The sequence below is a fragment of the Myripristis murdjan genome, chromosome 6 (genome assembly GCF_902150065.1).
Source record: "Myripristis murdjan chromosome 6, fMyrMur1.1, whole genome shotgun sequence".
In the NCBI taxonomy this organism is placed as follows: Eukaryota; Metazoa; Chordata; class Actinopteri; order Holocentriformes; family Holocentridae; genus Myripristis; species Myripristis murdjan.
The window spans coordinates 17,178,425-17,233,073 of record NC_043985.1 but is presented as its reverse complement, the minus strand read 5'-3'; the positions used below and the strand labels follow the sequence as shown (position 1 = coordinate 17,233,073).

General features: G+C 42.4%; 5 protein-coding genes across 5 annotated transcripts; 2 read left to right on the top strand and 3 right to left on the bottom strand.

Annotated features, from left to right (window-relative positions):
• Positions 1 to 3,481: 3,481 nt before the first annotated feature.
• On the bottom strand, positions 3,482 to 18,842 carry LOC115360653 (disintegrin and metalloproteinase domain-containing protein 10-like). The gene is made up of 16 exons (XM_030053705.1): positions 18,700 to 18,842; positions 16,247 to 16,397; positions 14,676 to 14,794; positions 14,306 to 14,464; positions 13,637 to 13,737; positions 12,441 to 12,599; positions 11,573 to 11,665; positions 11,290 to 11,473; positions 10,239 to 10,402; positions 9,943 to 10,126; positions 8,939 to 9,089; positions 8,584 to 8,767; positions 8,381 to 8,489; positions 7,532 to 7,752; positions 7,303 to 7,429; positions 3,482 to 6,623 (listed from the first exon to the last, which is right to left on the bottom strand). Exons 1-16 carry the CDS (start codon positions 18,764 to 18,766, stop codon positions 6,346 to 6,348), a joined length of 2,451 nt encoding a protein of 816 aa, XP_029909565.1. The 5' UTR covers positions 18,767 to 18,842; the 3' UTR covers positions 3,482 to 6,345.
• Positions 18,843 to 19,179: 337 nt separating this feature from the next.
• fan1 (FANCD2 and FANCI associated nuclease 1) lies at positions 19,180 to 25,446 on the bottom strand. The gene is made up of 13 exons (XM_030054621.1): positions 23,986 to 25,446; positions 23,762 to 23,902; positions 23,071 to 23,272; positions 22,537 to 22,770; positions 22,305 to 22,436; positions 22,078 to 22,186; positions 21,363 to 21,482; positions 21,060 to 21,224; positions 20,792 to 20,954; positions 20,594 to 20,697; positions 20,316 to 20,510; positions 20,033 to 20,161; positions 19,180 to 19,948 (listed from the first exon to the last, which is right to left on the bottom strand). Exons 1-13 carry the CDS (start codon positions 25,190 to 25,192, stop codon positions 19,811 to 19,813), a joined length of 3,039 nt encoding a protein of 1,012 aa, XP_029910481.1. The 5' UTR covers positions 25,193 to 25,446; the 3' UTR covers positions 19,180 to 19,810.
• A 474-nt stretch (positions 25,447 to 25,920) lies between these two features.
• Positions 25,921 to 35,849, top strand: apba2a (amyloid beta (A4) precursor protein-binding, family A, member 2a). The gene is made up of 12 exons (XM_030052707.1): positions 25,921 to 26,043; positions 27,408 to 28,677; positions 28,905 to 29,021; positions 29,379 to 29,409; positions 29,510 to 29,655; positions 30,305 to 30,391; positions 30,506 to 30,691; positions 30,930 to 31,109; positions 31,297 to 31,509; positions 32,070 to 32,189; positions 32,362 to 32,502; positions 35,102 to 35,849. The coding sequence occupies exons 2-12, from the start codon at positions 27,439 to 27,441 to the stop codon at positions 35,171 to 35,173; spliced, it is 2,532 nt and encodes an 843-aa protein (XP_029908567.1). The 5' UTR covers positions 25,921 to 26,043; positions 27,408 to 27,438; the 3' UTR covers positions 35,174 to 35,849.
• A 671-nt stretch (positions 35,850 to 36,520) lies between these two features.
• On the bottom strand, positions 36,521 to 38,828 carry duox2 (dual oxidase 2). Its single transcript, XM_030053519.1, has 7 exons — positions 38,682 to 38,828; positions 38,407 to 38,464; positions 38,133 to 38,267; positions 37,561 to 37,768; positions 37,237 to 37,451; positions 36,884 to 37,074; positions 36,521 to 36,532 (listed from the first exon to the last, which is right to left on the bottom strand). The coding sequence occupies exons 1-7, from the start codon at positions 38,826 to 38,828 to the stop codon at positions 36,521 to 36,523; spliced, it is 966 nt and encodes a 321-aa protein (XP_029909379.1).
• Positions 38,829 to 39,906: 1,078 nt separating this feature from the next.
• Positions 39,907 to 54,291, top strand: duox (dual oxidase). Its single transcript, XM_030054055.1, has 33 exons — positions 39,907 to 39,973; positions 40,117 to 40,200; positions 40,278 to 40,442; positions 40,618 to 40,805; positions 41,009 to 41,210; positions 42,167 to 42,333; positions 42,640 to 42,703; positions 43,034 to 43,130; positions 43,338 to 43,428; positions 44,522 to 44,624; positions 44,728 to 44,900; positions 45,003 to 45,178; positions 45,349 to 45,467; positions 46,074 to 46,211; positions 46,318 to 46,431; positions 46,560 to 46,762; positions 47,424 to 47,609; positions 47,851 to 48,076; positions 48,749 to 48,842; positions 48,931 to 49,106; positions 49,200 to 49,269; positions 49,470 to 49,514; positions 50,002 to 50,180; positions 50,295 to 50,525; positions 50,742 to 50,841; positions 50,950 to 50,999; positions 51,121 to 51,248; positions 51,368 to 51,521; positions 52,374 to 52,606; positions 52,690 to 52,848; positions 53,010 to 53,165; positions 53,868 to 53,996; positions 54,086 to 54,291. The coding sequence occupies exons 1-33, from the start codon at positions 39,907 to 39,909 to the stop codon at positions 54,206 to 54,208; spliced, it is 4,590 nt and encodes a 1,529-aa protein (XP_029909915.1). The 3' UTR covers positions 54,209 to 54,291.
• The last annotated feature ends 358 nt before the right edge of the window (positions 54,292 to 54,649 follow it).

Below are 54,649 nucleotides of genomic sequence, written 5' to 3'. Positions count from 1 at the left end.
CGATATATGTTAAGATAATCAGCTATGATACACTACCATATCTGTAACTGGAGAAGAAAAAAATACCCTGGAAAAGGCAAAATAATTTTCCAGTAAGCAGGAATCAGTTTTTTTTTTCAGTGTTATTATCTGCAAAACTATTGCAATATGGATATGACAGAATAGTTCCAGTTAAAATACCTAAAGGCATCAATATACACGTCATAGAACTCATAGAATGTGCATCGGTGCAAATGAAGTTGAAAACGTAAATATTGATATTTGGCTCAAGTATGTCGATAATATACTGCAAGAGGAAATATCACAATATATTGATATTTTGATATTTTGTTCAACCCCTCGTCGTGTTTGTTCAGTCTTGAGTTAGTGAATGTGGCTGAAACTCTAAAACTGTGTGAGGTGCTGGAGGAGGTGTCGGTGTCTGAGGAGATGCATGAAGCTGCAGGAGCCGAATGCCAGGGCAGACAATGGAGGTCTCCCGGAGAGCTGGGCAGCCATGACAGAGCGGTGCCGTTCTCCCAGCAGGCAGCGGGGAGGTTCAGGTTCAGGGAGGTGATGCTCTGCTGAAGCTCTCCTACTGCTGGACCGGCCTGGAGGAGAAAGCAGTGACTGCCCAGGCTTTTATCCACGCTGCCAAGGCCCACCAGCAGACCAGCAGGATGGAGGACACTAGTGTGGTGCAGCAAGATGCTGCCAAATACTCAGAACTGAGTGCAGGAGCTTCTGAGGGGCAAATTATAAAGGTTTTGCAGCCCAGTCGCTGAGACCGCAGGGAGAATGTATGTGACACCAGCCTGAGGGGTGTAGCAGCACAGACCACATGATTCTTTGCGTCAGTTTATGATATATTTGATGCACGATGGCAGCTGTGGAACAGACAGGAAAATCAGTTTGTATAGATTGGCCAGTTACTCAATGGAAAGTGACTGTGAAGTATTCCTCTTTTTTCTCACCTAGGGCAGCAGCTGAATAACAAACTGTGGGGGTGACATGTCTGTGTTGTGGGCCGCCTGAGCCAGGCCGAGGCCGGATGTGAAGAAGCTCAGCATCATCAGCATCATCAGCCTGTTGAAAACTGTGCTGCTGCAGAACATGAGGACCATAGAGAATGCCCTGGGGCAAGCATTTCAGTCTTAACTAGTAATAAAGTCTCATATTCAGTATTAGTCTAATTTTCCTTCAAGGAAGTGTGAAAATACACCAGCAGGATGAGATAGCCTGTCTTCTTTCCACTGCTACTCAACTTGTTTGCGCAATTTTCTTGAATTAAGTGTCATTTGCTTGATGCCAGTGAGCTAATCTGCCATATTCTGCCTTGTTTCAACATCCCAAACAATTCATGACACAAGTGAAACTGCATTGGAAACAAGTGGGAATAACTCATACCAGAGGCAGATTTTTTTTCCTTTAGTATTCAAGGTAAGTAAGTACGCAAGGTTTTACACTGAATACGTTGTTAATGAGGAGAGGTTTTGCATGTTTTTACATTTACTCAGCTTTTCCAGATGAAAAATATCTCTGTAAAGCAACAACTGCTTTAACTTAAAAATAGTAAGGAGATCACACTTTATTGTTAAAGCTGAGAAGATGTGTAGACTTCTGTGTAGATTAGAGCAACCAGTTACATTAAGGCCAATCTGTTAGTGGCCAGGAAAATATCATGACCGTCACAGGTGTAACTCCACTTGACTAGTCATGAATTGTTGTCATATGATGCTGCCCTTCTGAATTGTGCCTGTCCTCTGTGGGCTGTTTGAATATAAGGAGAAGACAAAGGAGGAGCTTTGGTAACCTGCGCTGTGCCTCCCAGAGCAATCCAGCAACAAACTAGCACTTAATTTCCTCAGAGAAGCAGGTAGCCGATATTATCAGAAGACAAAATAAAATGTTTCCTGACCAACCACACTGAAAGCATCGATAGAAAATCCATGGGAATTCATTGTGCCTTATCAGATACAGTTTCAATTTTCTGCTTCCAGTATATTAGTATTTTTTTTTTATTATTTTGCTCACTTTACAGGGTATCTTCAGGGTCAGTTGCTCATGTGTGAGGGCTTGGCTGCCTCTCAGCTCTGTCTGGGTGACACTCAGCAGGCCAAGGCCCATCACAATCATGCTTTGTCACTGCATGTGGAGACAAAGGTACGCCTTGTTGGCCCTGACGTCAGCTCCTTGCACAGAGCTGAAACTAAATGTAGAATATGGACTAGAATTAGTAACATTGTCCCCTCTCCTCTTTACTGGCACATTGTTTCAGGCACAGAGTGACGTGAGCGAGGAGAGAGGTGTGAGAAAATGGACCAAACTATCAGAGGATGACAGCAGTGTAGATGCATGGGACGCAAATCACAGCTCGCTTTATCCAGGGGATATTGAGCGCGAACTGTTATTGTTGGTGACCGTGCTAATAATACATGTCACGACCAGCGACTGCAGCTGAGGATCCGCATTGAAAATCAATAGCCTGCTACGTTCTGCTGCATGTGCAGCTGCGTGATCCCAGGCTCCCGGTTTCACTTTCCTGTGGTTGTTACATCACCAGATACACCCGATGGGACGAAATTATCAATAAGCAATAAACTGAATAATATTTAATTGTAATAGATTGTTCTGTAACTTAATCAGCAATTAATCACACACACACAAAAAACAATTCAATGCAAACTTATGAGGATATCATTAGAATGTCTTTGATGATATAAAACCAGTGTAGCAATTGCAACTGGCTCCTCCAGTTTTAATAAAATAAATGCCACTGTGATCATGCACATTTTGATGTTTGGTTCTGAGGTTAAAATGTGTCTGTAAAGATTGCTTTTTGAGTTCTTTTTTGAAAGCACCAGTGATAGAGAGCGGTGTCAGCGGCTCTGAGGTCCAGATGCTGAGGAGAAGCTCCCGTCTGGGCCAGAGGGAAGACAGAGAAGCACCAGCAGACCCCAGATACCAGCACTGTTTCCCCCACATCAGCTGCTCCCTCTGCTGTGGACGCTCCCCCACTGCATTAACCAGAGTGTGTGGGGTTCATTTTATAGGAAATTACTATCAGTGAATCATCACACAGGGATTTACCAAAGCAAATGATAAATTCAGCAGGAAACACTGCCCTGCAGGAAAGGTGGATAAAACTCACAACTTGTATTTTATTATTCCTCCACTCCTGTCTCCTTTGGTAAATGCCCACCCAGAAACACTATTTTTCATTCTCAGCTTTTACATAATGATTCAAGTTGCAAGAGAATTGCAAGGGTGCTTTAGATCTAACCTTTGCCCTCCATTTTACTGATTACTTGTAATGCTGGTGATTGTTGTACTTATTAGAAGTCACTCTGTAACAGAACTTAAAAGGAAGATGCGATGCAGCCATAATGTGCTCGCTGATCGAGGTTTTAAAGGTCAATTTTCAGGTAAATTTTCCCTCTCTGCATGAGACCTTTATTCATAACTAAGAGCATCAGGAAAGGCAAACAGAACACACATTACAGACAGTAAACAGGGGTCTAGTTTATTTTGAACGAGTCTTTTAATTAATGCATTTCAAGTACTCCAAAAATTACATCTCTTTGCACAATACAATTTGAAATTTTTTTTAGTAAAAATGTTCAAAGTGAACAAAAATTTCCAATACTGTATAAAACACAGTGAACATTAAAATCAGACAGTAGTATTACTTTTTAATCTTGTGTTCTTTCGGCCTACATCACCTACAACATTTCAACTCAATTTGGACATTTCAGTGCACGTTTATCTAAAAACTTTACCAAGACTACGAAATTAAAATGAAAGTAAATTTACAGGCATTATTCTTCTGCTCGTCTACCCAAACCATGCCACAGGATAACAAAGACAAAAATGAGAATGTAACATTAACTCCATCACACTGAATTGTTTTTACCATTGATGATGGTGGAGGAAAGTATCATAAGCAAACCCCATTTCAACTAGCACATATAAGAACATAAATAACTTAGAAGAGAGGAAGGTTTGTCACATATGAACATCTTTGAACAATTTACTCTGGAATTAGAATACAAAAAAAGAACAGATGTATCAAAATGTAATTTTTCATTTTCAAATGAAATGCAAATTTTTCCAAGAACTGTACAAGTTTACATGTAAATATTCTAGGCTAACAGGCATGATCCAGCCCAGAGGATGAAATTTAAAAACAGCTCCACTTTGTACAGACGTTCTCCATGAGGAGTATAGCAACCGTTCACCTGCCGACTTCATCTGCCATGTGAAATAAATCGTTAACTGTGAGACACACACTAGTTTCAAGTCCCCTCCAGAGCCCATGTGCATGATGATCGCCGGGTAGAGTTAGCACTGTAAGAAAGGTGTGAAATTAATATTTCATGCTTTTATTAAAAATATCCTGTGCTTTATTGTTATCTGCCAAACTTTTGCCCACCGAGGCGTGCTGGTGGGTGAAATGTTTGCTCGGCTCAAACAAAAACCACAGGGTTTTCTATAACATATCACACAACGATTCCCATATTCTTTCAGTTAGTGTTGATACCACAAACAGGATCCATTTTCTAAATTACCCTTCATGCTACAACGTAGAGAAGGGAAGAAGAAAACACCTGAGCTCAAACAATCTCACACCAAAGATATCTCCAATCCTGAGACTTCACCCATTTTAAAGTGGCTTCTTATGGGCTGTTCCTATGTCTTATAAAGTTCGAAGCAGTTAACAACAATCAGCTTTACAAGTTTAAAGTTTTATGGCACACTAATGTAAACTACACCCTCACGTGAGCTCTTAAGGGGATCCAGGCCATGAAGAAACAGGCACCTGCAGACATCATGCCGACCAGGAGATAAGTGCACGAGGATTTTCAAAACAAACGGCCACTTAATCTCCTGCGATACGAGCTGTGAACACATTACAGTGTATGTTAGTGAATAGTGCGACATCACTGCCTTGCGCTACTCCTCCAATCCTTCCAAATTTGTTTTAAGACTTCACATTAACAGCTGTCAAAGCAAAAAAAGTGATCAGTTGTGACATACAAATATTACAGACCTTTTGTCAATTAATAGTCACACTTAATAAATGTGTCTGCATGCCCACATTGAAAAGTTCTTAGATTTGTTATCTGAAGAATAATAGAATGATTTTAAAATCTTACTTTTTTTTGTTTTTTGTTTTTTTTTTGTACATCCACACCTGGGAGTCATTTTCAAATTTATTTCCACACCCATGTAAACTAGCTGTGTAACATTACACACTCGCACTTCTAAACTAAGCCACGGCAGCCTTCACTTCCCCTTGTCTTCATATCTGAACAGGTAGAGTCATCAGCTTCAGTTAGTGGTTATTCATTCTTCATTAGCAAAAACAATAAAGACAATTAAAAGGTGTATCAAACTAGGTGAGCTTCCCTTTCTGTTCCAATGACTCTATACAATTTGTAGCTTGTTACATGACGTGATAGGAACAAGATGTTAGCAAGACAATTAAAAAAAAAAAAAAAAAAAGAAAGATGGAAAGAGGAACCTTGAACAAAGAAGGCCAAAATGTGGGATATGGTGGCCTTGTTGTTCAAATTCCAAATCTAGCAAACTAACATAATCGTAAGAGGTCCACCTGACTGGACGACTGTAAAGAGAACCTGAACGACATCAAATCCTCAACAGCAGCGTCCAAGGATCTCATCACAACAGATACCTTCATTTATGTGTTAAGAGTCCTGAGAGCACTAACCAAAAATATAAGGAAAAAAAAAGTAAAGAATTATACATTTACAGTAGAAGAAATAGTTTGTTTTCACTTATGATACACTTAATCTGTACAGTCACATGCAGAAGACTGTCTGCACGAGAGACCAAAGCCTGTGTCTTTTGCCATTTGAAATGTGTATATCACAAAAGTGCCGCAAATCCCCACTGAGTGTCTCTCATTCCTGGCTAGGTTGGCGAAAGAAAAAGCACAGAACAATTCACCAGCAGCCATGGGTGTGTCACTCAAGAAGACGTTGCAATTGAACGAAAAAACACATCACACAATGTACTAAAGCTACACATGATTCCTTAACTCCTTGGCACTCCTTACAAAAAGAAAAGAAAAAAAAAAAGGTGGAAAAAATATGCCAGACCGCACTGCATTGGAAATGGCTGATGGTTGAGTCCACTCCACAAAGAGCCGATAGAGTTGCTAGATCGAGTGTTTTTCTCTTTTTCACACGTCTGTTTTGTCTGTCTGTGGATGGAGAATATGATGATGACTGACAACCAGGTTTAGGCTTTTCTTTGGATGGAGTGATGCTTTTTTGTTCCCACTGTAGGCACAAGGAGGAGCCAAGGCATTGGGGGGGTGGGGGTGGGGGCGGGCCCAGGGTCTCAGCGTCTCATCTGGCCCATCTGATAGTTCTCTCTGGGCTGACGGTGGTGCCGCTGGGGCTGCGCCTGCCGCTGGGGCTGCCTCTGGGGTTGCCGCTGGCCGCCGTGGCCACCGTGGCCCCCATGACCTCCATGACCTCCGTGACCTCCGTGACCTCCGTGACCCCCGTGGCCGCCATGTCCGCCGTGGCCGCCGTGCTGGTGGGAGTGGGGGTGTTGGGACTGGTGCTGCACCTGGGAGTTAGCGTGCTGCTGAGCTCGCCGCCTCTTCAGAGTGCCTGTCGGGAGAGAGGCCGTTAGACACGGGCATGACTGTAAATTTTCAGATACATACAGACTGAATTCAACGCTGGGCGCTTAATCCCCAAACTGCTATTGACAAACAGTCTCACAAATATTTTAAAACCACAGAGGTCAATCTTAAGCTTCAATAATCAAAATTACAGAGGGCTGATTTAAGTGAGGACCATTTGGACTCAGCACACAAAAATGCATGGTGTTGATAGCTGAGTCTCTAACCCTAAGCCTTTACAATTAGACAGCACGGTGCTACTGTAAAAAGAAAGAAAAAAAAAAAAAAAACTAACCATGGCTTTTTTCCCACAGGAACTTCAGACAACTTAGTACAGGGACCTTCTTGAATTTCTCTTTACAGGTAAGTACAGCATGAAGGCATCAGTAATGTAATGTTTACTCTGATTAAATACTTTAAGATTATTTAATGACTTTTAGGCCCTAATATTTACAGAATTGAATTTAAGACATTTTGAGGCATTTTAAGGACTTTAAAACATCAAGTTTCTACTGATTGTTGACAATTGTTAAGGAACTTAATCCCATTCTACTGTTGCACTTATTGTAACCTCAACTGTGTCTGTTATTCAAACACCTTAATTGTCAATAGCTGTTCCCCGACCCCGGGTATACCATGTTTTCTATGATAAGAATCAGACTCACCTGGCAGTGGTTTAGGAGGGGGCAGCTTGGGGTTACTGCTGGGAGTGTGCACGCTGCAGATCTTAATGAAGCCGGCCATGAGCATGATGAGGGCGATACCCATCAACAGCACTGCCCACCAGTGGGCCTAGAGAAGGCAAACAAAAAACACCATCGATATGGAAACACCTCGTAATAAAAAACTCAAGTCGAGGTCAGAGTCAGATTTTAGACAGTGGTCGATACGTACCACAATCCACTCTGCTATGTTCTCATAGAGCTCAGGGTTGAAGATGGCCTTCTTTAGCCTGGCTAGGGGCCCATCTGCGTCTACCAGACGGCACTTCATGAACACGTCACAGTAGCCCTTGAAGTCGTTGCAAGGCGAGCCGGCTGGCAGAGTGGTTACCTTCTTGTTGAAGAACCGAGCCAGGCGCTCCGATCCTGTGCTGCTGCACGTGTTGGGATTCACTGTAAGAGATGAGTCACAGTCTTTTAATCAACATTAAAATTATAAAACACCAAGCAGTTTTTTAAAATTTAGACATGACGTCAATGTAATATCTGACAGGGGAGGTGGAAGTCACAGTATGGCTTGGGGTGATATCCATCCATGTGTGATATGAAGAACAATTCTTCAGTGACGTGTAGTAAAGAGCCTGTTTATTTTGATGGCATTATTGTTGGAAATTTCAATTTAATATTTGCATCAGTGGATGCAATTCTTAAACATCTGGTAATAATAGAATACCTACATTATTTTTGCAGTGTTTGCACAAAGTAATTCTGATTTAATAATTTTTTGTTTCAGATATTGCTTTATTTAACTTCTTTGATTAACTTAACTTCTTTGATTAAAAATAGTTTGTGAAATTGTTGGCACTGCAGCGAGTAGCGAGGTACCTATATAACAGCTGAACAAATGCACAGTCACACTAACAGCCTGCATAGGCGATGTGCAGTTCATATACATACACCATGTCATTTAGATTTTGGAAAACTGCAGAATAAAACCCAATATCAAGTATTGAGATATTTCAGTGTGTCAATATTGTGATACTAAATTTCTGATATTGCCCAAGTCTAGCAGATGACTCACTCTTCTCCATGCAGCACACATGGCAGAGCTCGGTCTCATCCTTGCCGTCCTGGCTGGCACAGGTGCAAACCTCGAGCCCGTACTTCTCACAGATGGAGCCGGAGCAGCCCTGCGGGGCGACAGGAACATGAGGTCAGCCCAGATCAAACACTGATCAGTGTGGCTATAAAGCTGCTATACCAAAGAGTTCCCGATCCGCTCACCCCGTTGAGGCAGACTTGGGTCTCTCCGTGGCAGGCAGTGAAGTTGGCCTTGGGCTCAGAGGTGGGACACTGGGCAGTGCCTCCATTACACATGCCCTGGTGAGCGCACTCTGACTCCTCTCTGCACTTTTCATTACGACCCTTGTAAGTGCACTCAGCAGTACAACAAGGGCCCTGGCTGGGACTACACAAACAGAGAGGGTGCAATCAGGAGTCATCATCAATATAAGAGCAGAGATTCTGTATGAAACAGGAATACAGTCTGGAAAAATACAACAAGAAAGGATTTACATTTGGGATGGAGGGGACTTGTGTCTTAAAAAAAATACACTCAAGTTTAATCCAGTCAGTTTACCTGCAGACTTTGTTGGGCTTTAATTTGCACTTCCTGTTATCAGGCTGGTTGGCATCATAACAGCATTGGTCCCTGCACTGATCGCTGTAGCCGCAGTCACACTCCTCTCCTGGCTCCACCAAGCCATTACCACAGATGGGCTGGCCAGACTCTGTTTGGGAAAGCAAACACAGAACAGAAACATCTTGCATGAAGAGCTAAAAAAAAAGTAACACAAATTTGACATTACTGTGAAAACGGTTAGGTCTCAACACAAAACTAAACCCAACCGATTCTACTCGACACAGAATGTGACACCAACGGGCTGGGTGATAAACTGAATAATTTCCTTATGTTTGAGATAAGTTGTTGGCGATACAAAATTTGGTAATATCGTGAACATTGTGGTGATTTGGCCCGGGCCAGTTACCATAATCACTCAGGCACACATTGTTTTGTGGGTATGAGACAGCGCAAGCAAAATAGCAAGTGCAGGCAAGAATGAGTGACTGGGAAAGAAAGGAATGTAAAGATTTTGTACCTTCAGTCCACTCATTTAGTGAAAAACAGACCTCTTCAGAAAACTGACCTTATTTGTTTCTGTGTATCTTTAAAAAGGGAATTTAATCTAAATTCTTAATCTGGCTGGAAAAAAAAAAATCACACTATAAAGTATTTCAGAGAGTTCATAACTAGATTTATGGATTGTATTTCGCTAAAAGGCTGAAAAATAACTGCGAGATTGTCATTTATCCATGTCGCCCATCCCTAGCAAACAAAAGGGGTTCAGTGAGGGGGCTGGTCGGAAAAAAGATCACAAATATCAGCTGTGGGTGACAAGCTGCTGCCAGGATCAACTCAGTTCATAGCTACAGGTCAAGCACAGTCTGACTGAAGACATGGCTTGAATTTTCAAGCTTGTCAAAGTCACAAACCAACCTCATTATGGACACTAAGATAAAAGGTTTACTGTGGACAAGCAGGATAAAGGTCAGGGCTGCCAGCTTCCACAAAAAAACACCTACCGACAAAACAGTTGCCTCTCTTTTTCTCCAGCACCTGGCTGATGTTGCGCACACTACAGATGGAGAACTTGTTGTTGTTGAGCTTGTCTCCTGACGTCGCTCTGGCATACATGATGTAATTGCCCTTCTCCTTCTTGTCTTGGCTCTTGGATTCCCCTGGGGTACACTCAGATCCAGAGTCGTGCTGAGAGAGAGAAAAATAAATCACAGATTAAATGATACTGAAGGGGCAAAATCTATCAATTCGGTGAGGCTGCTCTCGCCGTGCATAAATATGGAATATCTAACTAACTCACCGGGGATCCAAAGTTGTGGCCTACTTCATGTGCAAAAGTGATGTGGGAGACTTTTGGAGGAACGTGGGAGGCGTAGTTCTGTACAGTGATTATACCAGTATTCAGAGACTTCTTCTTTCCATCTGAGTACAACTTGCTTTTCTCACAGATTCCTCCAGAGCTCCCTGTGAGGATAAAGTTCAAGTTAGACTGGGTCGTCTTCCAATATAAAATTCTGCTACATTTGAAAAGAACTTAGTTTTTCAAGTGGGAAAAATAAGGTCAATGTCATGAGTATTTCTCAGTTAATGTCCAAATATCATAATGTCTTTCTTCAAAACGTATCAGGCTGTATTTGTCAACATGTTACCTGGGTATAAAAGTAACTCCCGTGGAATAATGCTCCACATTTCTTTGGAAACATAATCTAACAATTCCACGGCAGGGAGGTTTCAATAAAACAAACTATCCAAACAAAATATGATTGGGACCATAATTAAAATCTCTGGGACTCAATTATGACAAACCATATCTGCATATGTTCCAAGATGATATACAAAGCCTTAAAATGTTCTTATAACATTCAGAATTAATAACCAAGTGCTTGTTATGTTGGTCATACTCGAGACAATGTCCAAATTTATGTCCTTTGCTTTTTGAAACTGGAAACAGCAACGCCCAGATAAAAGTCACCATTATCTAAATATCATGGACACTTTCCTAGAATGCAAATTACACTGACCATCTGGTCAAAACTATTTTTAATATCCAAACTTTATACCTTGGGAAAAAGTATTTTCACACAGTCTTGAGATATGAGAAAAAGCACAGTAATCTCATTTTCAGTGGCTACACAGCTACAGGCATCTGCACCTCAAAATATTAAAAACCTTATGGTGCTGTACTTTGAGCCCAGCCCAAAAAAATGCGGTATATGCTGTTTATGGTTCAGAAAACATTTTTTAATCTTTATGCATATCACATTTTGCTTTATAAGTGAGGCTCATTGTTTGCAGCTGCGGCTCAGCGGTGTCACATCAACAGCTAAAACACAGCAGCTGTCTTCCAGTACCTGCAGGGGCTCCCACCCAGGCCAAACCCAGCACCCCGTCATCAAAATCTCTGTCGGTGAAGACATAGGCCAGGCAGTAGTCATCATGGTTCTGCTCCGAGTTAAGCTCCAAGAACTTCTCCACCCCGATGTTGGCGAAGCGGAACGGGTTGGAGCGATCCCTCTCATCGCTGGTCGTGTTGATCTGCAGAGGGGATGGCGACGTGTTCAGAGAGAAGACACTGACAAAATCCAACTGTTAACCCTTAACTTGACACATAAAAGTCCCTGTCAAAAGACTCACCCTGATCCTTTTCACCATGAAACTGATGTTGCGAATGCCCATGAAGTCTGTACCCTGATAGATGGCATCAATAGCTTTGACATGACTGGAGATCTGAAACAGAGAGATAAGGCACAACGCTATTCACAGAGTGAAAAGAAGAAAAACCTCCACTGAGCATATCTACATGTAGCTTTTAGGATGTGTTGGATAAAACCATAGCACCCCACTTTATGAATCACTACTATGTGCAACCATCACTATATGAGACTGCTAAATATGAATGTGTAGTAATGCATATTAGGGCTGGTTAAGAATATTGTACTTCTGATTAAATGCGTTATTCATTTGACCTGTTCAGATATCGATTCTTACAACCTTGAGGTTGACCCTTTATTCCTCGAGACCTTTTTGATACTAAGTGGCAGTTTGTTAATCTGTGTGTCATATCAACATTAACAATACGTTTAATGACACCACATGAAAATGAAAATGTAAATTTATTCTATCTGTACAGGCAACATGCATAGCAACAAAAGATGCTGAGGGTTCACCAGAAAGGAGAATTAGTGGAGTGCTTGGAGGGGAAGTGGTGCTGAGGGTGCCAGCTTCCTTTCCGTTTCCCTTCCAGCATGTCTGATGGACTCTGTCTTGTCCGGCTCACACTTCAAAGTTTTCCATGTGAATCAGAATCAGCCCTAACAAATACAGTCAGTCTTCCCCCTGTTGTCCATCTCTCTCTGCCCTGACTGAGATGCTGATGTTGCTGCATCAACGTGTGCCCTCATGATCGTATGACCCTGCATCAAACTACGTCAACGTATTTCTCATCCTAACAGTACCACAGGGTGCGTACATGTCTATGAAGTGACCTTGCTGAGTGCGTTACCTGTGCAATCACAGCCTCTCTGGTCTTGTAGTACTTGTAGAAGAGGTGATCAGTCTGAATGAACAGCTGGCAGGTGTTTTTCTCCACCTGGGTCATCCTCTTCTTCCTCAGCAGCACAGGATCATTAGCGTCTGCCTCGGCCTCCTCAGTGTGGAGCTCCTGGTGGGTGAAGCAAAGGACACGTAGACACTTAATTAATACATATGTGGCATACTTAGGTATACAGTGGCCACAGAAATAATGTTCAGGATTTTTATGCAGATGCAATGCTTTCATGAACTGTAACTGCTGCTAAGAAAATGCATACATTACATACATGGGCATGATGGGAAAAACTGAATACCCAAACCAAACTCACACTAAATATGGCTGTAATGAGCAGCTATAAAGGCGTTATGTTGCGTCTTGTTGGAATGCACTGCAAAAGGCTCTTAGCGAGCTTTAAGAAACTGTCAGATCTATGGAACAGGACTCCAAGGGGAACCTTTCAATCTTTTTAATAAGATGCTTGTTAACATGTAATATTCGACTTCTGTCACTTTTCCTCGTCTCCTCGCTGTTCTGTCTCCCTGTTATTTGCGCCTCTCCTCTCTGCTCCTCCACCTTCTGTCTTTCGTTTTTTTCCCCTTCTGTCTTCTTAATGGTTTTACTTTATGTGATTTATGTTGCATTGGGGCGTAAATCTTTGGACATTTTTTTTTTTCCCCGGAGTATGTAAATCACAATTTCAGTCAACGATTTAATTCAGTACTTTTAGCCCAAATTTCAGATCAGTTAATAAACATATCCAGTAAAGAAGACTATTCTCTTTCTTCTGAAATGTAAAAAAAAAAAAAAAGATTATTATAGGATTACTTACAAATAAGAACATCCTGACCAGAAAGTTATCATGGAATTGTTTACTCTTAAAAGATCATAAATGATTTGATCCAAAGCATTTCATATCAATTCAGGCCTATGAAGCCAGAATGATTCAGTCTTGTAGCAGATTGATGCATTGGAATTGGCAGAATTTAAAAGTGATGCTGTATAATGTATGATAATGTATGATAACGTATATATTGTTACACCCTGATATTATATACGTCTCCTGCTACAGCCTTCCCTTATTTTATTATTTTTTTTTTTCTTAAATTTCAGTGGGACCTCACTAGATCAAATCAAAAGAAAGCCTGTGTTGTCTGGTGTGAATTCACCTTGGTTGGCTCCTCAATGGCAGAGGACTGGTACTTCTTCATCCGTTCAAACACTGAGTGGTCAGCACAGCCTCCCTCTGGCCCATACTTGTGCGGGTAGTCTGAGAGAGAGAGAGAGGAAGACAGAGGCAGACACAACACCCTTTGGATTACAAGAGACAATGTTAGCTACTTAACCCCCTGAGTCACTCTATTTCTGTCACCATTCATGATCAGCTCAATAGATGTACTTACACGCCACATGAACCGCGCTTTGCTGTGCGAGTTGCTACTTTCCTGACGCCCTCATTAGCCATTCCTCTCACATTCCTGTTTAATTTGCCCCTCAGCCACATACTATATGTACACAGATGACTTGAAATTAGGGGATGCCAGTGTAGTGAAGTGTGCTCAGTGCTCGCTATCAGCACCAACAGTGTAAAGACTGCTTAATTGAGCCATGTAGCCTGAGAGAAAGATCCTGTTACTCAGCTAATGAGCACCCCGGGTATCTCTGTTCCCTGGGGGGGGGGAATCACACCAGTCTGCCTCCATCAGCTCAGCTGGCCTACGCTTGCACTCTCTCAACCACACATTTACATACGCATGCATCCAGTCAAACATACTGCAGGATTAAAAGAAAAAGCCCTGTAGAAGCGTTTGTGTTGCTGGGGTTTCTGAAGGACTCACTGATATCATCTTCATGGTAGATGACAGAGTGGAACGGCACATCTTTGTCTTTCAGGTATCTCTCCGCAGGCTCCACGTAGTAGGTGCCGTGGTAGGTCTGGATGAAGCCCTCAAACTTGCCATCCACTACAGAGCCGTGGGTGACCGTGCCTTTCTCACCTGGGGAGCCACAGTGCAGAGTTCAAATGGAGTTAAAGCTCAGATCAGATATTCATGCTTCAGAAACAACATGGTCTCTGACGCAAGATAAAGTACATTCTTTAAAAATGTCTTGCATGGTATCTTACTTTTTTACACAGTGTCTCATACTAAATTTAAACAAACAAAAAAAGCAAAGCAAAATACACCATTAATAATGACAAAGTCTCACCATAGACTTCTCCTGTGTAGATATGGGAGGTATCATAAGGAATCTCTTCTCCCGAAACGTCCACCTTCAAATCTTGGGCGAATAAAGTGGTCTCTCTCTTCATCCGTAAATTAAAATGCCTGAAGTAAGAGATAAAGGTGTCGGAATAATCAAAAGTAAAAAGACATCCGACATAAACAAGAATAAAGTTTCTCCGTATCAGATTCTGCAGCAAGTAAATAAAAGACTTTCACTGGGGGGAATACAACTCAGTATAACAGTCTTATGTGTAGACAATGCACAAAGTTTGTTTTCACAACTCCCCAAGCTCTTCTGACCCTTTATTCATGTCACACTGTGAATGTGCAGACAGGTTTGGACGTGAATCTGAATTTGGCATCACAGGGAGGCAGACTATACCCACCCAGACTTTGGGGAAAAGGAAAATGCAAATGAAACCGAAAAAAGGAGGGTGAAAGCAAGGGCAATGGCTCAGCAGAAAAGAAAACATCTCAACTGTTTTCTGTTACAGTAGAGGAGAAGGCTGCAGCCTTTATCTTGTAAGAGTAAGCGACGGAAAAATGAGGACATCTTGAAACAATAGCGACTTCCTGTTGATCAAAATATGGCAAGGAAACAAAGCGGTTGCACTAAACACTGTGCCTCATGTAGCACCTACACAGATTTAATTTTAAAGAGTGGGAAAGCGCAAACTGAGGTATTCATTTTCTATTTGATCACTGGCGCTTAAACTTTCTGTGTTCTCAAGGTCAGTGCAAAGCAACATGCTTATCCGCAACAAAAGGAAACTGTTCGCCCATTTTAAAACTGCTACCTAAAAGGTTAAATATGACAATGATGTACAGCTAATATGGAATTGTATGAGCAAAAAAAAATTATGCTGTGCATACTGTATTTCACAAACCACAATTGTTTTCTTTTATGCCTGTTTCTTAAGAAAAAAGGGAAGCATAATACAAAATTAATTAAAGATCACGATCATGCTCAAGACTACACTGAAGCGCTCTATTCATTACTCTAGCAGTGAGGCAAAGGTGAGCGGTGTGATGCAAAGAAAATGTCGAGGTGACAATGCAACTCCCGCCATGTTATGAAAGGAATGAAAGACGAGGGAGTTCTCCTTTTCAAAGAGACATCTTCCTTCCATGTGTTTGTTTGTGCAGCTCTTATCCTTTCCCTCCCCTGTTAAGCAGCATCTGAGTTCAGGAACAGCAGGCTCTGCTACAGGCAGTAAAAGCCCCCAGCCTCTGCCAAGATCCCAGCCAGATGGTCTCGACTGGTTCGATCAGCCCATGGAGAACGTACACTTTCTATCAACCCACCGCCACAGCTCTTTAATAGGGTCCAGATCAAGCCCCAAGACTAGGACTATGATCTCACATGTAAACATCTTTAAGTCATTCTGCAAATCTCTTTGAGGCTAGTGTCTTCTAATCACTGATAACAATACAGATGCGTAGCATGTGATTTGCAAAGAAACAGATAGCTTGGTTAATAAATAGATTAAAAGATGAATAGATAAATAAGTTTGCTTCCCTTTCAGGCTAACAAAATCAGTAATTCTCACAAACCTTCCATGGGCATGGAAATCTAAATGAAGGAACTTGTCTTCATGGGAGAGTGCCCTCTTGGCTCTCTGGTGTTTGCTGTGCACTAACTCTGTGTCGTAGGACAGACCCTCATAGTGACGGATATACTTGCTCAGTGGATTCCCGTAGTGACCTGTGTGAGGAAGACAGAGAAGCTGAGAATATTGTAACCAAACCATGAGCAATACAAAGAAGTGAAAATACAGGCAGTGCAATGCTAAGGGTGCAGGCTTTTTTTTTTTTTTTTATTCGTTGGTTGTTTGTTGGAAGGTTTGGCTACTTAAGGAACAGAGCTGGGAAAAATATGTGTGCATATATAAACTTGAGTATGCACTACTTTGAAACCTCCATGAAAATCAACTTACAGATAAAGTTCCTGTAACAGACATCATATTATTATGACAAAATACTAAAATCCAAGTCCACAAGTTCCTGAAAAATTCTCCATCACAGACTCCTTAATCGCCGATTTACTGAAATGCATCTCACTTTTTGAGAAATATTTTTAGCATTTTTAACTAAATCTAAACAGAAATTTGTTTCAGCACCACAGTGTGTCAACACTGCAACTGCAATTTAGACTTTCAGACTGCTGCGTAATTGTGTTATTTTGGCATGTAATTACCCAAACCAGATCAAAATGTTTCACATATGATGATTCAGGTGGATGATCAGACAGGCAGATAACAGGCAGAATGAACATGACAAATACCGACAGCAAGTCACTGTGAATTGTTCTTTAAAATTAAGCAAATTCTACAGTATGTAAGTCAAATGGATGCCAGTTTTGAGGCTCTGCTCAACAACAGCCTCCAGCGTCATAATATAATTATTTTGCCACGAGAAGAGTGGGTGGTGGGCTCTGGAGGAAAAGATTCTTGAACACAATATCCACCTTATATCCGCCCATTTCACCACCAACCACTCCACACTCAAAAGTCCAACAAACTACACAGCAATGAAAAAAAAACAACCAAAACAATGAGCAACATTCAGAGGGGCTTAAATGGCTTGAGACTTAGTGCTCTGAAATAGAGCACTGAGCATTTAGGCCTACTTGTGAGATCAAGGTTTTGTTGCATGTCAAATAAACCAAATGGAAATATATGCAGGAAAAAAACATGTACTTAGTACCAGTTTTGACTTATCATTATGCCTAACTAGCCTGCCATAATTACAGGATTCAGTGTAGCTATGGGGAAAGACGGGAAAGTAGACCAGGGCAATTCTCAGTTCATGCGCATTATGAAATATTAAAGTATGAACATTGAATTTTTCATTGAGGTGACGGTGAGAAGTGAAGGCCATTACTATATTACTGAAGTATCTTAATTTCTCAAGCACAAGTAGGACAAATAGGAATGACAACATTATCCAAAGATAAGATCCAAAGATCTCCTTGGTTTTGGTGGTCAGTTCACTGGCACTTGGAAAGGAGACTACAGCCCATTTTTTCAGAAACAACAAACATTAAACAACCTCAGTGACAAACAACCTTAAGTGTTTACAAAGACATTAGGTGATCAAGCACTACTAAGGTTATATAAGCCTTCTAAAACGGTATTTACGGCACACAGACAGTTGTCCTGCTTGTTTCCTCTAACAGTCTGACGAGGTAATTCTACCTAGGTCAGGTAAAAATTCGTGTTACCAAGAATAAATATGGAAACCACAACTGGCTGTGACTTAATATAAGTAAAAGGACACTGTATGCGATTTAATTTCATTGGTAGGTTTAAAAGCACGTTACAGGTGTATGTCACAGATACAACACACGGTAAATCAATGACATTCTGCAGTAGTAGTTTACATTTATTCATTATGGAGGCACGCTAGTTATTAGGCAAGTATTTCATCTACAAGCCCTGTTTGAACGTTAATTTCCAGAATTACATCAGATGGGAAGCCAATGTCGGCAAGTGACAAAAATCACGAGAAAAATGCGCAAGCAAACCTGACATTTCACATACAAAGTCGACACAGCCGGCATGGGTGATGAAACTTAACAATTTGGGCGAAAAAATGGTAGCGTTAGCGGCTAACATTAGCACAGGGCTAACGTTTCGTTAACCTAGTCGGCAATGCATCTCCATCTTCTCATAACAATGGCTACGGCGCTATTTGCACCATAACAAAACTGACACAACCCTGACATTAAAAACGATGACAGCACCCGGCAGCGACGACGCAACATCAGTCTACTTCAACCAATTGACGAATACAAGGCAACTTTTACGCTGGTGTGTCATTTGTTAGCAAGAAGTAACCCAGCAAAAAGGGTGCAGTCCTCTACATAACAAGCAGGCCCTGCTCCGTTATGTTAGCTCCCCGGCTAGCTGGCTAGCCTGTTAGCTCGAGGTATCTTTCTGCTCCTCTCACTTGCTTCATGTATCTAACAGTACTTACAACGCATTGACTCAAATCGCTTCACTCACCTTGGGTGTAATTTAGTAAGTATACGAAGAGGAACACTTTAAAGAGAACCATATCTGACAAATCCATTGTTACAGCATTGATACCGTTATCACTTTATTGTCCTACTTAGATAGGCGCAGACGCCCTGTGTTTATTGCAGCTTCCTCTCATCGCCTCCCCTCACTTCGACGCCGTGACGTCAGACGCAGAGCACATCTCGGCATCCCCTCCCCCAAGCGCATCCAGGCCTGCATACATTACGCCCAGGCAATCACAGCACATCTCAGGCACAGGAGGAACCTTCCCCATTACAAGCACATCAGAGGATAGGAAAATAATGTCAAAATTGTCCTTTAATATTTCAGAGTCTTCCCCTTGACATCACATCAGGAACAGTATCTGCCATTTCGTTTTGATCAATACATTTATGTTAAACTTTAATGACAAGCCCAGAAAAGATGCTCAGAGTAAGAATGTATTTATTGTTTTCTTCTGTCTTATTTTTTTTTTTTTACAGTAGCAGCAAAACTATTTGCATATTTATAGGCACATGATCACAGTAATTACTTGCATGACAAACTCAGAGCTGTCACATATTTCATCAGTGGCCAACAAAATGTGAGTATTTGTTGCTTGGCAACGAGCGATCCTGTGAACATAGTGTTACAAAAGCAAAGGAAACACCAACAGATCTGTGCTGTTGCAGGATCCATTTCCTGCCATGCCTTCGCTCCAATTATCTGTTAGAGATCTAAAAATATTCTCCAACTGGCAATTCCGTGTGAGGGCCTTCGTTCCATGATGCACTTCTTCCTGCTGGATGTGATGGTTTATAGGATGATGATGCTACATGTCATAGAGTACAGTCTTATTGAGTTCAATGCCTTCTCTATAATCATACAGGATGGAAACTGTACATGTATTGAAGATATTGTAATGTGGATTATGTTTTCACTCTCTATCAGCAAGTGTCAGGGCTAAGATGATCATTTGCAATTGTCACAACCTAAACCATATGTCAGTCAGACGAGATATGCTCCCCAATAATTTCTGTTGATGCCTCCATTATTTTGATCACAGTCATTGGTTAATTAGCAGCAAAGCGATGTCTGTCAGTCCTTGGGTTTCTCTTCACTCCAGACGAGCTCCTCTGGCCCCCGTGGCGGTCACATGACACACCTCCACATCAGCCCCCAGCTTCTGCAGTTCATCCAGCCAGATCTGCTGCTTCTGGGACAGGCGGTCACTGGGCCCCTTTACCTCCACCAACTAGAATAAAAAAACATTTACCTAAAGCTGTTTTTTAAGGGACCACATTTCCTTTCAAAGAGTCAGGATATGCTGCGATCTCACCTTGTAGCTGTAGTTTGAGGTGCTCCACACCACCAGGTCAGGCAGACCTGCACGGCAGTGTCTGTAGTCCTTTGCCATCCGTGTGAATATCCCTCCTAAAAAGGCTCCGCCAAGGCATGACACCAGACTCTAAAAGCCATGCATACACACCTTCATGTTTTTACTATGTAAAGCTACAACATAAGGAAACTACGAAATATCTACATTTGTTTAATATATATACATATATATATATATATATATATTTATATATATATTTATTTATTAACTTAATAGTAAATACCTGTGCCTGCTGAAGAGAAGTGAAGCGCTCCCAGTTGAGCAGTGCACACACTTTACCCTCCTGGGACGTCCAGACATCCTCCAACATGCTATGCAGAGTCTCTACAGAGGCCTCACAGAGTACTTCCACACGAGAATCGATCGCCTCTTTTCTGTTCTCATAGAAACAATCGGTGAAAAGGTCCAGCGGACAGGTCTGTGAGGGGGAAAGGACACGTGTGAAACCTTTACATTGTAAATGCACAGAAACCCTGCAAACCTACACAGAGCTTCACGTACCTGGTAAGGGTTTCGGAAAACATCAGGAATACCATCGATGAAAATGATGTCCCATAACAAAAGACCAAATAAAGTAGAGAATGTCGCACCCTCTCCATGGATCCCTGTGACGTGGCAGAAAATAATTACTTTTATATTGTTATGGTGAACTGAGAATACTCAAATATTTTTTTTAAAATGAGAAGAAAATGTGCTCACCTTGGTCAAAGCCTTGCTGGCGGTAGTGTGCTAGACACAGCTCCTCCACAGAGCACATCACAGTGGCATTCCCACTCTCTTCTGCCTCTTCATTTGCTGGCATGAGGAAAACAGATTTCCCCATGCCCCCCTCATGAGGAAACAGCTGTCCTCGGATGGTCACCTGCAGACAGGAGTACAAACATAAAGTTTCAGATGTATTATTTGATGTACATCAGATGGCTTTGATTTTTGGGAGCCCAGATACTGAAGTCTTGCGCAAACCTACATGTCTGACATCACTGATGTGGATTGTGGGCAGGTCTCTGAGCTGCAGGCGGTACTTCTTCAAGCTGGCCGACTCCTTCATCCTAACCGCTCTCTGGTGGAGGGCCAGCTGATGTCCCGTCCGCACCAGAGGATCTGACAGCCCATCTCTGATAGCACAAATGGCCTGGTAGTGATGGGGAAAGACCAAAATCCAACCAAATGAAAACATGACAATGTATACAAAACAACAATCCAGCACAAAGGGTTAATCGGTGAAATTATCTCTGTGGAGGAGAATGAAACCACTGATATTATTGCTCACTTGCTCAGGTTGCTTGAGGTGTTGGTGAAGGTTCAGTGCCAGCCTGTCCCACCATCGCCCCCGGCTGTCGGGACAATAAGCAGCCTGAGCCAGTAAGGACCGCAGCTCTTCCACTGCTTCCTGTAATACAACAGATGACTGAGACATAATGCGATTTGAATATTAAGTATAATATATCAAGCATCAAAAGAACTTGTGTAAAAGTGGTGTAAAATAAAGATCTATGAGTGTATTTGCTTTCTGAACAGGAATAACACACGTGTACATTCAATAGGTAGGAGGTTTGGTATTGATTTTAATGCATAGGTATTTGCACATGCCTAAATAATGTTTATATTATTTTCTTCTTTTTAATTTAGTGCTTTTTTAAGTCTATTTACTTTTTCTGCTTCTTATGGTGGTACATTCAGTGTATTGTTTTGGTGGTTGGTTTATTTTTTTTTTTTATTTAACTAACTGGCAATTATTGTGTTATCGCATTCTGAATAATTTTCTATTAAATTAGGTTAATAAAAATAGTGTCTGTATTGAAATGTTTCATAAGCAGTGTAAGGGGGTGTGGCTAAAGTATAGGGGGCAGGAGTGTCATCAATGGTATAAATAATAAAAAAGAAAACACAGCAAAGTATAAAAAGAGAAAATCATGCAAATAACTTCACATATATCTTGAATTTGCATGTGTGTATGTGTATGTGTGTGTGTAAGATAAGTCAACCTCATAGCGGCGTAGCCTCTGTAGGATCTCCACCCCCCGGGACAAGATTCGAGTGTAGGCCCAGCCTGTGGTGAAGCTACGCAGGAACACCGGCAGGTTCTCCTGGTGACTAACCAACCATAATGATAACGTTATCTATCATTACATGCTGTCTAAAACTTAGCCAAAAATAAATAAATCTATATAGATAAATTGTCAGGAAGGAATATGATGTAAACAGCCCCCACCTGAGGTCACAGGTCTTCCTTAGCTCCTGCCAGGCTCTTTTGGCGGCAGTGTAAAGCTCCAGGGCCTCTTCCCACTGGCCCGCCTGCATGGCTGAGATCACCTCTTGCAGAGCTCGCATTGATGCCTCATATCTGGCATGACAGATTATGGATGATGGATGAATACTTGAATAAAACAGACTAAACTCATTTTAAAGAGCACACTCCTCAGTGGTTGTCCCAGCCGCCTCACCTGATCAGCTCCTCTCTGTCTTGGAACAGCTTGGCCTTGCGCTGCACCGTGTAGTCGGGGAAGGCCAAGCGACCAGAGTTGACCAACAGGATGGTGTAGAGCTGGCCCTGCCCACCAGCCGCCATCTCCTCCTCGTCCATAGTGTCCGTCAGAGAGAAGAGGAGAAGGATGCGAGAGAAGACAGCCCGGGGGCCGCGGCACAGACGCACACAGGAACCTGCGAGCTGCCTTGCCCTTTAAGAACAGTGAGGAGAGGGAGGAGGCCATGGCTGAAATACTAGTACCATGATTGTAGCATATTAGTGACAATGTTAGAGACTAACTAAACCCCAAAGCCGAATTTCTGTGAATACTGATCTATAATGGTGAACCGTAGAGGGGTGCCTACTTTGGCAGGTGATGCCACCACCCATCCAGAACCACAGCTGGTGCCACTAAAGACAAGATACTCTTTTTTTCACCATTAGAGGTCAGGCTTCACAAAATTTGGCTTTGGGGTTTGATTACTATTCATGGAAACTTTTTTTTCCACACCTTTTGAGGATGACAGCCCCAATGTTGCTCTGACCAGGAGTCTGAGCGAAGAGGGACTTCTGCCTGCTCAGACGGAGAAGCCCATCCACTAGCTGCTGTTTCTGAGTCCCTGAGCCTCCCAGATGAAACGTCTTAGCCAGACCTTTGAGCTCTGGAGCAGGCAGAAGATCCAGAGCCTCCACCAGGTCCTGAAGGTCATTTTCTGTCAAATCCAAAACACATAATTTACATAGGTTTGCATTAATGACAGATAACTAGTAAAGTACACATGTCAGCGTTGACTTGGGGTTTAGACAGGCTAGGGTGCATACTTTATACTTCTGATGTTCCAAGTTACTATCAATATGTTTCCCTTTTCTTTCCATCATTTCCCTTCCACTGCCATTATCAAATAAATCAGAAAAATGCATTTCTAAGAAACTGTTTGAGCTGGGTGAAAAAGGAAGTGTTATTTTAGCAAGAAAATCTGTCACTGCATTAGCCTACTGTACTCCTTCATAAGGTTTAGATATGCCAAAATGTGGTTTTATAATATTAAGAAATTATAAGTGTGAGTAGGAGCACGTAGGAGTCCAGAGTACAGTGAATCCAAACATTTCAATGCATTTTATATCTCAAAGGGTAAAGATGGCAGCCTAAAAGATCATTAACCTGCTTTACAAAGTAGCAAAAAGTGGCAAAGATGATGTACCTGACTGCAGAAAACCACTCTGAACCAGCTCTTGAGCAACAGGCCCCAGGTCACTGCATATCTCCTCATAATCCAGTTTGTTTACTTGGAGCCATTTCAGTTTCCTCTGGAAAAGTCTCACATACAGCTTCTGCCCCATGACTTTGAAAAGAAAAACATGCAAATGAGTAAGGAATCTTCATACAGATTATAAATTGCAATACTTGGGGGATATTTTAGTGCACCTGAGAGCTTCTCAAATGTGTGTATGAGTGACATATCGTCCTGGTTGAACAGCGCCCTGTCGTCCTCATTCTCCAGCACAGCCTCCAGGACTGTCCGGAAGTTACGGAGGTAGTAGGGCAACCTTGGGGGATGAGAGCTCTCTTCAGCCTTCTCACTGGTGGTTTTGACTGCCACCATCTCACTGTGGATCGCTGTGGGGTTTCTGTCATGTGTTTCCTTCGGGGGGTCAAAGGAGGAGGTTGAAGGTTCCTCAGATCTGTGTTGGTCCATATCAGCTGTCTCCTCTGGACCTTCACTAGACAATCTCTCCTCTGGCTCTGTGCTGCTCTTCTCATATTTTGCTTTCTTTCTAAAGGAAGACATCCTGCCTCCGGGAGCCTTGCCCTTTTTTCGTTTTGTTAGTTTGGAGGATGGCGAGGACGGCTTTGGAGAAGGCACTGAGTGGATGGTCTTTGATTTACTTGCTTTGTGTTCAAGACTGTCACCTCTTTGTAAACATGATGGAGCCGCCAGCGCACTTGGGGTTTCAACATTGTTGACACTTGCCAGGCCAGCGAGGATCACACAATCTTCTTCATCCTCTAAACTCAGAAGATTTTCTTTCTGTGAGCTGCTCAGTGTCTCGGGGCTTGTTTTCTCCTTGTCGGGATAAGCCGGCACCTGCTCATCCTGCGTGTGTGTCCTCACAGGAACCTTATGGCACTTCCTGGAAAGCTTGGAGGAGAGACTGCCCAAGTCAATTGTCCTAACCACTGACTTACTGTGTACCTCCCGTGGAGTCTGCTGAGAATAATGCTTTTTGAAATAAGGGCTAGTGTTGGTCTCTTTGGTGTCTTCCTTTTGCTCACTCAGTTGTGGGGACTTCATGGGACTCCTCTTGGGTGACTGCACGCTTGGCACAGCACTGTCACCGGCCGAGGCGGCGCTGTTTTCTCTATCAAACTTCTGACACTGCAAATCGATGTGTTCATTGATTGTGTACCTTGGTACGAACTGGCCGCACAGAGGACAGGCCAGCTTGGGTGGAGGCTGGTTGGAGAAGAACGAGGTGATCGGAGTGGCTGCAGCTCCAGCAGAAATAGCAGATTTAACATTTCCTTTCTTCTTGTTCTTGGACACGGATAAACTCCGCTGGTGCTTGCCCTTGTTTGCTCTCTCAGTCATGGTGAAGGCATTAAGGGCGTTGTTCGATGAAATCAGGAGCATGCATTTAATTTATTGCATCCGCTGAGTAACACTGGAGTTAGTTAGCAAAGTGGAGAGGGATGCTAACGTTTAGCCGGCTGAAAAGCTAACCTAACACACCAAACATTCAGAAAAACATCTCATCAAATCGCCTCACATCTGGCAAACGCTCAGGCTGTCGGTGGATCGCCGGCATGATGAAAATACAGCACAAATCAAAACAAAAATACCGCTGCAGCCACATGCTGAGTCGCCGCTTGTTTCTCTGTGCTGTACCGCTTCACAGGCTCAACCAGCAGATCACAGAAACAATCACAGAATGTGGTAATCGATCACAGCCACATCGATATTTCCTCGCGTAAATGTATTTTCAGACTGAAATTAGTTTTGAACAAATGAAACACTAAGCCTCTACATATGAAACATGTATTTTTAGTGCTTGTGAATAACTAAGTGTGGAGTAATGGTGAAACAGATATAAGCAAAAAATCATTAAGAATGTCACCGCCGGCCCCTGTATTAGGCTATCTCTAATGACTTCATTACATTTGACCTTTTTTTTTTTTTTTTTTTTTTTTTTTTCAAATAATTAAATTATAGCATGCTTTTCACAGTTCTTAAAGGCAAATGGTCTTTTAAATGGAATGTATATATTTTTGAACAATATTTTTAATTTATCGTTGCACACATGACCCCTCAGTGTTTTTGTCTTGGGGAGCAGAGTGGTGAGCACAGAGAAAAGGGGGGGGGGGGTATTTTCTACACAGGTTCCTGGGCTGGTAGCTTTTATTCAAAAATCACCATTACGGAGCAATCTGATCGGCACACAAGCCTTTTTAAAGGGAGGAGGGTCACCGACAAGATCGATGTTGGTAAGTGGCACGTATGATTATTTAGGTGCAAAAACAGCAGCATTATTATAGAGATGCATGGGCCTGACCGGCTTGCGACAGTACAACCAAAGACAATAGTGCTGGGTATGCACGTATGGTACAACACCAGCCTATAAGTAGGATGTCAGCATGGTGCAGTCTAGATGTTTCAAGTGAAGGTCGACTGCACCAGGAGGACAATATGATGATTTCAGATGTTGAAAAAAAAAAAAAAAAAAAAAAAGAGTCCATGCAAGGGCTCGGCACCATCACCCTGCGCCAGCAATGGGTGCTGGGTGCAGAAAAAAACACATCCGATTATCATATCGATATTTAGGCTTATGAGAATGCGGTGTCCACTTGTGAGGGAAGCGGAGGATCCACAACACCCCTGCAGTTGCGGCAAAAGTTTGGCGTAATGATAAGTAAAATCTCATCACAAATTAGTCAAAGGCATCGCAAAAATGCGTGGCATCTCAAATAATGCTTTCCAAAACAACGAGGCTATTTTTTTTAATTGCCAGTTCAGCACCATGGACAGGTCATGTTTAGCACCGCGTGTTGTACATTTGTGTATGTGTGTAGCCTATGTTATGGGGGGAGATGGGAGTGGATTATAGGTGCTCATTGTCATTGCATAATCTCGGATGCGTTATCAGATGATTAACGTTGACAACAGCTGGGATTTAATTCTGTAGTGGGTTTAACTCTAAATCATGCCTGGAGAGCCCAATCGAAACGATTTGCCATGTCAGCACCATTCATGCACTCTTCATGTTTTGATGAGCGTGATGGTGCTCACATGTTTGGGTTGGGCGGGGTGTAAGAGTACTGTGTGATAGGCCTTAGACATATCTGATAACCCTTCAAGTGTCCTAACCTCCTTTACACGGATTCCTCACAACCTAATCAACTCTTGAACCCTTTATTACAAGATTTAGAATCATATTATTATATTTTAAGGCTTATTATTGGTTATTATTCTTTATAAACCAAAACTGCTAAAGCATACCTTTTTTCCTCCTGTTGGCTGTGTTCCCGTGCCTATTACATTGTACCATAGCCTATTAATTTACCAGCTCACAGTATGTAATGTTACAATCGATTGTGCCGTAATCCAGGGCAAGCATCCATTTAGATGTGCAGTTCAGATGTCAAAATTGCACTAACTCATAAATAGTTTCCTCAGAAGACATGAGTCTACACCACAATAAGTCTACATGACCATCAGGCATCTAATCTAAATGTTAAAGGGTTGAGTGTGTCAGTGCTGGTCTTTTTGGAGGTTTATCTTGTGTACCTTTATACAGTGCATAATACAACCATCAAGAAAAGCTAATTTTGGACATTTTAAATCTTCACAGGGCTGATGGTTGTCGGCTTACAGGGCCAGCTATGGCTCATGGAAAAAGGCCAGGAACCGTTTCCAGAATTCTGGGCCCCAGCCCTCCACCCTGCCCTAGTCCTGGAATCACAAAAGACAGTCAAGAGGAGCACAGTGGTTTGATCAGGGAAGGATCTGAGCAGCCTCACTGCAGCCTCCAGGGGCAGGATGATAACAATGACCAGCTTAATCCTCCTGTTTCTGCAAACCACTATTTCATGAATTGTGACCCCAGTCCTGAGGACATGCAGGAAGAGGATGCCTGCTCTGAGTATGACAATGTAGGCTCTGATGTTGAGCAGAACTACGATGAGGTGCTGCATTTAAACAGAGAGGGCATAGCGGACATGAGGTACAACAACCAGCATGGTCCTGAGGATGGCGGCTTTGTAAAGCACGCAATAGAAGATGCTGATGAGGGTTGTGGTGCTGCTGACCACTTCACCCCCAGGTCTCATCATAGTACAGAAATTTGTGAAGTCTCTCAACCTGATGTACAGCCCCATAAGACAGACAGGTTTAGTTCACATCATGTCTCGACTGCTGGGGGTGAGGCGGAGGGAGACGTAGAACAGGTCCAGGAGCACAGGTATTTTCTTGAGGACACCGATGAAATAGAAGAGGTGCTGGATGGGGTGAAATTCATAGAGGACTTAGAGGAGACATGGAATGCAGTTCAAGAGCAGACTAGCCTTTGTCATGGCCACGAGGATGACAGGATTAGAAAAGCAGCTGATGATAAAGTAAGGGAAGATGGTGTTCGCATCACAGGAAACTACAATATCCCTTTGGCCAGTAAAAAGCTAGGGAGTGAGCCTTCTCAGAGAGGTTCAAAGGAGAAGGAGAGGCAGGGTAAAGGAGGGAAGAAGGGAACAGGAGAAGATGTTGAGCACATCGTATCCGGGATCAAAGGATGCATGAGCAGTGGCCCTGAACCACGTCCAAAGACAGCTTCGAAGGACTGCAAGAAGGCTGCTGTACGGACCAAAGCTAGATCTAGTTCTAGTAAACCACATCATCCTCTGCCACCCCGTCAAACCCAGGCTCAGGCCCACGCCCACGCCCACGCCCACACCCAACAAGCCCAGCATCATAAAGATACTCCTCCCACCCCCAGACCCAGTCCCTCTGCTCACAGCCAGGAGAGCCATCCCAAGGTTATCAGACCATCCCTGGCTCCCTATCAAACACCTGAACAACAAAGGGAGCCTCTTGAGGAGAAGCAGAGACGGCCAGAGAAACCCCAGCAGGTAACTGATGCAAATGGGGCAGGTTTTGTTGTATCTCATCTCCTGTGACACGTCTTTGTTAATGTGTCTGCACAATCTACATTCACTCTGCTTAAGAATGACTGAATGAAGATTTTAATTACGTTTTGCCACACAGATGGTCTGTGTGGCCCGTTCTCCACGGGATTAGGTTGTGCACATGATTATAAGACTTGTTTAAACATGATTAAACCATTGTTTGTGCACAGCAGAGTGAGAAGCCGAGTGTGGCCGTGATGTCTGAGGACATGCCAGAGCAGCCAAGTAGGCCTCAGTGTCCAGAGCCCGTCCCTCCAGAGGAGAGCAGGAGCAGTAACTCACCTAAGGTAAAGGCTTATTGCACAACAGCTAATTTAAACAAAGCAATTTTATTGTACAAAGATGCAATCCAGCTGCTAAGAATTACAACAGCATTGTTTAGCTAACTCTTATGGGTAACCAGGGAGATACAGCAATCTTTCCTTTTTTATTTTTAAGTGTGCACACTAAACTTTATTGAGGTATTGTATGCTGCTTCGTATACCTTGGTAAGTACTGTACATAAGGCACAATATGACTGAATGAAGTACAACTCAATTCCAATTATCATGTCTTTTTGAGGATTGCTGGCATAAAAAATATAGGCATTTCAAGTGATGGTGATACCAAACTAATTATTATATTAAACTTTTACAGAAACACAGGAAACTGCTTCTTTTCCCAGCTTTGTTGACGGTAATCAAATCATTCTTAGACTGAACAGTTCTCATAATCATTCATGACTGTTCACAGCATGTTTTAACATTTTTGATGGCCTTTTGGTTTTGCGGTGTAGTCCCAGGTCCCTGTGAGCCAGAAGATCTTATAGATGGGATCATCTTTGCTGCCAACTACCTTGGCTGCACTCAGGTGTTGTCTGATAAGAATCCATCGAAGTCCATCCGCATGTCCCAGGCCCAGGAAGCTGTCAGTCGCATCAAGGTAATCTCTGGCTTTAGGATGATGGTTGTCAAGAGCCATTGATTTGATTTGTAAATAATTACCACTGCCAAGGATGCTATGTTTTTGCCCCTTTGAGCATTTTTGTCTGACAGTCAGCTGGATATTTCAAAAAGTTATGAACGCATTTCCATGAAATTTCGTGGTCAGATAGGGCTTTGGCCAAGGATCAATTGATTAGATTGTTGGTGGTGATCCAGATCTGGGATTTTTGCCATTAGATGATTATCCTTCTTAGCCGTAACTATCAAACTGCCGGACATGCAGACTAATCCCAAGCACTACACATGTGTTTATAGGTTCAAGAACTCTATTAAATAAAAAAAAATACGAGTCCGAGGAATGACATTGTTTGGTGTACCAGCTTTGAAGTTTCCAGTGAATTAGAGGGGCTTTGTAAGCCCATGGATGTACCTACAGTATACATTCAGTATGTTTGCTGACCTATTGTTGAAGGGACATTTTATACCACATGGTGGAGCTGTTACATGCCTTTTTGCTCATCTTCCCTTTTCAGTGTTGTTAATGCTCTGGTATTGAGCATTTGGTTTAGAATGGAAGAGTGAAATGTCTGATCAGTACAATATTTTTCAGTAATTTTCATTGATTTTAAGTCTTTATCATTTCAAAGAGTCAAGATGAAGATTCTCAAATGATGACTGAGGTGGACCTTTTCATCTCCACTAAGGCAGTCAAAGTGCTGAATGCTGACACACAGGTTAGTATCTCAAAGATCTTTGACTTAAATCAGCCTCTCCTCTGTATTTGTTTGTTTTAGTGAATCTTTTAACAGACTTAGTGATTCATGTCCGTTGTTTTTCCCTGCACATAGGAGACAATGATGGACAGTGCCTTGCGTACCATCTCCTATATCGCAGACATTGGCAGTATCGTGGTTCTGATGGCACGAAGGCGCATGTCTCAGGCAACATCACAGGACTGCACGGAGACTCCTGTCTCTACTGCTGAAGGGAAGAGTCAGTACAGGATGATCTGCTATGTCTTTGAATCAGAGGATGTGAGTGTTGGCTGCTTAATCTCACATATATAGCTAATTCCATGCACTTCTTAATATTTAAACAAGTTTAAGATCCTTGATACATTTTTAGCTTTGACTGCTTGACTGTCTAACTTGTGTTTTAGTTATTTGTTCTGTAGTCACTTAAACTAATGTGCTCTCTCTCACCTCCATGTTGTTGTCAAATGGGATAGTCTTTCTGCTGAGTAGTTTTGCCCAAATCCTCCCCTTCCTGTAGGCACAACTCATTGCACAGTCCATTGGTCAAGCGTTTAGTGTGGCCTACAGAGAATTCCTCCGAGCCAATGGAATCAACCCGACCGATCTGAGTCAGAAACAATACAGTGACATCATCAACTCCCAGGAAATGTATCACGACGACCTCGTCCATTTCTCAAACTCAGACAACTGTAAAGAGGTTTGACACTTTCTTTTGCCTCAGGTGAAATGGTGAATGGTGATTGATGCATTTCTATAACCCAATTGAAAATACTGGCATTTCAGGCAGAGTGGCCTATGAGGCAAGTGCTTCAAACCTAGACAGCTAAAATCCCAAATGTGCTTAAAAATGATTGGTGGAGCTGAAATCCTTTTTTGTCCTCCAGCTGTATGTGGAGAAGCAGAAAGGGGAGAGCCTTGGTGTGGTGATAGTGGAGTCTGGCTGGGGCTCCATTCTGCCCACCGTCATCCTGGCCAACATGCTGAACAGCGGCCCCGCTGCCCGCTCTGGAAAACTCAGTGTTGGTGACCAGATAATGTCCATCAATGACACCAGCCTGGTGGGGCTGCCGCTGGCGACCTGCCAGGGAATCATCAAGGTATTAAGTATATCAAGCACCACCCATGTTAGTCAGTCTCTGCACATATTCAATTTATTTTTCCTGCTACCCCTTGTTTGGAAGGCAACTTTATTTTTACATAAATTATTAGCTCACAGCATTGTTTGAGGGGCATCACCAAAACTGAAAAAAGAATAATGAAATCCACTCAAGTACATAGACAGTCTTTTTGCAGTAATTAGATGAGAAAACAGTTCAAGAAGCACCACAGTAGCTCGGTGGTTAGCACCTCGTGCTAAGAGGGACCTGAGTTTAATCCCTGGCCTTTTCTAGTTTGCATATTCCTCTGTGTTTGCTACAGTATTTGAGTGAATATCTGTGTAAGTCCTGTGATGGACTGGCAATCTGTCTCCTTTTGCCCAAAACATGCCTCTGTAGACTCCAGCCTCCTGTCAAAAGTGGGTAGGGACAACAAATGAACATTTGATTCAATCCTAAATTCTAAACATCCAAATTGGTATTCCACACATTAATACCAATTCAATAATTTAAAAAAAAGTACAATTATTGTCTGAGGGTATTTTTTTGTCATATTGCAGGGGCTGAAGAATCAGGTGAAGGTAAAGCTGAGCATTGTGAGTTGCCCTCCTGTCACCACTGTCCTCATCAAGAGGCCTGACCTCAAGTTCCAGCTCGGCTTCAGCGTTCAGAATGGCATTGTGAGTTTGGGAAGATTATGTCAGTATGTTTAAACTTTAGGCTAACACCCATGGTTGGTCATTTTCTGATGGAGTACCACGGTGTATTAATAAGCATGGCTGAGTAATACAATTATATATTTTAAGTTAACCTTTTAGATTTATTGTTTTGCCGTGTTTTTCACTTTCTCAGATCTGCAGTCTGATGCGGGGTGGCATTGCAGAGCGAGGTGGTGTTCGTGTCGGCCACAGAATCATTGAGATTAACGGTCAGAGTGTGGTTGCCATGGCACATGAGAAGATTGTTCAGACGCTATCTGTCTCAGTGGGCGAGGTGAGAACCTTCATTCCCCAATATTGCAATTTTCACCAGCCGCTGCACTGCACATTGCACTGCTCTGAACAGCTCCTTCACACTACAAGACAGCACATAGATTGAATCAGTTATTTTCCTCTCTGCTATATGCTTAGTGCAGTGAAACAGTGGCACAGATTACTGTAGACAAACTGGAAAATGCAACAAATCAATAAAATTAATCGAGTCACTAATTGTGAAAAGGGCATGGGTAATTATATTGAAATCTTTATGCAAAGGCTGTGAAATTTTTAAACACAGTAACTACCATTTCTGCTGGTGGCTACGTGGACCTCCCAGGGCTAGAAGGGTTCCTAGAAATGGGTTGTGTGATGGAGTGGCAGGTCACAGTCTCTCAAAAAAAAAAAAATATCGCTCCGCTGGGTCCAGCATAGGTCTGTTCATTCTGTGTTTGCTGGTTGGACCCAAACACAGGAGCAAACAGTCATGAAGCTCAGAAGAAAAAAATATTTAATGAACTCTAGCTCATTAAATATTTTTTTGAAACGCAGGAAACGCAAGAAGCACTGGGAACACATGACAGCAGAACTGAGCACAGGGCTTAAATACACAAGAACTGATAACCTAAAAAAACACACCTGGGGAAGGGGCTGGAGCAGAAGACAGAGGATAGGTCGAGGGAAACACTGGGAGGGATCAGAACAACCAGGGAGAATTGACAGACTCAGTAGAGGTGTGGCGCTGGGAGGGGCAAACAAGACTAACCAGACACAGGTGAAATCGCTGATTGGAAGAGGGCAAGGGACCACAGGAAAACAGAAAAACAAGAGTCCAAAAACAGAAACACGAAACCATGACAGAACCCCCCCCTCAAGGGACGGCTCCTTACGTCCCAAACAAAGCCTCTGGGGCACGGGGATGGATAGCCGTCGTAAGACGGGGGGAGGAGGAGGCCAAAACAAAAGGCTCAGGCCAGAAGTCTGGTGGACGGCGGGTGGGCAGATGACCAAGGACGGGGCGGTGCTCGGGCGGATGGCCGGAGGGCAGATGACCAAGGACGGGGCGGCGCTCGCGCAGACGGCCAGGGGACTGGGAAATAGGGAGGCGCCATAAAGGGTAGAGCCACCGCCGATGCTGGCGGCCAAAGCTGAACCTCTTTGGATTGTGGCAGTGTGGGCAGCACCACACCGCAGGTTGGCCACAAAGTTGGGCAGCGTGGACTCGGGGACGCTGGGCAGCATGGACTGAGGGCTACTTGACAGTTGATGAGCCAGTGGGACCAGTGATGCAGGATGCCTGGAAAGAAGCAGCATGGCCGTGGGAGAGCGGGATAAGTGCTGCACGGGTCCTGGGGGATGGAACCGGGGCTGTCACATGGGCAGTGGGAACTGAGATTGGGGCAGCCAGTCGGGCTCGGGGAACTGGAACAGGGACTTGGGCAGCCAGTCAGACTCAGACTCAGAGAATTGGGATGGGCTGGGGCAACCAGTCGGACTCAGACTCGGGGAACTGGAACAGGGACTTGGGTAGCAGGATGGACACGAGGAGTTGGTACTGGGATTTGGGCATTAGGAACTGCGTCTGGGGCAGCAGCACAGACACTAGGAACTGGGTGTGGGGCAACAGCACAAGCACGATGAACTGGGACAGGTGCAGCAGTACAGGCAACAGGGAGCTGCTGAAGCACAGGAGACTGGGGCCGCTGCTGCTGAAGCACAGGAGACTGGGGCCGCTGCTGCTAAAGCACAGGAGTCTGGGGCCGCTGCTGCTGAAGCACAGGAGACTGGGTCTGGAAGCTAGGCTGCTGGCAAGCTGGCTGGTGGCTAGCATGTAGGTGGCTAACACGCTGGAGGCTAGCACGCTGCTGGCTAACACACCAGCGCCTGGCCAGCTGGTGGCTACGTGGACCTCCCAGGGCTAGACGGGTTCCCAGAAATGGGTTGTGTGATGGAGTGGCAGGCCACAGTCTCTCCAAAAGAAAATATCGCTCTGCTGTGCTAGGGAAGCTAGGGAAACGCAGGAAGCACTGGGCACACGTGACAGCAGAGACAAAACAATGAATGAACAAGAAACAGAACTGAACACAGGACTTAAATACACAAGAACTAATAAGATAACAAGACACACCTGGGGAAGGGGCTGGAGCACCAGACAGGAGAACACAGAGGATAGGTCGAGGGAAACACTGGGAGGGATCAGAACAACCAGGGATAATTGACAGACCCAGGACAGGTGCGGCACTGGGAGGGGCAGACAAGACTAACCAGACACAGGTGAAATCGCTGATTGGAACAGGGCGAGGGACGACAGGAAAACAGAAAAACAAGAGTCCAAAAACACAAACGCGAAACCATGACATTTTTGTGTATTTAGATTGAAGGATCATACACATGTAAAAATAACTGGGACATTAAGTTTAATTACAACTTGTTAGTTATTCTCAGCTCATGATGAATGTTTTAAAGCCGTTCAGGCTCACAGTAATGGTTCCAAAATGTATACTGACAGTTTGGTTGCAAAGAATGAAGTGAATTACACTGGAATTTAAAACTTTGACTCGATAAATTAATTAACAATGTTGTCATCACTGTTGGTCTCTTTTCTGCCTCTCGGACAGATCAACATGAAGACGATGCCTGCTGTGATGTTCAGGCTGCTGACAGGACAAGAGACACCTATCTACATTTAGAGACTTTGGCTCTGCATGGATTAGCCCACTGTAGTTCTGCATGTCTAACGGGGTGGAGAAAATGGTCCGAGTGGCTCAGTGGGATGAGGAGAATTTATTTTTCTATCATTTTATTTTTTGGCCTCTTTTTTGCAATGCTTAAAAGAACATGCAGTTCTCATTTTCAGGTTTTATCTTGAATTACATTGTCATAATGGCCTTAAGATGTGAATATGTTGTCTGTAGTAATGTATGTGAGTTTCTGGTGTTGAAGAGAAGTAAATATAAGGTCATGATTATTTTCTTATGAAGAGACAAAATAGTACATTTATTTTTTATTTACTCATTTTTTATAATGTGTACGGAGTTTAAAATGTAATTCTACTGTAAATAGTTTGGTTTACAAAGGACGTGGTTGGAAAGGCCATATTATTCCTGTATGCATGTTACTATGAAGAATTACTGACCAGGTATTGATTTTCAAAATGACATAACAAACTATACAGTATTAAAAGAAAACATTATGCTGTAAAAAAGGCACTAAACTATGTGTATTATGGTGATGCTGAAGGCCAAAGACACAGCTACTTTTCAAAGACATACCAGGTGACCATCACCTTTACCAGTGGGTATCAGAATGTATCAAAATGTACATTACTAACTGAATGTAATGTTATCCAACACTAAGAATACAATGTCACTGCAGAAAACTTGTTGTTGCTTTATTTCCTTTTATTAAGGTGTCATTGCAAAAACAATCTGGCAATCCACAAAACTGTACTTTCTTGCATTTATCAATTACTCAATTACACTTTCTAAAAGCAGACTGGAATTAATCCCTCCTCTCAAATTTTCACATTTATTGAGACTTCAGAAAGCCAGGAGGAAGAAATCACTGATGGTTCAGCTTGGAACATTGCTTGGAAACTAAGCACAGTATTGAAGAACATATTTGTGCCACAGCAGTCTGCATGCAACATGAATTCCTGATTAGGCTATTAAGGGTCAAATTAATCAATATCAAACTATTAATATTCCTCCTGTGCTTTGCCTCATTTGCCATTTTTATAAAAAAGGAATTCAGCAATGATGGACCTATGATCTAATAAATGCATAGAGACTGTATGGATCCCATACAAGTTAATATTGTGTATAGTGCTACTGAAACATAATAATGAACATCAAAAATGAACAATAATTGCAAAATTCTTACAGTATACTATTATGTACATTTTTACACAAAAATTTACAGGCTCATATAGATAATTAAAATTGTTCAGCAATGAGACATTCCATCTGTAACATGTTCAGCAAAAATATTTTCAAGTATTGGCTGGAGAGGCTGCCTTTAGGCACAGTGGGACAGCTTCATATATTTTCCTGAAACAGAGGAACATAATGATCACAATCAATAAGTGACAAAGCTAGAAATGTGGGATTAAGGACTTAAAAAAGGATTAAAATAGTGATGTAGAGTGGTGGCCAAACAAGAAATCATCTCACGAATGCTAATCCAGCATTCATCAAGCATCATTACTTAAATGAACACTGTAGCCGGTGATTTTTTAAACGTTCCAAAAGCTGAATATGTATTTTGCAGCACAAAACTTAACATTTATTAAAGATCATATTGAGGGAGAATAAACAATATAGCAGTAGTATATATTTACACACAGGACTGCTCTAGATGTGTCAAAATATAGTATTTCCCTTTCAGGGTCAGCCACTTACCGGCTTAATTATTGATGTCAGAGGTGTAGTTGTCACTCCATCAAGGAAAATTGAATTCAGGTAACCCTCCCCATAACAAATGTCCTCGTCCTCATAACTGTCGACACCAACGCTGAAAGCCTCTTTCATCTTCTCCGGAATCAGAAAATCAAACATCACCACCAGAAACCCGATGACAGCACACAGCACACCTGAAAAATCCTCTCAGTTAGTAGAAATCATTGACTTTTTCCTTTTTTTGTAGACTTTAAATACAAAATGTAAAGTGAGAGACATCTGAGAGTCTTTAGAGCAGTAACGCAAAGCAAGCTCAGGTCTTATCTTTTAAGGACATTTAAGGGCATTCTTTTTACCTGTAGCAAGTGCCAGCCAGAATGAATGGCTGTACTCGGTTTCAAAAGAGCCAGTTCCTATGGAGAAGATGCACTGGGGCAAATTCATGATGGTGGAGAAGGAGGCCATGGAGAAGAAGATAAAGGCAGCAGTGGCCATCATCATGTAACCAGCATACAGAATGACTGGCATGGAGAACAGGATATTGGCAACCATCCAGCAGCAAAAGGCAGTCCTGTTGAGGCATTAATAAGCAGCCATTTAAAATTCTGATTTTTGTTAACAAATTATCCATTGAAACCTACAAGATATGACTTTTTTTTAGAGTTCTTTATTGTTGTTACCAGAGAGTAGCAGAGGCGTATCGTCCAGAGTATCTATACTGAAAGATGAGGCCACAAGTGCTGGTGAGGGTGAATTTCTCAGCAATGTACAGGATGGGGCTCGGTAAGCCCTTCTCCAAGGCTTCCACATACTCCTTATCAATAGTATCGTGCCAGTTAAACATCTCATTGTAGTCGATGGTTTCATTGAACTGTATTACAGGATTTCCTGAGAGAGAGAGAGAGAGCAGGAACACATTAATGCATAGTCTCATTTATTCACTGTGAAAATGAAAAATAAAAGGATGCATTTGCCTTTGAAATTAGGGAACCCAGACTGATGAGATGTGAAGTGGAAACACATCCACAGTGGTGATATTAGTGAATGGACACCACAGTGGATATAGGTCACTGTGATGCCCATACTTCACATTCATAAACAAAATAAATTGATAAAAAAAAATACAATGGATTACTAAAGAGCTGTAGCAGTGATATGTAATCCCCACATGTGGGTGTATTATACAAAAAAAAAAAAAAAAAAACCCTGCATGCCATCGATAATTGTCTTCGCTACAGCAAAAATGACTCACCTCTGAGTGTAATATTAATGCCATACAATCCAACGTGCAGGCCGATGTCAGCATTAACCACTGCATTGCTGAAGGACTTGTAGGTGGCATTAGTGGTCATTCTGGCTTCGGCCCAGTCGTTAGTAAAATTGAGCGCTGGAGAGAAAGTACATAAAGACAAGTCATAAAAAAAAAACATGACAATAGGAGAAGAATGAAAGAATGCATAAAAAGAATTTTATGTCTTTATAATTCACCATGCTTTATCATTTCAGAGGAGAAAACCAAGACTCACCCACTATCACTGCACCTATGAATATGCTTATTATTATTCGAAACATCCAGAACAGCCTCTAAATGGAAGAAACACAACAAAACAAATATGATTTTGGGTGCATTTTACACTTGGGTGCCAGAATACTCCGACACAAGCAAGGGAAATGCATAGGATGAGGATAATTAAAAATTTCACTAATCAAGCCATGCTGTCATCACAGGAAAAGACAATAATTCAGAGGTTTTTCTTTATATTTTCAGAGTTAAATAGTTCGTCTAATGGGTTGCACTTACCGATTTCCCTCGTATCCCTGGCAGAATGAGAAGGAGACTGACTGTGAGCACAAGGAAAACCAGAATAATGGTGAGCAAACGACCACTAAAGATGAAGGAGGTCCTTTGTAGAGGGTAGAATGGGTAAATGTCATCGTAGAAAGTCATCTTCGCTCCAGATCTTCCGAACACAGCTGAAACCAGACAGTGCAACAGAGGGGACAGTGTTAGTGGTGGGGCTCTCAGTTACCTCCAGATACAGAGATAGAGGCCCTTGTTCTTTACAGTAGATAAGGGATGGTGCATTATTACGCCCATGTAACATGGCACATGATGAAGAACAGAAATCTCTCAGCTATGCAAAATCATTTCAGTGTGCATGCCTCTAAGTATATTTAATGCAAACAAATAAAAGAAAAGAAAAGAAAAGAAAATAGTCCAAGTGCAACAGTGCTTTTAAAGCCCAAAGCCATTCACCTCCATCCAGCCATGTGACTACCTGGAGTGAGCCCATTGTTCAACGCATTCATTTAAGAAAAAAATAATTTACAAGTTTTCATAGTGCCAAATAAAACACTCCTCTACAGGTAAAATTCACAAAAACTTTCTTACCTGAAAGTTGAAAGTTCAGCACCGCTGAAGAACGGTAAGTGTGAATCTTGGAGGAACATACACTTCTTTTATACCACTGGCCTCCTTTGTGTCACTGGGGAGGAGGATGCGTTTACTGGAATGCTTTGGAAAGGAGGTGTGAGCCAGACCTGATGACCACATGCAGTTTGTGATAAGCTGTACTACACATGTTGGCTTTAGTATTGCACCATCTGCCACCTACAATAGCTCACCTGCACCTCTGCATTGCCTCTGCACTACATTCCATCCTCTAGAGTGGGTAAGCCTCAACAATTTCATTTTTTTCCTATCGAATGTAGAACCAACACCAAATGAGGGTGTTCCTCGATGGTGCTGTCTGCCTTTAGGCTTCCAGTGTAGAAAGCTAACCAAACTGTGCAAAACTTTTGCAACACACCCGACAATAGGCGTCACATGCTGCAAGCGACTCGAATTACTGCAAGCCTTTTCTTTCTCAAAACTTTACAAAATCAGTCTATGATATATGTAAACAAAGACAAAATAATAAGAAATACCATTATCTGTTACCTTCCGTTTGTCTTCAGATTTAAGACAGTCCTCAACTACTCTCGGCTGTTCCTGTGGACTGAGCTGATGAGCATCTCTCGCATCAATGGATTTGCGTAAAAGGCTCTGGAGTATCTCAGCAGTTCTCGGCTTAGTGCTTATTGCCACTGAACGTGAGTAAACCAATTCATTGCTACTTGTGTGTGACTTGCAGCGTTACTTTGAACAATAAGGTCAACGCTGAAAATGTGTTATGCCAGTTCTGCGGGAAACGCTGTTTTAACACGACATTATAATTTTGGCTTCACCCGAACAGGCTCACAGTGTAAAATAGAGTGGGAGGTCCCGCGCTCGGATGGCTGGTACAACAGTTTGGGATATCCCAAACGCGGAGCGGTTGGTAAGTCACCGTTGCCAAAGCGTGCAGCGCTGCGTGACACCACCGCAGATTACCTGATTGTCTGTGTGCTTGTGCAGGTTCACATCTAGTGCGTCTAGTGCCCGCGCATTACTCGGACGGTGTGTACCAGCCCGTTCAGGAGCCGCAGCTGCCAAACCCTCGTAGACTCAGCCGTCTGCTCACTGAGGGCCCCCCCGGACTGCCCTCAACACGCAATCAAACTGTGCTGTCTGTGTTTTTTGGTAAATGTGAAATGGGTTATCATTTGGCTGTGCCTGCATTATAATCAGTGATTAAACAAATCTGAAAATGTCTGCCCCAAACAGAAAAGTAGATGGTGTAATTTTATCAACAGGAGCACCTGTTAGTCAGAGCCAGAGTTGTGATTTGAAAAATTCTCTCACTTTTTCCCCCCAGGGTATCATGTTGCTTTTGAAATTTTTGACTCAAGACCCCCTGGGTGCCCTCCTGAGTTCATGAATATCCAAATCCCAAAAGGAGACCCTATTTTTGACCCCTGGGGCACCGGCAACGTTCTTCTTCCCTTCCAGAGAGGACCATGGGACAAGGAGTCCAGCCAGAGTCCCAATAATCCTCGTATACAGGTGCTGCATATTGACACTGACACACATTAAACAAGAAATTAGTTTGTTATATCTGTAAATGTACTCACACAGACCCCAGAAAGAGGCTGGAAGTAAGTTTGAGTTCAAGTAATTCTCAACTACGGGACCTCACTTTTCACATTTTGCTGTTCCCTTTCCTAAAGAGCCATTTTTTGAGAATAACTTGGTCTGTACCACACCAGGTCAACCTGGTGACAGCTTGGATAGATGGCAGCTCCATCTATGGTCCCTCGACTTCCTGGTCTGACTCCTTGAGGAGCTTCTCTGGAGGGCTCTTGACTTCAGGCTCTGAGTGGAACATGCCAAAGCAGGGTGGGGGGCGCTACCTCATGTGGAGCGCTGCCGACCCCTCCACAAGGGAGCATGGACCTGAGGGCCTCTACGGTGAGACTTTTTACTCTTTATTCTTCAAACCAGGCCTGGATCAGATGATATGTGCAAAGATATTGATTTAATTCTCTATTAGTAGTTTCAGATAGGTGGGATTTACAACATCAGGCTGATTCAGAAAATGTCAAGGAAGTTGTCAGATGCAGAAAACTGTTCAAAGTTTACTTTCAAATACTGGTGTTCATTGCATTGTCATACAGTATGCAGCAAACACCAGCCATTTGGTCCCGCAAGCTGCATAAAACAATCACCAAGAGGTAATAATAATAGGTATATTTGTACTGTATAGTGCTCCACAAAACACATATAAAACACAATGGATGAAAATATGAGGTAAAAGAAAAATCAGGAAACAAAAAAAGCAACAGAGTAAGATTAATAGAATAAGACATCAAAGGCGGCATAAAATCCACAGCAAAACCAAATTATTGACTTCAGCTTGTGCCAAAGGCTTTCTTATAACTTTTTTTTCATATCGATGTAACTGCCTGTGAGGCTTAAGAGGAAGAGGCTCTGCCTGACGTGCATTATGACTCCTCGTTGTGTAAATGGGCTGTCACCCTCACCGCAGTAAATCCTAGTCTCTATAGCAAAGGAGATGCAGTACAGCTGCCCTGAAACCAGTGTTTTGTTGCTAGTGTTGTTGAAGGTGTGTAGTTATTATCTGGGGCGGTGGTGGAGGATCTGCTCCTGTTGTCACTGCTCTGTTGTTGGGTCCATGAAAACAAACACACAAATTATTAGTTAATTAGTGGTCAGAGATCCTCTTCTTGCAATGGAAGAATGATACTCAATCAATAAGGTGCATTGTCTTAGTATTTGGCACTGCTTGGTGAAGGATGGTCATGATACTCTCTGCTCTGTGTTTATTGTGCTGTAACTATAGTGACAGCACATCATATGACTGAATTGCAGAATTCCCTATAATTTCTGCCATCCTCTGTGTCCAGAGTTGGGAAATGCGTGGGCCAATGAGAACATGTTCACGGCAGCAGAGGGGATTATCTGGTTTCGCTACCACAATTATGTTGCCTCCAAACTGCATAAGGAACACCCAGAGTGGTCAGACGAAACCCTCTTTCAAAACGCCAGGAAGACCGTGGTGGCCACGTTCCAGGTAGAGGGAAAAGTCTCTGTGTAATCCCCGCACTGCACAGGTGTTGATTTACTGTAATTTGCACTCTGGAAAGAACAAGGTTGCATCAACAGCAGGTGGTCCTGACTTTATGGATGAAATGGTTTTAGATTAAGGGCCATTGCATCATTTCTCATGTGTTTCATTAGCAAGCCTCTCTCCTCTGCTTGACCTGTCCGGGGCAGCATCATGTCCAATTAATAGTCTTTTCAGGTGGTTGTAGTTTTATTGCCCACAGCAGATTCAAGATGCAGCTAATACATTCTCTCTGTTTTGCTTGTTCAATAGAATATTGCTGTCTATGAGTGGCTGCCTGGATATCTTGGAAACAAAACGCTTACTCCTTATCCAGGTAAGAACCAGGCAGAATGTGTGTGTACGTGAGTGTGTGTGCGTGTGTGTGTGTATGTGTGTGTGTATAAGGGGAGGAGAACAAGTAATGGACTGACCACAAGCCGTGGTTAGGTGAGCTATCGTTTGTGGTGTTGTTCAAATATGTGCTCTGTCAGCAAAGCATCACACTGAGGCACCCTGTTCTGCTGACTAATCACCTCCAGTTAAAAAAAAATGAAGTGGCAACAGCCAGATGATGCCATCAGTTGTTTTATTTACTCTGAATTTTAATGCATGTGCTGCATTTTGTTCATCGTGTTGTGTCGTGTAATATTTTGTCTCCATATAGGCTATCAGAAGTTTGTTGATCCAGGGATCTCTCCTGAGTTTCAGGCTGCTGCCATACGCTTTGGCATCACTATGGCCCCCCCTGGTGTTTACATGAGGTACTGTTTCTTTTTCCAGATGTATTACCAGTGCTGTATTTTGAAGTCTCATTCAAAATTAAAGCCCGCACAAAACTCAGAATCACCATCGGAGTGTTATATTGTCAAGATGCTGCTGTGCACAGTTTCAGGCACAATTTAAAATGCATGTCTCATAAGACATACCGTGCACTGATAATTTTTTTTTTGTTTGTTTTTTTCCTAAAGGAACAGAACGTGCCAATTCCGGAAGATTATCAACATAGATGAGACTTTATCACCTGCATTGCGTCTTTGTAACAGCTTCTGGAAGCGACAGGTATATCATGATAATACTGGTAGATTTTCAAAAGAGCACCAAAGAGAGTGTGGCCACATAATGGATAGGTGTGCTCATTTAAATACATGAACCTCTCACCACCAGTCTCTCTACCTCAGCGATACCACAAGCCCCAACAGTGGTGGAGCACAGCTTTCATTTTCATTCAGTTTATTCTTTACTGAAACCATGATAAAGTAAAGGAAAATGAAGTGGCGAGACGCAGGAGTGAAAGCTTTGGCTGGATTTGATGATCTGATCTCAGTTTAAAAATAAGAAAGAAAAAAGTTTGCTATTATTTCATTTAGAAATCGCTTTATATGTATTTATATTTATATATATATAAATACAAAATATGCATATTATAGTACCATGCAAATAATCCGGTGCCTGTCAAATGCCATACACACACGAACACGTACACGTACACACACACACACACACACAGACACACATACATATAATACACTCATATATTGAGTTTAAGTCATTTTGCCAATAAAACAGACAAAACACACAATTAACAAAGTTAAAGGTGAATTTGACCGACAGCATTACTCTAACTTCATTATTATTGTCATTTTCATTTTTTTTATAGATATTGTAATAATGTTGCTATTGTGAATTCCTTTGACAACAATAATCATGAAATGAAAATGTGATATCATGACAGACCTGACTGACAAAAAATCTTGTGGGACTATGTTGTTTTCATACAGTCCATCAGTTCCACCATTAAATATTTCTCTTTCTGCGAATTTTAAGTTGTCATATAAGAAGGTGGTTCATTTTTGTAATTAGTACACACCTAATGAGGACTGGCTGTGTGCAGTTAAATATAGCTTCTCTAAAATTAAAAGCAGATGGGGCACAGCATGCAAAGAGATGCCAGGATGGCTCATGATACTTTATACTTTCTCTTCAAAGAATGGCCATCGTCTGCTTTCACTTTGAGACTAAAATATTCTTGCATTCTTTTGTAACTCTTCCAGACAGCATCTGGTAGTTGTTCAAATGTAGAATGCTATGTTGTATTATGCATTCATGCTTTGGTTGTATGTTAAATGTTGTCAATACACTTCCACCACACCAGAGTCCCAATATGAAGTCAGGCCAGGACGTCGATGAGCTCATCATGGGCATGGCCTCCCAGATTGCAGAGAAAGAAGACAATGTTGTTGTGCAAGATCTGAGAGGTCTTTAATCCATCTTAGTCACTGCTATATATTCACTCTATCGCTCATTAAGTGATGTTTTGAACTAAAACTCACAGCCCTGATCTGATGTCTACCCTGTCAGACTTTATGTACGGTCCCCTGAGGTTCACCCGCTCTGACCTGGTGGCCCTGACTGTCCAGAGAGGGAGAGACTTTGGCCTCTCCAGCTACAATAAGGTCAGGCAGGCTTTGGATCTGACTCCTGTAAAGACTTTTGAAGAAATAAACTCTGACCTCAGCCGCACCAACCCACAGGTAAATCCTCCCAAAATACCTAATCCCAAATCATTTCCTTGGACAAATGCTCATCTGCAGAGGTACATAAACCGCATTGTGTTCTGTATCCTGCTCCAATAGTTGTTCCGGGATATTTCAGACCTGTACAACGGAGATATCTCAAAACTGGAACTCTTCCCTGGAGGACTGCTGGAGTCTCTCGATGGTCCAGGTCCAGTTTTCTCCTCCATTATCCTCGACCAGTTCGAGCGCATCAGGAACGGCGACCGCTTCTGGTTTGAGAACAGGCAGAACGGGTAAGAACGGGTGACTGCAAAGGTTTTTCAGCACAGAAACTGCCGTGGCACGATCTGATCGTGTTTAAGTCTGTGAATTCACCTTCCCACACTGTTTGTGACGATACACATTCACATCAAGTGGGTCATTTGTCTTACACAGTTGCCGACTCATTTTGGGGTGTTTTCAGTTTGTTCACAGAGGAGGAGATCCGCAAGATCCGCAATGTGACATTTCATGACGTCCTCATTGCAGTCACCAGTGCAGAGGCTGCTGACATTCAGAAAAATGTGTTCTTTTGGAGAGATGGTAAAAATAAAACCAATTTATCTTACATTTGGTTTACAGCAAAATATCAAGAAATTGGCTTTTTGATAAGACTTTATATTAACCTTTGTTAATAAATGGTAATAAATTGGTAGTTAATTAAACTTTAGTTAATAGTTTTTTATGGTTAACCAATAATGAAATAATAATTAATAATGTTTACTTATTACATAGTAAACTACCTATTAACAAGCTTTATTCATTAACTAACTATTATAAGCAGTAGTTTCAACTTTATGATAGTCATCAAAATAATAGTTATAGATGGTTCAAAAACTAAACTAAAATAAAATAAAAATAAAATAAAATATCTGGTCCATCTATTTATGGAACGTTTGTAGATGTTTAAGAAATTATTTCTAATTTTAAAACTAATTAAGCAATCATTAGCAAATACTTAATATAGTGTATAAAATGTTAGAATGTATGCCGCAATAAACTGTTAATGAGTAGTTTACTATGGAATAAGTATAAACATCATTAATTATCATTACATTGTTTGTCACTTAAAAAATAACTGTTACCATTTCTTAATGATGGTTCGTGTTCTAATGAATAAAGGAGAAGTTGTTCCTCTGTGACCTTCAGGTGACCCCTGTCCTCAGCCTGTACAAGTGACTGCATCGATGCTCCACCCCTGCACTAATGCCACCAAGCTGGACTATTTTGATGGGAGCAAAGCTGGTTTTGGCATATTTATAATCGTCCTCTTCCTCTTTCCTGTTGGTCAGTAGTCCTCCCTTACTAACAAATCTGCTACATGCATTGTAATAATTATTGTGATCATTTATTGTGAAACTGCTAATTAACTTTGCTCACTTTACCCTTGCAGTGAGTTTCATAGTGGCCTGTATGGTGGCATTTTTCCGCAAGTACAGGTACAGGAAGTTCCAAAAGAGGAGAAAAGCGGTCGACCGCACAGAGGAGCCTGCTGTGGGAATCCTGGGTGTGAAATCTGTGATTTTTTTTTTCTCAAATATTTCCTCTGCCATTACCTCTGCTGTGTGATTCACACATTCACACTCCACATTATCCTGTTTTACACCTTTCCTCACTCTCCTTTTGCACAAGCAGCCTATGAGTGGCAGGGCGCTAAGAAACCTCTGCATCCTGTCAGTGTGGAGGTGGATGAGAAGAGGAGGCTGCAGGTGTTTGACAGGACTGGGCCCGCTCTCCGCTGCCTCAGTCTGGGCAACCAGGCCTACCTAGATGTGCTGCTTGCCAACGACTGGCACCATAAAGCCCTGCTGCTCAAAGTGCCGAAAGAGTATGACCTGGTGAGCAGTTGCAGATGATAAGCAGGGATTTTGACCTCCCAGATGATTGATTGCATGCAATCAGCAGGAATCCGTTTCAAATCTGACGAGTGTAAGATTTACACAATGTTGCAGCATGTCGAGGCAAAGTGCGGTTACAATCGCTTGCCACTTAAACACAATTGGCTTTATCACTAGTGGTTTTCACTCTTATTTGTACATCATGCAATCCTTGACATGCAAATCATTCCTGCTGTAGCACTCTGACAACAAGAGTTATTATAGTTCTCAGTTTCAGAATTAGTTTTAATTTAAAATAGGTATTTAAATTGTATTACAATAGAAACACAACACTGTGCAAAAGCAGTTGACTCCCAGCCGTGCAGACGTCCCAGTCTTAATATGCCTCCTCAGGCTTTGTGTTGACAAATTTGACCAAACTGACAAAGACTAAAACTAAAAACATCTTCTGTATATTTTGCTATGGAACACAATATTGCTTCAGTTAGTTTTCATTTTTTATAAAGTCTACTTTTTAATTTTTTGTCAGTTAACTCACACCTGGTTTTAGTTTTTAGTTTAGTTTTAGTTTACTGTAATAACCTCGCTGGCAACATCTCTTGTGTCTCTCTCAAAGCCTGTTGTTCTGTCTTTCTTTGACGTTCTCTGTCTGCACACGCAGGTGTTGTTTTTTGAAGATGAGAACAAGCGTGCAGAGTTTGTCAAGCTCCTGCGCCCTGCAGTGACAGACATCGGGCAGGAGATCAGAGTGAAGGAGATGAGCGAGAGCGAGCTGCTGAAGGAGGCTTTGACCAAGGAGCAGAGAGCTCAGATTGTGGAGACGTTCATTAGACACGCGTTCTCTAAGGTACTGTCGGCCTCTGGATGTTTACCTCATCCTGTATAAGCTTCGGCCTCAGTGACCCGATGTCGTCAAAACTTGTTTGAGGTCAAATTAGGTCCGACCTCAAGCCAGAAGAACTAATTGGTGGTCTTGATGGTGACCTCATCAGTGATTGACATAACCTCAGTTGACGTTGGTGAGATTCCCAATGACTCTATGGTGACGTGTAATGACACCGTCCCCCACTGTCCCGTCTGCTGTGCAGGTCTTGGACATAGAGAAGCGTGACGCTGGAGACATGAGCGGCGTGTCCCACAAGAAAGCCAGGGAGGTTCTGCAGTGTGAGCTGACAGCGGCAGAGTTCGCTGATGCTCTGAGTCTCAAGCCCGACTCCTTATTCGTGGACTCCATGTTCACACTCGCTGACAAAGACGGCAATGGTTACCTTTCCTTCCAAGAGTTTCTCGATGTAATGGTCATCTTTATGACAGGTAAAGTCCACAGGGTCAAAAATATTCCAGTTGTTTTGCATCCCTGAATCGGAGCTGGTTGCACAAAAATGCTAATATAAGTGCAACAATAAGTTACCTTAAAGGATCTTGGTATTAACAGTACAGTGTATCATTTTAGGGTTTGATGTGAGATTATAGAGAACAATATCAATAAAATAATTTTTGTACTGATTATTTTTGCAGTCAAAAGCCATTTTTTTGTGCAATATTGTGTGCAAAAAATCAGTGAATTCACTAAGACTCAGTTTCCCCCTAGAAGTTTATTTTCAGTGGGGTGGAAAACCTCTGAAACAGCATTCAGATATTGATGTGAAATCCCTTTAAGTTACATTATTTCTTAAGGGAAGGGTGATCCACTCCACATGTGAGGTGACAGGAAACTCTTAGTAATCAGTTTATATAAAATGTTTTTTTAAAAATTCCACAATACAATAAATGCATACAAGCTACCAAAGTAAATAGGTAAGTAAGTAAATAAATTAATAAAATAATTTCAGGTTATATAGACTTGAACGCTCATCATTTCATTAGCGGACCATGTGACTGGCCAATGTCCAAAGTTCAATAGAAGTCCAACATTGGACTGATATGGCAGTAAATTTGCATGTTAGTCTAGTCATGCCTAATGTCATAAAATGTTTCTTTACCCAGGGTCTCCTGAGGAAAAATCAAAACTGATGTTCTCCATGCATGACATTGGTGGAAATGGTTTCCTGTCAAAAGAGGAATTTGCCACGATGCTCAGGTTTGCCCCGTTACTGAGACTTGTCAGTGTGCTTGTTGAATCTTCAAGTGTGTCTGCTTGTTCATCTTTACCTCTCTGCATGCGGTAGGTCCTTAATTGAAATCTCCAACGGTGCACTGTCTAAGAGCCAGGCCGATGACGGTATCCAGGCCATGATGCAGGCTGCAGGCTTTGACAACAAGGAGAAAATCACATGGGAGGACTTCCACTTCCTCCTGCGGGACCACGAGAAAGAGCTGCAGTTCGCCCAGCTTAACGTGAAAGGTTGAAGATTATTTTTTCAGCAAAGTCTTTTTTATGATGTTCTTTTTTGTCTAACCTTTTCTGATGCTCTAAATGTGTCTACTATGTGTGCAGGGATGGAGAAGCAGGGGAAGAAGCGGCTGAGTCGAGACCAGAGAGTGTCCTTCATTTGCCCAGCAAACAGGTAAGAGAGTGGGGCAAATCCTGATGTTTAACAACAGGGATTACAACAGTAATCCCTGGCAGTGCCATCCAAACTATTGAAGTGTCAGCTGTTGCCATTAGTGTGAAAAATGATTCACTTAAACTTTTCATGAGAAACTTGAGACCAGGTCTTTGCCAGCTCACCATCTGATCATTTTGTCCACATTTTGTTTGCAGCAGCACCAAGACAGATGGACATGAGATACGCAGACGGCAGGGGAAAAAGTATGATGCCAATTTTTATTTTTCAGATAGTCAGCTCTTATAAATGATTATATAGAGTGAAGTATAGAAAGGCAAAGAAAGTTGCAGTCTGACTAAAATCTCTTTTGGCGCAGATAAGGAACTCACAGTGATGATTCTCATCATCTTGTCATTTCAACAGTTTTTGTCAATTAAAACCACCTAGTTTAAACATTTATGTTTACTAGTTCTTCTTTTTGCACAAGTGGTACCAGTGATTATATATTGAGAGGACAGTGGTTTTTGCAGCCAACCACACTGGCCTGTGGTTTACCAAAAACGTTTGAATGTATGAAGTTGTTCACATGATTCACCTGCTCGTGAGGTCTTCAGCTGCAGAGGTCATAGGAAGTTATAATGTCATGCTTTGCTTTCTCTGTGGTTTGAGTGACGTTAATGTGGTCAGATGCTGGATCAGAAGCCTTTCACTGAAAAGCTATCACACTGAACAGCTCACCACTGCTTACAGGTCGGGCCTCCACACCCCAAACGTGTACGTAAAACCGAAGCGCGAGCAGTACAGAAGGAACCCAGTCCAGCAGAAGGTTCAGCAGTTCAAGCGCTTCATTGAGAATTACCGCCGTCACATTGTCTGCTTCATCATTGTGTACGGCATCGTGGCCGGTGTGGCTCTTGAAAGATGTTACTGTGAGTAGAGCAGAGTACAGTTTTCGTTTCACCCAAGTTGCTTCTGACTGAATTATTTTTTTTCAGCTCTGGAATACAGCTCTGCACTAACAGATTAAAAACTCCTGTGTTTAGACTACGGATTACAGGCCGTCTCCACAGGAATCCCAGAGACCTCGGTGGTGGGCATCATTGTGTCCCGTGGCTCCGCAGCCGCCATCTCCTTCCTATTCCCCTACATGCTCCTGACTGTGTGTCGCAACCTCATCACACTGTGCCGAGAGACCTTCCTCAACCGTTATATCCCCTTCGACGCCGCCATCGACTTCCACCGCTTCATGGCCATGACCGCCATTATCCTTGCAGGTCAGAAGATAGGAGGCACGCACACTCATGAGGAATATGGGTTGCAGGCTTGGGCCGATATCCAGTAACGCTGAATATCGTGATATATTAACTGTATAAAATCGCGATATTAAATATATTGAAGAGGGGAATGATAAGAGATTCCAAAAGTTTGATATGTTTGTCTATATTTTGTTTTCATTGTGTCACTCACTCCCCTTTCTCCTCTCGCTGTAGTTGTTCATAGTTTGGGTCATGTGGTCAACATCTACATCTTCTCCATCAGTGACCTCAGCATCCTCTCTTGTCTTTTCCCCAAGGTCTTATCCAATAATGGGTAATGTTTAAAACATCAGTCGTCATTTTAGCAGGTCCCTATACGCTTTGCTAACACAGTGTTGCAGTTTCACTGTGCAGCGGATTTATGGTTTGGTTTTGTTTTCAGGTCTGAACTTCCTCAGAAGTGGTTTTGGTGGTTCTTTCAAACTGTGCCAGGTACATTAGAGAAATAAAAGACTGATGTTAGTTCTTTCAAATTCCAGTTTTCATAGATTGACTGCTTGTCATTTCTGAGCATAATTCTGTGTTTTTTTGCTCTGTTGTGTCTTTGTTCCAGGGATGACTGGTGTCTTGCTTCTCTTTACTTTTGCTTTCATGTATGTTTTTGCCTCCCACTTTTTCCGCCGCATCAGTTTTCGTGCGTTCTGGCTCACGCATTATCTCTACGTTGTCGTGTACACTCTAGTGAGTACTTCTTAATTACTGATCAATGCAGGCTTTTAATAATGTATCTAGGTCTGCTTGTTTGAAAGAGCTTTCATCAGTGATGTGACGCAGGTTGTGGTTTTGTGCTCCTCCAATAGACGGTCATCCATGGCAGTTTTGCGCTCCTCCAAGAGCCCCGCTTCTACATCTACCTGATCCCCCCCGCACTGCTCTTCCTGCTGGACAAGCTAATCAGCTTGAGCAGGAAGAAGGTGGAAATCCCTGTGGTCAGGGCAGAGCTGCTCCCTTCAGGTGATATTCTAGTTCAAGTTCATGTTTTTAAAGAGGCATTAATACGCCTCTAATACAGTTACGGTCTCAAAGGGCTTTTGCAGGCCCACAGTTTAGAAAACAAAATCACCCCTCCTGACCTGAACCCTCATAGTGCGCAAGAAAAAAAAACCCAAAGCCAAGCAGGTGAAAATGGAAGAAATATTTGGAAGGACCACAGAAGCGAAAGGGAAGCCCCTTCAGGCCAGCCAGGAATGCAACAGGTGCCAAGTGGGCAGTTGCTACCTCCAATCAATTTAAATGAAAGTATTAATCAAATAAAGTCAAATAGTTAAACCACATGAGATCAGAATAGGATGAATATTACAAAAGTATAAACAACAAACATGTAGACAAAGAGCATGAATTAGAAACAAGCAGCAGGAGAGGCAGATTTTGATGATCAGCCACTGAGCAGCAGTGCCAGCCAGGACCAGAGAGGGGGGAGGGAGCCACCTGGAACAGGGTGGACCCAATCACACTCTCATGCTCATACAGGTCATTCAGGCCTACTCAGTCACAAAGGACACTCAAAAATGTTCAGAGAAAAGAGAAGCACAACAGTAGAAAAGAAAAAGGAATGGCAACAGAAAGGATTTATTAACACTATAGACATGCCAGGGTGACTGGGGCTGGGGTGGGAAGTGAAGCTCTGCACCCCACTCTGGCTAAACCAAACAAATCACAATGAAGTTGGCCTTTTTAAGTTTATTTATTTTCTCTCTCTCTGTTTGTTTAGTCTTGGCAGCTTCCTGTTTTTGTCACTAAAATCGTATGATGTGTGCATGCATGTTGCCTTTGAGTTTTCACTTCTGTGGGCTGTCCTACCTGCAGGTGTGACGCATCTGGAGTTCAAGCGGCCACAGGGCTTCATGTACCGTTCGGGCCAGTGGGTTCGTATAGCGTGCCTAATGTTGGGCACAGATGAGTACCACCCATTCACGCTGACATCAGCGCCCCACGAAGAGACCCTCAGCCTCCACATCCGCGCCGTGGGGCCGTGGACCAGCCAGCTCCGAGAGCTGTACACCGAGGAGAGCCTGCTGGAGCTCAGCGGATATCCAAAGGCAAGGCAAAGCACTCTTATTTCTCTCTACTTCTCTTCTCTCACTGTTCTTGTTACATTGATGATACTTTATTGCATCCGTAGCTCTACCTGGATGGGCCATTTGGAGAGGGCCACCAGGAGTGGATTGACTTTGAGGTGTCTGTTCTGGTGGGAGGAGGGATTGGAGTCACCCCGTTTGCTTCTATTCTCAAGGACCTGGTGTTTAAATCCTCCATCAAGTCTAAGATTCAGTGTAAAAAGGTGCAACTTAAAATAGAGCAACCTACATTTTGTCTCAGCTACCTCCCTGCTGTATTAAAACTTCCTTGTTTCATTTATTTACCCTTCATTAGTCCAACAGCTGACTTGTGAGCAAATTCGGTTGTAGTTAACGATTACAAACATTCATCATTTGTTTGAAGGTTTACTTCATCTGGGTGACACGAACGCAGCGTCAGTTTGAGTGGGTGTCAGACATCATCAGGGAGGTGGAGGAGATGGACACCCTGGAGCTGGTGTCAGTGCACACCTACATCACTCAGCTGGCCGAGAAGTTCGACCTTCGTACCACCATGCTGGTGAGATCTGCAGTCGCTACTTACAAGTGTTAAAGGAATACAGAAACTTTTTGGGCAAAATACCCTTTTTCACACTGAGAGAACATGTTCATACCATTTTCACCCCTGTACGTCCAGTGGTTTGTTCCTGTAGGTAGCATTTCATGTTAGCTTAGCGTAAAGACTTGAAGTCTATGGAAGTCATTAGCCTAGCTCCATCAAACTGAAAAAAAGACACCTTACAGTAACCCCAAAGCTGTCTTATTTATTCAGTATATCATGTTGATTTGAAATACACACCTATCACAGTGATCTATAGTACATTCAGTTAGTAAGTAAGTATAGTAAGGTGACTCCTATTTGTTTTTTAAAACTTCCAAGGTGTGTATTTCAAATGCACGACACATTGTACAGCTTCAGAGTTGCAGTAAGGTTTATTTTTTCACTTTGGCTAACGACTCCCATAGACTTCAAGTCTTTAAACTAAGCTAACTCGAAATGCTACCCATGGAAACAAAACCACTGGATGTACAGAGGTGAAAATGGTATCGAATATCTTGTCTCAGTAAGTTGGAGAAGGTATTTTTAAGTAACTGAAAATGCATTCAAACTAAATAAAATGCCTAACAGACACTGATTAAGTGTTATTTTTAAAAAAAGATGATGTTATCAGGCCAGCACTAACATTTTCCTCACTACTGTGTGTGTGTGATGTGTGCACAGTACGTGTGTGAGCGTCATTTCCAGAAGGTTTGGAACCGCAGTCTGTTCACAGGCCTGCGCTCTGTTACACACTTTGGCCGTCCGCCCTTTGTGTCCTTCTTCAACTCGCTGCAGGAGGTTCACCCAGAGGTCAGTCCTGCGTCCACCGTCATTTGTCTTGTTGTTTCTGCCGCGCTTTACCCGGTATCCTTATTTCAACGCATTATTTTTCTGCATAGGTGGGTAAAATTGGCGTGTTCAGCTGCGGGCCTCCCGGACTGACCAAGAACGTGGAGAAAGCCTGCCAGCAGATGAACAAGAGGGACCAGGCGCATTTCATTCATCACTATGAGAACTTCTAACTTCAGCACAGGATCGTATGTTACACAAGGAAAGATGAGCCAATTTCAACTGGAGCACACTAGTTACTGCAACACCTAATCAGTAATACTGTGTCACACATAACTATGGAACCAGTTCAGGAATTTTTAGTTTCACGTAATAAATGAAAGAAATTTCTTGCTCGCTGATTAATTGCACCATTAAACTATTGCTTTACAGATTTAATTACTAGTAGATTGTAATATTGTTACATGCCTTTATAGAATCAATGGAGGAAAGAGATTTTTCATTTCATAAAATATAATAAGGTGGGAAAAAACTTATTAATCAGTTAGTACATTAAATTATTGTTGTGATCACTGTTACATTATTTTGTTTAATCTGTATTTGTTGGTTATTATTTTGTGGTCTTTTTTTGTCCCGGAGTGGTCAAAGGAGTTTGCTTCATCATTATTGCTTTT

Coding starts and splice junctions, on each gene's coding strand:
- LOC115360653 (XM_030053705.1), bottom strand. CDS start 18,766: ATGGATTTGTCAGATATGGTTCTCTTTAAAGTGTTCCTCTTCGTATAC. Junction 11,666..12,440: donor GAGAGGCTGTGATTGCACAG/GTAACGCACTCA, acceptor TCTCTGTTTCAG/ATCTCCAGTCATGTCAAAGC. Junction 10,127..10,238: donor GCCACAACTTTGGATCCCCG/GTGAGTTAGTTA, acceptor TCTCTCTCTCAG/CACGACTCTGGATCTGAGTG.
- fan1 (XM_030054621.1), bottom strand. CDS start 25,192: ATGCTCCTGATTTCATCGAACAACGCCCTTAATGCCTTCACCATGACT. Junction 21,483..22,077: donor AGAGGCTACGCCGCTATGAG/GTTGACTTATCT, acceptor GTTGTATTACAG/GAAGCAGTGGAAGAGCTGCG. Junction 21,225..21,362: donor ACCTCAAGCAACCTGAGCAA/GTGAGCAATAAT, acceptor CATCACTACCAG/GCCATTTGTGCTATCAGAGA.
- apba2a (XM_030052707.1), top strand. CDS start 27,439: ATGGCTCATGGAAAAAGGCCAGGAACCGTTTCCAGAATTCTGGGCCCC. Junction 29,656..30,304: donor AAGCTGTCAGTCGCATCAAG/GTAATCTCTGGC, acceptor ATCATTTCAAAG/AGTCAAGATGAAGATTCTCA. Junction 31,110..31,296: donor ACTCAGACAACTGTAAAGAG/GTTTGACACTTT, acceptor TTTGTCCTCCAG/CTGTATGTGGAGAAGCAGAA.
- duox2 (XM_030053519.1), bottom strand. CDS start 38,828: ATGACTTTCTACGATGACATTTACCCATTCTACCCTCTACAAAGGACC. Junction 38,465..38,681: donor CAGGGATACGAGGGAAATCG/GTAAGTGCAACC, acceptor TCTTCCATTTAG/AGGCTGTTCTGGATGTTTCG. Junction 37,075..37,236: donor CTGGCTGGCACTTGCTACAG/GTAAAAAGAATG, acceptor AGGATTTTTCAG/GTGTGCTGTGTGCTGTCATC.
- duox (XM_030054055.1), top strand. CDS start 39,907: ATGGATTTGCGTAAAAGGCTCTGGAGTATCTCAGCAGTTCTCGGCTTA. Junction 43,131..43,337: donor CCCCCTGGTGTTTACATGAG/GTACTGTTTCTT, acceptor TTTTTCCTAAAG/GAACAGAACGTGCCAATTCC. Junction 47,610..47,850: donor TTAGACACGCGTTCTCTAAG/GTACTGTCGGCC, acceptor TCTGCTGTGCAG/GTCTTGGACATAGAGAAGCG.